This window comes from Nicotiana tabacum, chromosome 1 (genome assembly GCF_000715075.1).
Source record: "Nicotiana tabacum cultivar K326 chromosome 1, ASM71507v2, whole genome shotgun sequence".
NCBI lineage: Eukaryota > Viridiplantae > Streptophyta > Magnoliopsida > Solanales > Solanaceae > Nicotiana > Nicotiana tabacum.
The window spans coordinates 150,921,146-150,993,234 of record NC_134080.1 but is presented as its reverse complement, the minus strand read 5'-3'; the positions used below and the strand labels follow the sequence as shown (position 1 = coordinate 150,993,234).

General features: G+C 37.0%; 2 protein-coding genes across 4 annotated transcripts; both read left to right on the top strand.

The window, feature by feature from the left end:
• The first annotated feature begins 26,906 nt into the window (after nucleotides 1–26,906).
• Nucleotides 26,907–39,841, top strand: LOC107793189 (uncharacterized). Of its 3 annotated transcripts, none has more exons than XM_075254071.1 (8): nucleotides 26,907–27,326; nucleotides 27,469–27,656; nucleotides 35,351–35,639; nucleotides 35,730–35,791; nucleotides 36,353–36,445; nucleotides 36,544–36,660; nucleotides 36,759–37,199; nucleotides 39,649–39,841. In XM_075254071.1, exons 3-8 carry the CDS (start codon nucleotides 35,354–35,356, stop codon nucleotides 39,661–39,663), a joined length of 1,014 nt encoding a protein of 337 aa, XP_075110172.1. In that variant the 5' UTR covers nucleotides 26,907–27,326; nucleotides 27,469–27,656; nucleotides 35,351–35,353; the 3' UTR covers nucleotides 39,664–39,841. The 3 variants fall into 3 exon arrangements, with proteins under 3 accessions (XP_075110172.1, XP_075110171.1, XP_075110174.1); XM_075254070.1 differs by having other exon boundaries at nucleotides 26,908–27,326; nucleotides 39,646–39,841; XM_075254073.1 differs by lacking the exon at nucleotides 35,730–35,791 and having other exon boundaries at nucleotides 26,909–27,326; nucleotides 35,351–35,539; nucleotides 39,646–39,841.
• LOC107793188 (uncharacterized) lies at nucleotides 31,532–35,043 on the top strand. The gene is made up of 4 exons (XM_016615476.2): nucleotides 31,532–33,480; nucleotides 33,557–33,859; nucleotides 33,940–34,018; nucleotides 34,110–35,043. Exons 1-4 carry the CDS (start codon nucleotides 32,870–32,872, stop codon nucleotides 34,539–34,541), a joined length of 1,425 nt encoding a protein of 474 aa, XP_016470962.2. The 5' UTR covers nucleotides 31,532–32,869; the 3' UTR covers nucleotides 34,542–35,043.
• Nucleotides 39,842–72,089: the final 32,248 nt, after the last annotated feature.

Genomic DNA, 72,089 nt, shown 5'->3' with positions numbered 1-72,089 from the left:
TATATTTACAAGAAAAAGAATTAACAATGCATTGTTATAAGGCTGAGACAGGGTCTCGATGTCCTCGTCGCTGAATTTAAGAGCATCCTCGGGGCTTGTAACCTCGATTTTGCTTCTCCCTAGTGATGGATATTTTTGTTCTTTTGACAATGGGTTCCTGCAGGATGTCGACTCCCCCAACAATCATGTGGATGACATGTTGTGGTTCTTATGTTTCATTTTTCCTGTTCGCCTCTCTTTCCCGAAATTGATTGTTGGCTCGGTCGCTGAGGAACTTTCAGAGGTGCCCTTTGTTAAGTAGTCGGACAACTTCTTCTCAAAGCTATTTGTAATCTTTGGTCTCATGACCATGTATGCTGTGAATTTCGCACGTCAGGTTAGGATTCCTTTGCGACGGGTCTGATAGTATGGGTTTTGGCCACCTGGAGTCACTAATTTTACTGATGGTAGATACGATGTCCGAAACATTGACGTTGAAGTTTTACTCAGATAACCGCCTTCGTCGGCCTTGTGTATCTGTCGAATCCGCCTCTGCTCACGAGTACCCAAGGATTCTGACCTCGATTTGCCTTTCGGTCGTTCTGGGGTATGTTATGCCTTGGGGCATTTCTTCGATCTTCAGTGTATGGTTGGTACCTTTCCGTTTTTAGTTTTGGCTCCTTTGCCGGAGCCTGCTAGGATATACTAAGCCCGAGGGGGCTCCTAGTTGGTCGTTCTCGAACCTAATCTTCGACTGATATCGGTTGTGGACATTCGACCAAGTCACGACGAGATATTCAACATAGTTCTGCTTTAGTTTCTTGAAAGCTACTGAGCTTCGTTCGTTCAACCCTTCGATGAAGTCCTACACTTCCCAGTCATGAGAGACTGGTGGTAACTCCATTCAATCCATTTGAAAGCGAGATACAAACTCCCGTAATGTCTCATTTTCTCTTTTATTGAATTTGAAGATGTCGGACTTCCTGTACAACATGTGCCTTTATAAAAGAATCTGCCAGCATGGAGAATGAGTCTATCGAATTCGTGGAGAGGTAGTAATACCATATCATGGCCCTTTTTGAAAGTGTTTCTCTGAATTTCTTCAACAAGACAGATTCAATTATGTCGTCCTTCAGGTCATTTCCCTCAACGGCAAAAGTGTAAGCAGTGGCGTGCTTGTTGGGATCCGAAGTTTCGTTGTACTTCGGGAGATCGGGCATTCGGAATTTTTTTGAGATGGGATTTGGAACCGTACATGATGGGAATGGCTTTTGTATGAATTTATTTGAATCAACACACTTCAGGATTGGGGGTGCGACGGGGATCTGATCGATCCTTGAATTGTAGGTCTCCACCTTTTTGTCATTAGCTTCTATCATCTTTTCACCTGACTCAATCCTCTTTGTGAGGTCCTCGAGCATCTTCATAATAGCGAGGTCAGCTGCTGACCCGTTGTTTCTTGATATTTTCGGTACCTGTTCGGCTCGAAGAGCCATTTCCGGTGCTGTTGTGCTTGGAGTTTTTTGGTGGCTTTGCAGTTGAGCAATAGCTAGCTATTGTGCCTGCAACATTTCAAAAATAACGTGAAGGCTAACCACTTATTCCTCCCGATCTGGGGTATTTTGTGCTTCTTGTTGGCCTTCTTGGCATACACTCCTGTTAGTATGGGAGCTTATATCAACGTGTTGGGCATTGCGTGAGACCACAACCACAGGGATTGGCTCTGGTGCGTCCTCAAGGTTTTGCGGTGGTACACCGACACCTGGAACAACTACACCATTCTCTCCATGCTATTCAAGACCGTTGTTTTCATATGCATTCACTGTGTTAGACATTTTGACCTGAAATCAAAGATTCTCGAGCAAGAAAAAGCATGAAGAATAACTTGCGTTTTTCAGTAAACAGCATAAAAACAATCACTATTATTTTTATCCTCACGGTGGGCGCCAACCTATTTACCTTGAAAATGGTAATTACAATTAGATTTGATTTTGTGGTTCTAAATATATGTGATTTATTTTTATGCCAGTAGTTAAGTAGTAGATGCTAAGTGTGAGCTAGGGAAGCAAAGTAAGAGTAAGAATAAATGTTGTTATTCAAACCAAACGATCGTGGATCGGGGGGATCGGGGTTTCGAGTTGGCCTAAGCTGGGCCTCGAGGTTAAGCAAGTGAGCTCGATTGGAGATGGCCGACAAAGAATCTAAAGTTCTAAGAGCTTTGATGAGTGCTCTTTATGATCAATGATGAGCAATAAATGAAGAACAATAAGTGAAACGCAATAAATGTAAGTAATAAATCAAAGGAAACACAATAGAGAGTGCTTAAGTTAGAGAGCAAAGAATGTTCTTTTTCTTCTATTGAATATCCTTTATAAAAAATAACAAGGGGCCCCTTTTATATAGGAGGGGGAAACCCAAACATAGTACATATGCATTTATTGCAAAGATATGCGGCTAGTATAACCATTTAATGCCACGGTATGGACTTGTACTATTCTTATGGACTTGGTCAGCTCTAACTATTTGCCTTTGGGAATCTCTCACTTGTTCATCATAGCCACCGATTGGTATGGTCAAATGTTGGGAACCCTCGGGGTCGAACCTCGAGTTGTGCCTCGTACCTTCTGGAGACGGTCTATGGAATGCCGTAGTGGTCGTAAAATTGGACTCTCCGATTTTATCCGTATACAATAGCTCTCAAAAACCCTCAATCGCAACACAACACTATAGGAGTTGTATTCTCTTCTCGAATCAATTTTTGTGTTCAAGTTGGTGTGTAAATACTCGTATTTCGCCTTGAAACTATAATATATATGAAGGAGGGACTGATTCTTATTTTAATCATAAAGAACAACACGAAATCTGAAGTTACTTGCCTTTGAAGAACCCTCCAAAACAGCCACAAGATGAAGAACTACGATATAACAAGCACCACGAGATTTCTAGCATTGGATTCATATGTTTATCTTAGGTTTTCACCCTAGAATCATGGAGGAACCCTTGAAGAGCATTTAGGAGGGTTTAGGAACTTTTTTGGACTAGAAAAATGAGTTCAAACGACATATAATTGACTTAAATACAAGCTGAAGTTTTACACCAATTTTGTGGGTCCCATGGGAGCTGCTTGTGTATTCTCGCAAAAACACGAATATTTCTCTTGTCTGATGTCGTATCGACAAACGGTTTAATGCGTTAAAAACTAGACTCGTAGATCTTAAATTTGATATGCATATCATCCCTTGATTCTAGGTATATTGGGAGAAAGGTGCAACTACATTTGACCTAAGTTTCAGCACATTATGAATGTAACTTGTGATGACCTTTGCGAACTTTTGTTCCACTACTCACTTGACTTAAAAACGTAACACACGACTATAATACGACAAAAATAACTCGTAACGTAACCTCATTATCATATTAATAACCCTAGTCTCACCCCAAATGTACATGTTATAACATTCCAAACATGTCGACTTTCGACGAAACTTATTTTCTTCAATTCGTTTAGTGTCTAAGCTTTCCAACCCCATTGGTACTTGTTATTCATGATATTAAAGATTTGTAACCTCTAAGATAACATGATGAACTTACATTATGTACTTTCAATTAAAATCTCTTTTTTTAGCCTATATCAATTGACTTACGACGTATTCACACGTACGAAAACATGGGATGTAACAAAAAAGTGGAAAAAGTACAATTGTCGAGTTGATCAGATATCAGGGGCACCCCCGATACTAAAGGGTTTGGACTGGAAAAAGTTCGTGCAGAAGCCTTATCCTCAAAGTGCGGCTCCGAAGACCATTCCTAAGGAATTCTGTAAGCTGGACATACCTAAGTCTAACTAGACCACTGATCCTAATGAAGACATCACTTCGTACACGTGCAGAATAAAAGGAAATGACTTAGAAGATGATGAGATTGAGTCCGTTTTATTGATAAAATTCAAGTAAACTTTTTCAAAGGGAGCAATGTTTTGGTATCACAACCTGCCACCAAATTCCATCGGCTCATTTGCCATGTTAGCAGATTCTTTCATAAAGGAACACGCCGGGGCCATAAAGGTCGCGACAAGAAAATAAGATTTTTTCAAGATAAGACAAAGGGATAACCAAATGCCGAGGGAGTTTGTATCCCGATTTCAAATGGAACGCATGGAGTTGCCACCGGTCAAGGATGACTGGGCCGTTCAAGCTTTCAACCAAGGGTTGAACGAATGGAGTTCAATAGCATCACGTCAGTTGATACACAATTTGGTCAAGTATGCAACTGTAACTTGGGCAGATGTGCACAATCGATATCAATTGAAGATTAGGGTCGAGGACGACCAATTAGGAGCCCTTTCCGGTTCAGTACATCCAAACAGGTCAGCAGTTAAAACCCCAGGGATGTTGACAGGGAGCCAAGTTCAAACAGATAACAATATCAACCATATACCACAGATCAAAGTAACAATGGTTTAGGATGAAATTCCACTTAGAATGATCAAAGAAGTGATCGAGGATAGAATTCTCGGGAACTTATGAGAAAAAGTTGTTTTGATAAGCATGCCGATCCTACAAAGGCACCTCGGTTATCATAATATAACTTTAGAATCGATGCATCGGTCATTGTATCGGCAATCGGAAGGATCAAAGATACTAGGTGGCCCAGACCCATATGGACCGATCCTTCCGAAAGAAACCCAAATTTGATGTGCAAGTATCATGGCATGCATGGTCATAAGACCGAGGATTATAAGCAATTAAGCTAGGAGGTAGCCCATCTATTCAATGAGGGCCACCTTCGAGAGTGCCATAGCGATCGAGCGAAGAATTATTTTAGAGAACGGGATGCCAACAGGAAAAATGAACAAGAGGAACCCTAGCATGTCATTCATATGATCGTCAGTGGAGTCAATATTCCACAGGGACCCATATTCAAATACACTAAGTATCAATCACTAGGTAAAAATGAACCCGAGATTATGTACCCGAAGGCTCTTTATCATTCAACGACAAAGAAGCAGAAGGCATTTCTCAGCAACATAACGACACTGTTGTAATTTCTATCTTATTAAATAAAGTTCAAGTTAAGCTTGTTTTAGTGGAACCAGGTAGCTCAGTGCATATCATCCGATCGAGGGTCGTGGAGCAACTCGGCCTACAAGATCAAATTGTGCCCGAAGCTCGGGTCTTTACGGCATTAACATGGCCACTAAAACAACTAAAGGGGAGATTATTTTACCGGTGAACGTAGTTGGAACCATTCAAGATACCAAATTCCACATGATCGAGGGTGACATGACGTACAATGCCCTACTTGGGAGGCCTTGGATCTACAATATGAGGGCAGTCCCTTCAACTCTCTAACAAATGATGAAATTCCCGACGTCGGATGGTGTAAAAATAGTATACGGTGAGCAGCATGCTGCAAAAGAAATGTTTTCGGTTGATTAGGTAACACCGATATCAACGCTATCTACCTCGGAAAGGTCAATCATCAAAGGTAAACTAGAAGCCAAAATGTAATCAGAACCACCAGTCTCGACCGAATTGGAGAAGTAGTGGATAAAAAAAGAAGAAGAGGACTTTCTAACTCCTCGAACTTTCATTGTTCTCGAAGATTCGGACGAACCAAATCCACGGTCGAATAGTTGGTACAGGTTATATTGATCGAGTACATGCCAGAGTGAAAGGTATACCTAGCAATGAGATTAACCCCCAAACTCAGAAAAAAGCTTATTCAATTTCTTTATTGATAACTTAAATTGTTTTGCTTAGTACTATTTAGACAAGATAGGGATCCCACCGAAGATAACGACATATCGGCTAAGCCTTGACCCTAGGTTCAAACCAGTGATACAAAAGAGAAGGCCCCAGTACGAGGTAAAGCACGTATTCATAAAGTACAAGGTAACTAAACTTCTCAAAATAAGGTCCCTTCGAGAGGTGAAATATCCCAAATGGTTAGCCAATGTAGTCGTAGTCCCTAAAAAAAGGGAACAAACATAGAATGTGTGTAGATTATAAATATTTAAACAAGGCATGCCTTAAAATCCTTTTCCACTACCTAACATCGACCCATGATCGACGCCACGACTGGCCACGAGATCGTTACCTTTCTTGATGCCTATTCCGGGTATAACCAAATTCAAATGAACCCGGAAGACAAGGAAAAGACTTCATTTATCACCAAGTATAGAACATATTGTTATATTGTAATTCCCTTCACGCTAAAAAATGCTGGAGCTACATACCAATGCCTAGTAAATAAGATGTTCGAAGAACAAATAGGTAAGTCAATGGAAGTTTATATCGATGACGTGCTAATTAAATCCCTGCGCGCAGAAGACCATTTGGCCAATTTGCACGAAACATTCGACATTTTGAAGAAATATAACATGAAGCTCAACCCCGATAAATGTGCTTTCGAGGTCGGTTCGGGAAAATTCCTATGTTCATGGTGTCGAATTGGGGGATCGAGATCAACCCCAATAAAATCAAGGCCATCGAAGACATCACCATCGTGGATAGTGTAAAAGCCGTACAGAGGCTGACTAGACAGATAGCTGCTTTAGGCCGATTCATCTCGAAGTCGTCGGATCGAAGCCACAGATTTTTCTCTCTACTCAAAAAGAAGAACGATTTCACCTGGACCCTAGAATGCCAATAGGCATTAAAGGAACTAAAGCAATACATATCGAGCCCATCACTGCTTCACACTCCAAAGGTATATGAGAAACTTTTCTTATATCTGGCAATATCAGAAAACGCGGTAAATGGTGTCCTAATTGGAGAAGAGCAAGGTACGCAATTTCCCATTTATTTCATGTAAGTCTTACCTTAGGAGAAGCAAAAACTAGATATCCACACTTAGAGAAATGAGCACTTGCATTTATAAGTGCCTCTAGAAAATTAAGACCATACTTTCAATGTCACCCCATATGTGTGTTAACCACTTACCCGTTTCGCACTATTTTGCACAAGCCCGAACTATCAGGCCAATTGGCCAAATGGGATATCGACAGTGGGTATGATATCGAGTATTAATCTCGAATGGCCATGAAGCCTCAAATTTTGGCGGACTTCGTGTCCGATTTCATGCCAACCCTCGTGCCTGAAGTTGAAAAGAACTTTTGTTAAAATCAGGGACATCATCGGGGAAATGGACCATTTTCATAGATGGTGCTTCGAATGTGAAAGGGTACGGGCTAGGAATCATTTTGAATCCGCTTACGGGTAACACTATTAGGCAGTCCATCAAAACTTCTAGGTTGACTAATAATGAGGTCGAGTGTGAGGCCATGATTGTAGGTCTTGATCTAGCTAAAAGCTTGGGAGCAAAAGTCATTGAAGCCAAGTGTGACTCTTTACTGGTGGTGAACCAAGTAAACAAAACTTTCAAAGCCATAGAGGATAGAATGCAAAGGTATTTGGACAAGCTGCAGGTAACTTTGCACCGTTTAAAGGAATGGACTTTACAGCATGTACCTCAAGAACAAAATAGTAAGGCAGATTCAATTGCAAATCTGGGGTCATCGGTCGAGGAAGATGAGATCAGCTCGGGGATTGTCATTCTACTCTCGAGATCTATGATCGAGGAAGGTCATGCTCATATAAACTCTACAAGCTTAACCTGGGATTGGAGGAATATATATATTGACCACTTGAAGAACGGAAGGCTCCCATTGGATCATAAAGAGTCGAGGGCCCTACAAACCAAAACTGATCGATTCACATTAGATGAAGATGGAACATTATACAGAAGGACATTCGATGGACCATTGGCATTATGTTTAGGACTAAGAGACATCGATTATGTTTTACGAGAGGTCAATGAAGGAAGTTGTGGGAACCACTACGGCGCCGAATCACTGATTCGCAAAATCATTAGACTAGGACACTATTGGGATAGCATGGAAAAAGACAGTAACGAGTTTGTTCGAAAGTATGATATATGTCATAGGTTTGCACCGATATCCTATCCCCATGGCCATTCATGAAATAGAGGATGCATATCATTGGCCCTCTACTAACGACCCCAGTAAAGCTAAGTTCATTTTATTTATGACTGACTATTTCTCTAAATGGGTTGAAGCACAAGCCTTCGAGAAATTGTGAGAGAAATAGGTTATAGACTTCATTTGGTACCACATCGCATGCCCATTTGGGATACCTGCCGAAATAGTGTTTGACAATGGAAAATAATTTATCGGCAAAAAAGTAACGAAATTCTTCGAGGACCACAAAATAAAAGGATTGTATCAATGCCATATCACCATAGTGGGAACGGACAGGCCGAATCGACGAACAAGACTATCATTCAAAACTTAAGGAAAAGGTTGAATGATGCTAAGGGAAAGTAGCGAGAAATTTTACCCGAAGTCCTTTGCTCATATCGAACAACATCAAAGTCTAGCACGGGGGCAACCCTGTTCTCCTTAGTATATGATTCCGAGGCCTTGATTATGGTAGAAGTTGGGGAACCTAACACCATATTTCAACATGCAATGAAAGAATCAACTTATGAGATGATGAATACTAGCCTCTAACTATTGGATGAAAAACGAGAAGTTGCACTTGTTCGGATGGTTGTGCAAAAACAAAGAATCGATAGATATTATAATAGAAGAACCAACCTTTGCGACTTCGAAATCGGGGACTTAGTTCTAAGAAAAGTCACCCCTCAATACTCGAGATCTGAACAAAGGGAAACTGGGCCCAAATTGGGAAGGACCATATCGGGTCCTCGGCGTCATCAAAAAGGAATCTTACAAACTTGGCACAATGAAGGGCGAACAATTGCCAAACAATTGGAATATTCACTCCTAAAACGGTATTATTGGTAAGGTATGACTTTCCCCCTTTCCATTTGTATTTGATACTAACTTATTGCAGGTGTTCAATCGAGGACATCAAGAAACTCTTCAACACGAGGATCTTAGGTTTTAAAGCATGCAATGGACTCTTTTTCCCTTAGATCAGTTTTTATGCCAAATGGGTTTTTCCGGCAAGATTTTTAACGAGGCAACAGTTATGTGCTACCTAAGGAAGATTCATTAGTATCCAAGGCTTCTTTACATTCATCATCGAATACTGGGGGGGTCACCCTTGGATGTTATATTTTTGAGGAAAGTACTTCATGTCAAAGGATCTCGTTTGGGAAGGTTTATAATAGGCCAAATGATTGAATGAACGGTGTCCATATAGGTCAGTCGAGCCCCGATGGAAAAACATGTATGCTTGAATAAATTATTCAAAGAAGCATTCTTTCTTTATCAAACATGTTGTGTCTCAAATAAATTTTTCTACTATACGAGCTCTATACTTATGATTTTTTGAAAAATGGCTCAACAGCCAGGCACAAATATGCCTCGAACACTCGGGGACTACTGTCGATGATCGACATATTCTAGTTATCTGAACTCGAATTAATAAGACCTCAAAGAGGCACCCCTTGACCTATAGGCCAAGGCCATCATTCTCGGGGACTAACACTTCGGACAAGTTTGAAGTGTTATTGGGGAATAAGCCCAAGAGGCACACCCAAATTCTACAACAAAGTTAATGCAGCTTAGAGACGTCCGAATCACTCAATAAAAATAGGCCTTCAAACTCTTTGAAAAACCAGTTAAAAAAGCCTACCCTCGGCAAATAGTCAAAAGGGCTTTTATAAAATTAGCCCTCAAAAAACCTTAAGAGCTATCAAATTATTTAAACACAAACGTGCTAAGGCACAAAAAGAAAAGGGGTTTCAATCGATATCGAACCCTAAAAAAACTCAATGGGTAAAAAATACATGCTAAGACATAAAGAAAATTTCCCTAAGTATTTTAAGCTAAAAAAGGGGAATAATAGCCATCTTTTAGAGGCCATATTGGCCCGATCTAAAGAGCCTACGGGCTAATACACTTAAAGTTAGAGGTCTTACTCTCACTCCACCCGAACCCAAGGGTTCGACTATTCCGGGCCCAAATAAAAAATGACTTGACTATGGCTCGGGGACTCCTCATTATTCGACACAAACCCTAAAGATCCGATGCCAAGATGCATTAGAGGAACTAAAGTGATACCTATCGAGCCTATCACAGCTTCACACTCCAAATGTATATGAGAAACGTTTATTATATTTGGCAGTATCAGAAAACGTGATAAGTGGTGTCCTAATTAGGGAAGATCAAGGTACGCAATTTCCCATTTATTTCATGTAAGTCGTACCTTAGGAGAAGAAGAAACTAGATATCCACACTTAGAGAAATTAGCACTTGCATTTATAAGCGCCTCTAGAAAATTAAGACCATACTTTCAATGTCACCCCATATGTGTGTTAACCACTTACCCGTTTCGCACTATTTTGCACAAGCCCAAACTATCGGGCTGATTGGTCAAATGGGCTATCGAACTCAGTGGGTATGATATCGAGTATTAACCTCGAATGGCCATGAAGCCTCAAATTTTGGCTGACTTCGTGTCCGATTTCATGCCAACCCTCGTGCCTGAAGTTGAAAAAGAACTTTTGTTAAAATTAGGCACATCATCGGGGGAATGGACCCTTTTCATAGACGGTGCTTCGAAAGTGAAGGGGTACGAACTAGGCATCATTTTGAAGCCGCTTACGGGTAACACTATTAGGCAGTCCATCAAAACTTCTAGGTTGACTAACAATGAGGCCGAGTGCGAGGCCATGATTGTAGGTCTTGAGCTAGCTAAAAGCTTGGGAGCAGAAGTCATTGAAGCCAAGTGTGACTCATTACTGGTGGGGAACCAAGTAAACAAAACCTTCGAAGCTGAGAGGATAGAATGCAAAGGTATTTGGACAAGCTGCAGGTAACTTTGCACCATTTCAAGGAATAGACTTTATAACATGTACCTCGAGAACAAAATAGTAAGGCCGATGCAATTGCAAATCTGGGGTCATCGGTCGAGGAAGATGAGATCAGCTCGGGGATTGTCATTCTACTCTCGAGATCTGTAATCGAGGAAGGTCATGCTGAGATAAACTCTACAAGCTTAACCTGGGATTGGAGGAATAAATATATTGACCACTTGAAGAATGGAAAGCTCCCATTGGACCCTAAAGAGTCGAGGGCCCTACAAACCAAAGTTTCTCGATTCACATTAGATGAAGATGGAACATTATATAGAAGGACATTCGATGGACCATTGGCATTATGTTTAGGACCAGGCGACACCGATTATGTTTTATGAGAGGTCAATGAAGGAACTTGTGGGAACCACTACGGCGCCGAATAACTGATTTGCAAAATCATTAGATCAGGACACTACAAGATAGCATGGAAAAAGACAGTAACGAGTTTGTTCGAAAGTATGATATATGTCAAAGGTTTGCACCGATGATCCTATCCCCATGGCCATTCATGAAATAGAGGATGGATATCATCTGACCTCTACCAACGGCCCCAGTAAAGCTAAGATCATTTTATTTATGACTGACTATTTCTCTAAATGGGTTGAAGCACAGGCATTCGAGAAAGTATGACAGAAAGAGGTTATAGACTTTATTTGGGACCACATCGCATGTCTATTTGGGATACCTGCCGAAAAAGTGTTTGACAATGGAAAATAATTTATCGGAAACAAGGTAGCGAAATTTATCGAGGACCACATAATAAAAGGATAGTATCAATGCCATATCACCCTAGTGGGAATAGACAAGCCGAATCGACGAACAAGACTATCATTCAAAACTTAAGGAAAAGGTTGAATGATGCTAAGGGAAAGTGGAGAGAAATTTTAAACGAAGTCCTATGCTCATATCGAACAACATCAAAGTCCATCATGGGGGAAACCCCGTTCTCCTTAGTATATGGCTCCGAGGCCTTGATTCTGGTAGAAGTCGGGGAACCTAGCTCCATATTTCGACATGCAATGAAAGAATCAACTCATGAGACCACTACAAGAAATTGGATAATTAGTGGCGACATTTAGCATAGTATCAACAACGACGTTAAAAGTTGCCATATTTTGAATATATTTAGCAGCGACTATTTATGGGTCGCCTCTAAAGTGGCTAAAATTTTCACTCCCGCTATAACTAAAAATTTGGCTCCATAATTATTGTGGCGACTACTGTGAAGTCGCCGCCAAATATGAATTGCAGTGACCGGGTCGCTCCTATTATCTTTTAAAATAACAAAAGAAATAAGCGAGAAATTAAAATAACAAAAGAAACACTAAAATCTGTCCAGAGGCAGAAGTAGCGAAACTCTCATCTCGAACACATCGACTCGATGTGAAGAACTGTGAAACGCAATTGTCTTTTGCTTTTCCTGAAGGGTAGATGTCGCTTTCTCGAAAGGTCATTTGTTTTTTGCCTTTCTGAAGGGGCAACTGTCTTTTGCTTTTTCTGAAGGGGCAAGATACTATTTATCGATTAGACTGAGTATAGGCTAGGGCTATCTTCCCGTCTAATTCTTCCATGTCTCCGTTTTGTCTGCTTTCTGCAGAGGATGAATTTGAGATTGTGTCTATCATTGCCTGTATTTGAGTTGGATCTGTTGATTCTATGCTTGCAAGCATGCTGAGTAGTTTCTTTTTTAACTCATTTTTTGAGTTACCTGATTCCGTTGTTGAGTTTGTCTGAGCCGGTCTGGATTTCCTAGTTTCTTTAACTTCCGGAATCCATCCTTTTATTTTGGGTATCTTTACCAAATATTTGATTTTGTCAATCTGTTCTACTTCGAATGACCAATTAATTATAAAAGAGATTCGTTTCGCAAAATAATATTTGCATAATTTTATATGGTCAGGAAGGGTAGAGATTTCTTGTTCTAGTAGGAATCTCTCATAGTACTTGTGGAAGCTACGGGGCATCGTTTGCTCTGTTCCTCCAAAGATTTTCCACCAGTCGTAGAACCACCTGGGTAATATAGATCTCTGGGCTTGCTCACTGTATTTAATGAACCAAGTATGGGTCTTTGGTCGTAGGTAGAGAAAGTTAAACCAGGCATCTATGTAATCTCTGTAATTATAGGTTTGGGGCCTATACTGGACTGATAAAGCTATAGGGGTGTGCAAATGATCCATATTCCATTCAAATGGGCTTAAAATTTTGTTTATGGTTATTTTTGAAATCCTAATACTAGTAGGATCTCTTTCATCATAGAGAGTGTGTTCGAAAGTAACAGACTTAGTATCTGTAAGAATTAATTCGTAGTATCTTCTTGTTTTTAGGGGATCACATGTATCAACATAATTTCTGTCCGTGTAACAGGGACGAATTAGGTCTGCTAGGTCAAGGTTTTCATAGCCTTTGTCTAGGGCTAAGACTTTTACTGGTTCTTTTGCAATTAACTCAAACGTTTCCTTCTCTGAGGAAACCGGTCTTTTATCTTCCGCTTTTGAGGGTGTGTGAGGATTAACTGCTTGGGCGAAGGTTTCAGGAACCTTCATTTCGTAATCAGCACTTGTCAAGGTTTTTACCGCCTGGCTGGTGGAGGCTTTTGAGGAAGCCTGTTGAAATGGACCTGTTCTTTGTGGGATAGATCCAAGAACTGTCATGGCAGAGGTTTTATCAGTAGTGGGTACTCTCGGAGGGGTCACCATTATATCTAGTAGTGATCTCACGGGTGGTCTCACTGGTGGTAGTAACATTGGTCTTACTGGTAATTGTGGGTATTCTGCAAGAACAGAATACTTATTCTCCCTTTTCGGAGAGGCCCTGAAGGGACCCTTTTGTGGTCTCATTTTTTCCCTGTAAGAATTCTCTGGTTAGAAAATCAGGCAAAGAGTTTTGTTCCCCTTTTATAAATTCAATTTCAAAATCAAAACTAGATAGTAAAGCTTGCCATCTGGCAAAAATTTGTTTTGAAATAAGGTTTTTAACATCCTTTTGTAAAATCTCTTTAGCTGACTTACAATCAACTCTTAATAAAAATTCTTTGTTTATTAAATCGTCTTGAAACTTTGTAATACATAGTACTATAGACAAAATTTCTTTTTTGACTGTACTATAATTCTTTTGAGCCGGATTCCAGATACCAGAAGTGAAACGAACTAACTGTTCGGGAGATTCTGAAGAAATTCGTTGTTTTAGAATACCACCGTACCCTTCATCAGAAGCGTCGGTTTCGACTATCATAAATGCTTCAGGATTTGGAATCCCTAGACACGGGAGTTTTTGAACAATGGACTTGACTCTTTTGACCGTGTTTGTTTGTTCTAGACTCCAGGGGACTGGGTTTTTTCTAAGACGCTTGTAGAGGGGTTCACAGATTTTTCTAATGTTAGGAATAAAATCTGCTACGTAGTTAAGGCTTCCTAAGAACCTCTGTAATTGTGTTTTATCTGTGATTTCGTTGGGAAACTTAGAGGAGAACTCAATGGCTCTACAGATTGGTTTATAAGTACCTTGATATAAGTCGTGCCCTAAGAATCTAATGGTTGTTTGGAATAACTTAATCTTCTTAGCACTGACTACTAAACCATTGTGTTTTATTATTTTAAAAAAAATATTAAGGTGTTTAAAGTGAGAATCTATGTCCTCTGAGAATACTAATACATCGTCAATATAAACTATTGACATGTTACTATAAGGGTTAAATATATTATTCATCACATTTTGGAATTCTGATGGGGCATTTTTTAACCCAAAAGGCATTACGTTCCATTCATATTGTCCAAATGGGACATTAAAGGCCGTTTTATATTTATCTTCTTCAGCAATTTGAATTTGCCAAAATCCTGATTTCATATCGAATTTGCTATAAATATTAGCTTTATAAGTTCTTTTTAATAAATCTCTTTTATTAGGTATCGGGTACCTAATCCATTGTAATACCTTATTTAAAGGTTTATAGTTAATTACTAACCTAGGAGCTCCTCTTTCCTTTTCTGCGTTGTTGTTAACGTAGAAAGCTGCACAGCTCCAAGGGGATTTAGAAGGCCTAATAATCTTCTTTTGGAGAAGATCACCTATTTCTGTTTTACAGACTTCCATTAAGTCATGATTCATCTGAATAGGTCTTGCCTTAGTAGGTATATTTTGTTCATTAAATTCTTTTATGTAAGGTAGGTGGATTATGTGCCTTTTTCTTTCCCAAAAGGCTGTAGGTAAATCGGAACAAACTTCTAGCTCGAGTTTTTGCTGAAATAGTTTAATCTTATCTTCTATTCCGGGGGTTTTTAAAGTTTGTTCAATTTTGCGAACTTTAATATCATTTTTTAAATAATTCACTTGTTGAGATAATAGGTTTATTTTAAAAATTGTTTGTGATTTAATGTAATCACTTTCTTCTTTAGAGATTGGATTTAGGTAAGGAAATCGTATTTCTTTTCCTAATACATTAGTGCAGAGGGCACTTAAGTCGTCGTAATGCGGTTTTATTTGAGTCAGGAAAGGAATACCAAGAATTATTTCTTCGTTTATATCTCTAGTTATTATAAAATCATTAATAAAACATATTCCATCATTACAGATATGTGCTTTAGATAATTTGTAATTTATCTTTAATAATTCTCCTGTTGCAGAGTATAATCTTTGTGTAGTTTTCTCTAAATACTTTAATGGTATTATTCCTTCCATTATGCAGTTCTTATCTGCACCTGAATCTAATAATGCTAATTTGTTAAAAGTCATATCTTGCACTTTTAAGGTTATGGGGAGATGATAACTTTTAGCCTTTACTTTAGTAAGTTTGACTAGGGCTGCTGAATCATCTTTCGATTCTTCTATAATTGAATCATTTAATTTTGAAGTGTTGTCAGAATCATTACCATCTTCTTCTTCGTTGAGGAATTCTTGATTAGTCGTTTTCCCCTTATTTACTTGGGATATTATTTTATCAGTAATATTTTCCATTTCGATTTTATTAAGTCTAAGCTTAATATCTTTTAATTCTTCTTTTACTGATTTAAGTTCAGTTTGAAGATGTTGGACTGTAGTGGGTTCTTCTGTTTTAACGGAGAATCTATCCATTACTTTCTTCATATCAAAAGGTTCTATCTGTGGTCGATTTCCCTTTTGTTTAATTTTTTAATTCAATTAGATACTTTTTCTTTAAGTCATTGTCATCAATGTGTTCGATGATGTCGAATAAGACCTCTTTGGAGTCTTCTGATATTACTCTAAGTGAGTTTTGGCTACACACGCAAATTGCGCCAGTACAGCTACAATTGTTTTCTATTGAGCTGCTACTGTCTGAATCATATGCGACATTGATAAGTTCATTGTCACTATCCGAATAACTGTCAGTGGGTGAAGATGATGAAGACGATGAACTGTTGTCATTATCTTCTAGAATAGCGTAAAGTTTTTCTTTAGTATTTTCATCAAGTTCTAAAGAATTTACTTTATTTCTTTTCTTTTTTGTGACCTTACAGTCACTGGCTCTATGCCCTGTTTTTCCACAAGACCAGCATTTATCACCATAATTTTTCTTCCTTTTAAACCTTTTCTTCTTAGAGGTTTCGCCCTCTTTCTTTTCTTTACGCTTATGGCGTCTTCTAGGTTTATCAGAAGATTTATGTTTGTTTTTCTTTGATACTCTTTTTGAAGGAGCTGCAATTGTTTTGTAACCGAAGTCCTGGCAAAAACTACCAAGTTCAGCTTTGGATTGTAGCCTGTCCTTTTTAATAAGGCTTTTTAGCTTTAGGTCTGTACATAGTTCTAAACCTGTGACATTTATAAAGCTTATTAAATCTCCATACGTTAGGTTATCATATGGGATTGAGCCATTAAATCTATTTTTAATCTTATTTCTTACCTTTTCGGCAAACAGCCTGGGTAATCCACTAATGAATCTTTCTTTCCAGAAAGGTTTATTACAGTCTTCTCTGACCAATACCTTTTCTATAAACATATCTTTATACCACCTAAAATCTGTTAATTTTGGGCAGCTAAGATTATTAAGAAGTTCAAGACTTCTATCTTGGAATAGTTTTGGTTCACCGATAAAATGTTTGGCTATACAGTAGATTAAAGTTGCTGTGGCATCTTCTTTAGCTACAAGTTCAGTTGTTTGATTATTATTTTCAGTTTTTATTATAGTTGCTATGGTCGTAGCATTAAGAATTTGATTTTTGTCGTCTTCTGAAAGGTAATTATCCCACCAATTTTTTAATGAACCGGTAAATCCTGATACTACTAGAGTTGCAGCGTTTTTATCTGACGCATTTTTCATTTTATAGGCTGTTACCGCAATTCCTATTTCGTGGAGTTTTTTGTAGATTTGGCCTTCTGCTAGGCCATCAATATTCCATTCAGAAATTCCAGTTCCATCATGACTGGAGTAGGATAGATAGATGTCTTCTTCAAATTGAACATCTGGGAATGTTGGTCTCCCATAATAATTTTTCTTATTAGGATGTCTAGGATTTCCCATTATTCTACTTACTTCAGGAGTATTAGCAGAAATAGTTTTTAATGTTACAAGAGGTTTTATCTTATTAATAGAGTCTGAGCATTCGTTAGAAGCTTTCTCTATTATTTTTAACTTTGATTCTCTATCCGGGATGGATTCATCCTTTAGTATTGCTTCATATGTTTTATTTAATGAAGTTAATTGGTTTTGTAATTTATGCAGTTCTATAGTTTTATCTATATTATTACTAGTTTGTTCTGTATGGATTTTTGATATACTCAGTTTTGTTTTAAGTTGTTCTGCTAGAAGTTCATTTGTAAAATCAAATTTGTCTTTTAATTGCGGGAACTTTTCTTTTGAAAATTCAGGGATTTTGATAGTAGGGTGTGTTTCTATAGTAGGTGCTACTGTTGATTTTGTTGGGATTCCTAATCTGTTAGTGTCTTTTAATTGATTAGCTACAACATGTAAAAGATTGTTCGTATAATTATTTTGGACAATTATTTTGTTCAAATCTTTATTTATTGGTTCTTTATCGAGGTGAATGCTTTCTCTTTTGATGGGGGAAGCTGTTATGACCTCAGTTTGAACTGGTATCACTATTTCATCTAAAGGCGGAATAGTGGCTTCTATTGTACCTTTATTTTTAGTATACCATTTGTTAATAATCATTTGTAAAGATTCCTTTTGATTTGGAATCTGCCCTGTTAATTCAAACCATCTAAAGAATTCTATATCACATTTAAGTCTTTTTAGATCTTTAATCCAATTGTTCTTGAAAGACTTTCGTTGATCTAAAGAATAGGCATTTACATACCATTTTCTTTTAATGTTGTTATCAGGGTGTTTCCACTGAGCATTTAGACTTTTCCAATCTATTTCGAAGTTACTTTCTTCTTTAAGAGTTCCAAGCCTATCTATTGTTTCTGCGGATGAACTTTTATGAATAAAAGGACCCTTTTGATAGATTACTTTAGGAACAGTTTTGTTAAAATCTACTCCTTTTATTTTCCTATCAAGTTCTTCAATTAATTCTTCATCGCTTTTATCGCTTTTATATCTTTCCTCCGGGGGTTTAGAAGAAGAAGGTCCACTGAAGGACATTCTTTTACTGGAAGAAGCATCGCTTATTGAGTTAGACCTTAAAAATTTTAAGTCTACTGCCCCAGTTGGGTGTTGAATTACTTGTTCGATGTGTGAACTTTCTAGTTCGTATTTAGGTTGAGTTATGGCTTCAAAACGCCATTCATCTTTGGATAATATTTCATCCCATCGAATCATTCTAGGGACGAAGGTATTACTATGCTCTTGGTTTGCTTCCATGAGCATTGTAACTCCCTTATTACTTTCAATTTTAGCCTTCGGGGCTAAAGTGGTTTTCATTAGCCTATAATATACTCGGTATATTACAGCTATCTCTCTTGTATTAATTTTACTATTCATATTTTTTGTTTTAATATTAAGAGTCAAAGTATCTAAAATATTCTGGTCATTTATGTCAACCGAATAATTTGGATAACAGTTAAAGTAGACCGGGCCTTGAGCTAGGTTACTTTGTAGGACTCCTAATAATGAATCGTCAAAATTTAACAATCTGTCATCTCTTAACAAGAGACAAAGGGGTGTGTCTAAACCTAATCTGTATAAAGGTTTGACAGCTACTTGTACTAGTCCAATATGTAGGAAATTATATTTTCTCCTATATTGTTGTATGTCATGTGCTGCTAATAACTTAATGGTTTCGATTGAGTTATTAATAGCGATTGTTGATTCACAAGTTTTGATATTATAACTTTTAATAAAATCAAACTTGCCTGTATGATATATAGTGCTAAAGGATTCTCTAGGAATACTCCAATTTTGTAAATCATTTTCTATTTTGGCAATATCTGCTACTGCCGAAATATTAACACTATTTAGCGTGTTATTTCTTTCTGAATTATTCATATTAATATTGACAGGTGTACCAGCTAATACAGGTTTTTAGCATACCCAGATTGTCAAGATATGTATTTTTTAGTGATTCACAATTTTTTAAATTTGTTGTTATAATAATTAATTTCCTTTATTATGTTTAATAGAGGTAGTTTGCTAATATTCTTATTTGAAGCAAGGGTTTTACAAACTCTTAGATTGTGTTTAGCACACTCTATTTTTCTGTTTATCTTTCTTAATTCTTTATTAAGTACCCATCTTTCATAATTTATATTTCTAATATATTGAAAAGAAGGTTGTTGCTTCATTTAAGATTTTAATATTGAGAAGAGCATCTGCTAATAGAGCGATTAATACTTCGTATATTGCTCACTATCATATGTCTTTGCTCAAGATACCTATTGATATTTCTTTTATTAAAATCTATTTCATCTTTTAATAACCATAAAGCTACATTCTTTATTTTGTTTTCTCTAATGATAGATCTTGTTGATCTAATGTTGAGTCGGGAATTACTAATTCTTTTATTCGTATCACGAAGGTGCTTCAAGAATTTCCACCTTAATTTATTATAAGATTCTATGATGCTAAAGGTTCTGTGTTTCATATGAGATTAAAGGTTTCTTTTGAAGTTAAAGAGAGGGGTATTGTCCTTAAGGTTTCTTTTCTGTTATCTTTTTCAGTACTATTTCTCTTAATAGTTTTGTACTATTCTTAGCAATATATTGTTTACTGTTTATCCTGTTTAAGTTATCTTAGTTCTAAGTTTTCTTGGGGGTTGGAAGTTGAACGTGTTTACTGTGTCCTGTTGTGTCCTGTCTAACTGCGGCTCTCCCTGGCCTATAACGACGACGGCAACTGACGGCAGTAAATAAGGTTCAGCTAACTCTCTTTAGAGACCCTCACACTATGAACTTCACACTAGATAACAGGATTGAACGATAAATATATACTGGAATGAATAGTATATAACAATTAAGATCTAGAGCATGAGATAGATAACATGAAAACCTTAAAGACAATTGAGAGTTTAGCCTCTCATGGATTTAGTTAACATGGCTCTGATACCAAGTGGAAGGATCGTAAGTACAGATAAAAATATGCGGAATTTAAAGAAAATAAACACAAATTTAAGAAACTTACTTTTATTTAGAACATTGAAAACTGCAGAACGAGGAACTTTTACAGAGAGGAAAGGGAAAACATATATGAAAAAAGAAGGGCTATTTTCGGTCTGCCCTCTATATTACATTTGAAGACTTTATATAGACTTTTAAGAGATAGTTGAGTTAATCTTGATCGTCCGTAATGGATGGTCAGATCTTTGTCTTGAAAAGTCATTTGTTCTTTGCTTTTCTGAAGAGGCAATTGTCTTTTGCTTTTCCTGAAGGGTAGATGTCGCTTTCTCGAAAGGTCATTTGTTTTTTGCCTTTCTGAAGGGGCAACTGTCTTTTGCTTTTTCTGAAGGGGCAAGATACTATTTATCGATTAGACTGAGTATAGGCAGACCTGGGTATACTATTTATCTTCAGTGGGTGAAGATGATGAAGACGATGAACTGTTGTCATTATCTTCTAGAATAGCGTAAAGTTTTTCTTTAGTATTTTCATCAAGTTCTAAGTCTTCAAATGTAATATAGAGGGCAGACCTGGAATACTCCAATTTTGTAAATCATTTTCTATTTTGGCAATATCTGCTACTGCCGAAATATTAACACTATTTAGCGTGTTATTTCTTTCTGAATTATTCATATTAATATTGACAGGTGTACCAGCTAATACAGGTTTTTAGCATACCCAGATTGTCAAGATATGTATTTTTTAGTGATTCACAATTTTTTAAATTGTTGTTATAATAATTAATTTCCTTTATTATGTTTAATAGAGGTAGTTTGCTAATATTCTTATTTGAAGCAAGGGTTTTACAAACTCTTAGATTGTGTTTAGCACACTCTATTTTTCTGTTTATCTTTCTTAATTCTTTATTAAGTACCCATCTTTCATAATTTATATTTCTAATATATTGAAAAGAAGGTTGTTGCTTCATTTAAGATTTTAATATTGAGAAGAGCATCTGCTAATAGAGCGATTAATACTTCGTATATTGCTCACTATCGAATAAAAGGACCCTTTTGATAGATTACTTTAGGAACAGTTTTGTTAGAATCTACTCCTTTTATTTTCCTATCAAGTTCTGTTAAGAGATGACAGATTGTTAAATTTTGACGATTCATTATTAGGAGTCCTTGGTATCAGAGCCAGGAATAATACTTTAATGGTATTATTCCTTCCATTATGCAGTTCTTATCTGCACCTGAATCTAATAATGCTAATTTGTTAAAAGTCATATCTTGCACTTTTAAGGTTATGGGGAGATGATAACTTTTAGCCTTTACTTTAGTAAGTTTGACTAGGGCTGCTGAATCATCTTTCGATTCTTCTATAATTGAATCATTTAATTTTGAAGTGTTGTCAGAATCATTACCATCTTCTTCTTCGTTGAGGAATTCTTGATTAGTCGTTTTCCCCTTATTTACTTGGGATATTATTTTATCAGTAATATTTTCCATTTCGATTTTATTAAGTCTAAGCTTAATATCTTTTAATTCTTCTTTTACTGATTTAAGTTCAGTTTGAAGATGTTGGACTGTAGTGGGTTCTTCTGTTTTAACGGAGAATCTATCCATTACTTTCTTCATATCAAAAGGTTCTTAGCATAGAATCAACAGATCCAACTCAAATACAGGCAATGATAGACACAATCTCAAATTCATCCTCTGCAGAAAGCAGACAAAACGGAGACATGGAAGAATTAGACGGGAAGATAGCCCTAGCCTATACTCAGTCTAATCGATAAATAGTATCTTGCCCCTTCAGAAAAAGCAAAAGACAGTTGCCCCTTCAGAAAGGCAAAAAACAAATGACCTTTCGAGAAAGCGACATCTACCCTTCAGGAAAAGCAAAAGACAATTGCCTCTTCAGAAAAGCAAAGAACAAATGACTTCCGTCATTACAGATATGTGCTTTAGATAATTTGTAATTTATCTTTAATAATTCTCCTGTTGCAGAGTATAATCTTTGTGTAGTTTTCTAAATTACTTTCATAATTTATATTTCTAATATATTGAAAAGAAGGTTGTTGCTTCATTTAAGATTTTAATATTGAGAAGAGCATCTGCTAATAGAGCGATTAATACTTCGTATATTGCTCACTATCATATGTCTTTGCTCAAGATACCTATTGATATTTCTTTTATTAAAATCTATTTCATCTTTTAATAACCATAAAGCTACATTCTTTATTTTGTTTTCTCTAATGATAGATCTTGTTGATCTAATGTTGAGTCGGGAATTACTAATTCTTTTATTCGTATCACGAAGGTGCTTCAAGAATTTCCACCTTAATTTATTATAAGATTCTATGATGCTAAAGGTTCTGTGTTTCATATGAGATTAAAGGTTTCTTTTGAAGTTAAAGAGAGGGGTATTGTCCTTAAGGTTTCTTTTCTGTTATCTTTTTCAGTACTATTTCTCTTAATAGTTTTGTACTATTCTAAATTTATATTTCATATGAAATCAGTAAAAGACATCTTTAAAAGACATATTTCTAAATGGGTTGAAGCACAAGCCTTCGAGAAATTGTGAGAGAAATAGGTTATAGACTTCATTTGGTACCACATCGCATGCCCATTTGGGATACCTGCCGAAATAGTGTTTGACAATGGAAAATAATTTATCGGCAAAAAAGTAACGAAATTCTTCGAGGACCACAAAATAAAAGGATTGTATCAATGCCATATCACCATAGTGGGAACGGACAGGCCGAATCGACGAACAAGACTATCATTCAAAACTTAAGGAAAAGGTTGAATGATGCTAAGGGAAAGTAGCGAGAAATTTTACCCGAAGTCCTTTGCTCATATCGAACAACATCAAAGTCTAGCACGGGGGCAACCCTGTTCTCCTTAGTATATGATTCCGAGGCCTTGATTATGGTAGAAGTTAGGGAACCTAACACCATATTTCAACATGCAATGAAAGAATCAACTTATGAGATGATGAATACTAGCCTCTAACTATTGGATGAAAAACGAGAAGTTGCACTTGTTCGGATGGTTGTGCAAAAACAAAGAATCGATAGATATTATAATAGAAGAACCAACCTTTGCGACTTCGGAATCGGGGACTTAGTTCTAAGAAAAGTCACCCCTCAATACTCGAGATCTGAACAAAGGGAAACTGGGCCCAAATTGGGAAGGACCATATCGGGTCCTCGGCGTCATCAAAAAGGAATCTTACAAACTTGGCACAATGAAGGGCGAACAATTGCCAAACAATTGGAATATTCACTCCTAAAACGGTATTATTGGTAAGGTATGACTTTCCCCCTTTCCATTTGTATTTGATACTAACTTATTGCAGGTGTTCAATCGAGGACATCAAGAAACTCTTCAACACGAGGATCTTAGGTTTTAAAGCATGCAATGGACTCTTTTTCCCTTAGATCAGTTTTTATGCCAAATGGGTTTTTCCGGCAAGATTTTTAACGAGGCAACAGTTATGTGCTACCTAAGGAAGATTCATTAGTATCCAAGGCTTCTTTACATTCATCATCGAATACTGGGGGGGTCACCCTTGGATGTTATATTTTTGAGGAAAGTACTTCATGTCAAAGGATCTCGTTTGGGAAGGTTTATAATAGGCCAAATGATTGAATGAACGGTGTCCATATAGGTCAGTCGAGCCCCGATGGAAAAACATGTATGCTTGAATAAATTATTCAAAGAAGCATTCTTTCTTTATCAAACATGTTGTGTCTCAAATAAATTTTTCTACTATACGAGCTCTATACTTATGATTTTTTGAAAAATGGCTCAACAGCCAGGCACAAATATGCCTCGAACACTCGGGGACTACTGTCGATGATCGACATATTCTAGTTATCTGAACTCGAATTAATAAGACCTCAAAGAGGCACCCCTTGACCTATAGGCCAAGGCCATCATTCTCGGGGACTAACACTTCGGACAAGTTTGAAGTGTTATTGGGGAATAAGCCCAAGAGGCACACCCAAATTCTACAACAAAGTTAATGCAGCTTAGAGACGTCCGAATCACTCAATAAAAATAGGCCTTCAAACTCTTTGAAAAACCAGTTAAAAAAGCCTACCCTCGGCAAATAGTCAAAAGGGCTTTTATAAAATTAGCCCTCAAAAAACCTTAAGAGCTATCAAATTATTTAAACACAAACGTGCTAAGGCACAAAAAGAAAAGGGGTTTCAATCGATATCGAACCCTAAAAAAACTCAATGGGTAAAAAATACATGCTAAGACATAAAGAAAATTTCCCTAAGTATTTTAAGCTAAAAAAGGGGAATAATAGCCATCTTTTAGAGGCCATATTGGCCCGATCTAAAGAGCCTACGGGCTAATACACTTAAAGTTAGAGGTCTTACTCTCACTCCACCCGAACCCAAGGGTTCGACTATTCCGGGCCCAAATAAAAAATGACTTGACTATGGCTCGGGGACTCCTCATTATTCGACACAAACCCTAAAGATCCGATGCCAAGATGCATTAGAGGAACTAAAGTGATACCTATCGAGCCTATCACAGCTTCACACTCCAAATGTATATGAGAAACGTTTATTATATTTGGCAGTATCAGAAAACGTGATAAGTGGTGTCCTAATTAGGGAAGATCAAGGTACGCAATTTCCCATTTATTTCATGTAAGTCGTACCTTAGGAGAAGAAGAAACTAGATATCCACACTTAGAGAAATTAGCACTTGCATTTATAAGCGCCTCTAGAAAATTAAGACCATACTTTCAATGTCACCCCATATGTGTGTTAACCACTTACCCGTTTCGCACTATTTTGCACAAGCCCAAACTATCGGGCTGATTGGTCAAATGGGCTATCGAACTCAGTGGGTATGATATCGAGTATTAACCTCGAATGGCCATGAAGCCTCAAATTTTGGCTGACTTCGTGTCCGATTTCATGCCAACCCTCGTGCCTGAAGTTGAAAAAGAACTTTTGTTAAAATTAGGCACATCATCGGGGGAATGGACCCTTTTCATAGACGGTGCTTCGAAAGTGAAGGGGTACGGACTAGGCATCATTTTGAAGCCGCTTACGAGTAACACTATTAGGCAGTCCATCAAAACTTCTAGGTTGACTAACAATGAGGCCGAGTGCGAGGCCATGATTGTAGGTCTTGAGCTAGCTAAAAGCTTGGGAGCAGAAGTCATTGAAGCCAAGTGTGACTCATTACTGGTGGGGAACCAAGTAAACAAAACCTTCGAAGCTGAGAGGATAGAATGCAAAGGTATTTGGACAAGCTGCAGGTAACTTTGCACCATTTCAAGGAATAGACTTTATAACATGTACCTCGAGAACAAAATAGTAAGGCCGATGCAATTGCAAATCTGGGGTCATCGGTCGAGGAAGATGAGATCAGCTCGGGGATTGTCATTCTACTCTCGAGATCTGTAATCGAGGAAGGTCATGCTGAGATAAACTCTACAAGCTTAACCTGGGATTGGAGGAATAAATATATTGACCACATGAAGAATGGAAAGCTCCCATTGGACCCTAAAGAGTCGAGGGCCCTACAAACCAAAGTTTCTCGATTCACATTAGATGAAGATGGAACATTATATAGAAGGACATTCGATGCACCATTGGCATTATGTTTAGGACCAGGCGACACCGATTATGTTTTATGAGAGGTCAATGAAGGAACTTGTGGGAACCACTACGGCGCCGAATAACTGATTTGCAAAATCATTAGATCAGGACACTACAAGATAGCATGGAAAAAGACAGTAACGAGTTTGTTCGAAAGTATGATATATGTCAAAGGTTTGCACCGATGATCCTATCCCCATGGCCATTCATGAAATAGAGGATGGATATCATCTGACCTCTACCAATGGCCCCAGTAAAGCTAAGATCATTTTATTTATGACTGACTATTTCTCTAAATGGGTTGAAGCACAGGCATTCGAGAAAGTATGACAGAAAGAGGTTATAGACTTTATTTGGGACCACATCGCATGTCTATTTGGGATACCTGCCGAAAAAGTGTTTGACAATGGAAAATAATTTATCGGAAACAAGGTAGCGAAATTTATCGAGGACCACATAATAAAAGGATAGTATCAATGCCATATCACCCTAGTGGGAATAGACAAGCCGAATCGACGAACAAGACTATCATTCAAAACTTAAGGAAAAGGTTGAACGATGCTAAGGGAAAGTGGAGAGAAATTTTAAACGAAGTCCTATGCTCATATCGAACAACATCAAAGTCCATCATGGGGGAAACCCCGTTCTCCTTAGTATATGGCTCCGAGGCCTTGATTCTGGTAGAAGTCGGGGAACCTAGCTCCATATTTCGACATGCAATGAAAGAATCAACTCATGAGACCACTACAAGAAATTGGATAATTAGTGGCGACATTTAGCATAGTATCAACAACGACGTTAAAAGTTGCCATATTTTGAATATATTTAGCAGCGACTATTTATGGGTCGCCTCTAAAGTGGCTAAAATTTTCACTCCCGCTATAACTAAAAATTTGGCTCCATAATTATTGTGGCGACTACTGTGAAGTCGCCGCCAAATATGAATTGCAGTGACCGGGTCGCTCCTATTATCTTTTAAAATAACAAAAGAAATAAGCGAGAAATTAAAATAACAAAAGAAACACTAAAATCTGTCCAGAGGCAGAAGTAGCGAAACTCTCATCTCGAACACATCGACTCGATGTGAAGAACTGTGAAACGCCCAAAATCCGTCCTCTATAGCTAGAAATCCCAAATTGAAACCCAAAATCGATCCTCTCTAGCTAGAAATCTGTCCAGATATAGAAATTCCAAATCGAAATCCCTCAAAAATCTCAACCAAATCAAAATACCTCAAATCAGAATGTGAATTCGATTGGGTGTTTATGATACTTGTCGGAAACTTCATTTTGAAGCTAAATCTCAAGATTGGAAGCTGGTTTGACGAGTTTTGGTTTGAATTTTTGAATCAGAGTGTGCGAAGAAGAAGACCACTGCTGTGGAAGTCGATTCAAAGCTTCTTCAACTTTGAGAAAAAGTACTTGCTTTATGTTCGTTTAATCTCAAAATATCATCATACAAATCTGTTAATGAGACTAGATAAATTTCAACTTATCAGTTTCCTATTTGATGTCATCTGCTTCCTTAATACTGTATCTTACTGTGCTTATGCCTTGCAGGAATGTGTTCAAGTCAAAAATCACTGTCCGTCTCACAGTGCAGTGACTAGGTTCCGACCGAGTTTGATATTTCTCCGCATAAGCCCTGTAATTTCGCAAGGCTCCACTTGTGGGATTACACTGGGTTTTTTATTGTTGTCCTGTAATTTCATAAGGATCAGGGAGGCAGCTTATTTCTAGTTGTTCAGGTAAGTAATTTATATGGTTCAAGCAGGTACAATGTATTTAATTTGCCTGGCCTTTGTTTGAATGACATACATTGGTTGGCTTTGTAGGTTTAATGACTTTAGTTGTTAATTTCCACATACTAAGGTCTTGTGATTCTCTGGTAGATGTTCCTGTATATATGACCTAAGGCAACGATTAGAGAGAGATACATTTGAAGCTCGAACACCCCTAACCCAATTGAAACAGAAACAGTATCCTCAACATGATCAAAAGCTACAGTAGTCAACACCACCAGAACATAGATTATACATTAACAAACATGAAGAAAGGTATATACTACACTGATTCCAGAAAGATGTTTATTTTCTGCCATCACAGTGGCTCAACGAACTGCTAATGTTAATTGGTTTAGTTAGATTTGTACAAACTTCTATCTCCTCTACAACACCTAGCTCAAATTCTCTAATACAAAAAAACTTATAGAGAATAAGCTGGCTGTCCTTGTGGGATAGGGCAACTATAAATGCCCAACAGCATGAAAAACAAATTACACAACTTCTCCCTACTTAACAACTCTCCTTCTTCAGATCAAATAACAACTCTAGAGAACTAGCAAGAAAAATATGACAATTCATATTTCAGTTGGGTTGGCTTTGTAGATTTAATGATTTTAGTTGTTAATTTACACATACTAAGGTCTTGTGATTCTCTGGCAGATGTGCCTATATATGTGACCTAAGGCTTTGTAGGTTTAACGTTCACGAGCACATTCAGCATATTTTGATCGCAGGTGGGAAATTTTCCAAATGGTTAAACTGGTAACTATCCACTTTCAAAATTTAATTTAAACCTAACGCTAATACTAAATCATGTGAAGTGTAAACAGATAAACATAGAAGCTACTATTTTAATGTGCATGCCCTTGCTCAGTAGGAGGTACGAAGATTAAAAATTGGATAGTACTTTCCTAGGTTAATCCTCCCTTCTCTGTGCTCATATACCCTTCAGTAGGAGCTGAAAGCAATAACTAGGAAGAGAAGGTAACTAGACGCATAACACGCTAGACCAGTGATAATTTTTCTTCCAACTAAAGCCACTACTTAGCAAAACAAACACCAAGAACAGAAAACTTATACAAAACTAGTTAACAAGCCTAAGAAAAATGCGTTAGGAAAACTACTAATTTTTATAGCTCTATTTTTGTATTAACATCTATGAGTCACAAAAACACATCAAATACACATTACTAAGGTCATTTATTTTTGTAGTTTCATAGGTTGTTACGTACCCTGGTTTGAACTTGTTCTTCATTGCACACAATTCGTATAAGTATTTCTGGAATAGACTACTTCCTTCTTGTTTGAATAATGTATTTTTGTGACTGCTTGTCTGAATACCCATGGTATATGTTAATTATTATATATATATTTTGATTATTACAATCCTTCCCGTTTTAATTAGTAAATTAATTAATTTATTTTTTAATATATATATGATGGATAAAAGTTGGTTGAATATTAGGAATAGAGTCGACCAAAGATATAGAGATGGAGTAGACAACTTTCTTAATTGGCATTCAGTCAACCAATGGTGAACACTATGATTCAGTGTCCTTGTAAAGGGTGTATGAATACCGTGTTCAAGCTAAGGGTTGGTATAAGAGGAGATTTATTGAAGAAGGGTTTTTGTTATTCTTATAAAGTGTGGGACTTGCATGGAGAAGTGTTAGTTAGAGTTGAAAATTCTAATACTACAGTTAGTGATGAAGCGGAAGATGATAGCATTGAAGCGGATAATATTACTGAAATGATTCACGATGCTTGTGGATATACGAATGTGGAGGATAATAATAATAATTCAGAGGACAATGAAGAGCCAAATGTACATGCAACAAAGTTCTACAAATTGTTAGAAGATGCTGAGACAAAACTTTATCCTGGTTGTAAAAAAGTTTCGAAGTTGTCTTTTATTGTTAAACTACTTCACTTGAAGTGCCTTAACCATTGGAGCAACAAATCGATGGATGCATTATTGAGCTTCTTCAAAGAAGTTCTTCCCGAGGGGTCATTTGTACCTAATTCTTTCTATGAAGCAAAGAAAGTTCTTTGTGACCTCGGCTTAGGGTACACTAAAATAGATGCATGTCGAAATGATTGTATTTGATATTGGTGTGATTATGCCGATGTCCAAGCATGTCCTAAGTGTGGTAAGTCTAGATGGAAGTCCGAAGAACACGGAGGCAAGAAAGTAGCTCATAAAATCTTGCAGCATTTTCCAATCAAACCAAGGCTTCAAAGATTGTACATGGCAAGAGAAACAACTAAAAAAATGAGGTGGCACAAGGAGGGAAATGTTGATGATGGTGTCTTACGACATCCATCTGACTCAATAACATGGAAATCCTTTGATGCACGACATCCCACCTTTTCAGCTGAGTTAAGAAATGTTCGATTAGGTTTGGCGAGTGACGGGTTCCAACCTTATGAGAACATGAGTTCTAATCATAGCATTTGGCCAGTCGTACTAGCTACGTATAACTTGCCACCATGGGATTTCATGAAAAATCCATATTTCATGATGACGCTTCTTATTCGGGGCCCCAAGTGTCTAGGCAATGATATTGATGTATATTTACAACCAATGATTGAAGAGTTGCAAGAATTATGGGTCGGGGTGGAGACTTATGATGCACACTCAAGATCTAATTTTTTGATGCGTGTGGCTATCATGTGGACGATCAATGACTTTCCTTCATATGGAAATCTTTCAGGATGGTCAACTAAAGGCAGGTCTGCATGCCCTTGTTGCCATAAAGATACACAATCAACTTCCTTGCGTAGTAAGTTGTGTTATATGGGTCATCGTCGCTTCCTTACCATGGACCATCCATGGCGGAGAAGTAGGACGTTATTTGATGGGAAAGTTGAAATAGGAGTTGCACCTAACCCTTTAACTAGTGATGAAGCACTTGTGCAATTACAAGCTTTGGGTAATGTGAGTTTTGGTAAAAGACAAAAGAGAAAGCGTGATGTTCATAGCAATGCTTACAATTGGAAGAAGAAAAGTATCTTTATCCAATTGCCTTATTGGAAGAGTCTTATGTGTCACGACCCAAACCGATGGGCTGCGACGGACACCCAGTACCTTACTCAACCGAATACCAACGTAACGCATCTTTCTTATAACATCATCATATACACGTGACATACGGGACTAATAGGCCAACATAATCATTTATAAACTCAAAACATAGGCCAACAAGGTCGTACAATCTTTCACGTACACGATATATGTCTAAAAGCCTCTAAGAATACACAAATATCATAAAGGTCGAGACAGAGTCCCGCCATACCAAACAATATACGTCTAACTCATACTAACCAAACAAGCAACTCCAAAGAAAATGGAGCACACCAACATCTTTCGCTGAGTGGATAGCCTACATGGAGGGCTCTCGACCTGTCTATCGGGACCTGCGGGCATGAAACGCAGCATCCCCAAGCAAAAGGGACGTCAGTACGAATAATGTATTGAGTATGTAAGGCACATAAATAAATACATGAGAGATATTGAAGACATATAGAGTACATGACTCAACCTGTAAGTCTGAATAACTTTGTAAATCATAAATTACTTTTAACGTCATGCATACGCGTGTGAATGTCATGTCATACATAGGTACATGTTTCATAATATCATCAGCCTCTGAGGGCATCCCATCATATCATATCGGCCACTTTGGGCAAAATCATCATCGTATATCAGTTGATCAGGTGGTAGTGCGTATATAACGCTATAACCTTTCCCATATCCCATATACATATATATACATACATATATACGCGTGTATAACGCCGTTTGAATCATACTTACATATATATGCGTATATAACGCCGTTTGAATCATATTTCGGCCACTGTGGGCAACATCATCATCATATACCAGCTGATCAGGTGGTGGTGCGTATATAACGTCGTAACCTTTTCCCATTCCATATACATATATTTACATATATACGCATATATAACACCATCTGGTCATGTATCAATGCACATAAATGCAATGCATGAAAAGTACGTCAATAAAATCATTCGGAAGGTCATAAGACCACTTTGCCTCTTGAGCAATATCATCAAGTAACATCTTTTCAACTTTCGTATTTTTCTGAGACCCATGAACATATGATAAAATATTATAACACATGGAATTTCAAGAACATAGATATCTCTAATACTTCTATGAATAGAGTAACTCATGGAATTTGTGCATTTGCACGTTTCGTTCGTATCGTATGGATCATGCCAAAAGAAAGAAGGGATAGCTTTAACGTACCTGTTCCTGAAAAATATGAACAAAACTACGCTTGAAATTCCTTGAAATTGAAACGAATTTGCCTTCTGCTTCTAAAGCTTTGTTAACCAAAGAATGGATTTAAGCAAAAATTTGTTCCAACGTTTTGCTTCAAGCTTCTGTTCCAAAGATTTTGGTTTCCATCCAAGGACATGAAATGATTTAGGTTTCAAATTTTAGATTTCAACGTTTTTTTAAGACTTGGAATGAAGACTTCCAAGGATTGACGTTTCTGTTTCTTGCTAAATCACATTTTTTGGTTCCTTCAGATTCTTCCAAGGAAATAACACTTAGAAGTCATTGTTGTATTAAATTATTATTTAAACTTTATCTATTCTTTAGGTATAGACACCTATTTACAAATGTTATGAATCATCCTTTAAATTGTTGGCCTTGTGCCACGTGGTGACTGGTTAATTTATTATATTTTTATCCACTTATTAATTAATTGGGTAATGTCCTGTTGCCCGGTAATTAATTAATTACCCGCATAATTTAAAAATAACCACAAATTACTAAAATTCTATTTATTTCTAAAAATACTTAATATATACTTTATATATTATACTACCGTGGTCATATGGTACCTTGCACGGTACTAGTTTATAATTAACGGGTGTTTGAGCTCAGGCCGTATTTTATTCCAATTTGTCCATTTTCAACGAAACTCATTTTTTTGACTTGCTTCCCCTTTTCACCTTTACGAATTTACTTATTACTTGTTTGAACTAGAATAATCCTTATAATCTCCAAATAATCTTTTCCTTGGACTGATGTCAGTTACCTTATGAGAAATTCAACGTACAACACTACATGATGCAACATCGTCGTAATGTAGTACTATGGGACGTGATATTGACGTAATATTGCGGGGTGTAACATTATGTTACGACATAACCTTGATGTGATGCACATAGAAAGAAATGTGTCCGATAATATTTTATCAACTGTCATGAATATGGTTGGTAAGACAAAAGACACATTGAAAAGTAGATATGACTTGATGGATCTTGGAATCAGACAAAGGTTGCATCCTATTGTGGATGGGAATAATATTTTGTTACCGGCAGCATGCTATGCATTATCCGCGGAAGAGAAGTTGAAGGTGTGCAATTTCTTAGCTAATCTGAAGGTTCCTGATGCATTTTCCTCAAACATTTCAAGGTGTGTCAACGTACAAGAGAAAAAGATACATGGATTGAAATGTCACGATCATCATGTATTGTTGCAAGACATTTTTCTAGTAGCTATACGTGGTTTGCTACCCAAGAAAGTGTGTGATCCAATTATAGCCTTAGGAAAGTTTTTCAAAAATATATACTCTAAGTGCTTGACGATTGAAGATCTTGATATCCTAGAGGCAAAAATTCCTGTTATTTTGACCAAACTTCAACTTGTTTTCCCTCCGGCTTTCTTTGATGTCATGGTTCATTTGCCAAGTGAGGCAAAGCTTGGTGGACCAGCTCAATATCGGAATATGTATCCTATTGAGAGGTAATTTATTATTTAATAATTTCGATGCTATAGTTTTAGAATGACACACATTATATTAATAAGTCACTTTATATAGGTATCTACGAACACTTAAGTCATATGTTCGCAACAAAAATCGTCCAGAAGGTTCAATTGCAGAAGGTTATTTGACAGAGGAAAGCCTCACATTTTGCTCACGATACTTGAAGAATATCTCAACAAAGTTCAATAAACCAACTAGGAATGACGATGTATCTGTGTCAAATGATGAGATGTATATCTTTAAAAAAAGTGGGCAAACAAAGGGTGCCTCAGACGGCATCAGGCTATCTCATGATGAGTTTAAACAAGCATGTATGTATGTGCTTCAAAATTATGAAGAGGTTTCACATTTCATGGAGTAAGTCTCTTATTAACTTCAAGATAGATTCACATTGAGATAATTTGAATCCGATTTATCTTAGCTAACTTAAAATGTAGGGAATATACAAGCAAGATTGAAAGCCAAAGTTCAATGAGAGCTCATAAAAATGGGTTTCTTGATTGGTTTCGTGCACGTGTAGGTGCATGTCTACTCAAATAATAATATTGATATTAGTTTATTCATCCCATCTTGTTATTGGTCATAACAATATTGTTCGTCTTTGTAGATATTTGTACTATCTCCACAAGGACGCACAAATGATGAGCTCATAAGCTTAGCCGTCGGTCCTGCACCATTAGTACATCGATATTCAACATTTGTGGTGAATGTATTTAGATTCCATACAAAAGAGCTTGCATTGAGAAGAAAAACGCAGAATAGTGGTGTCCTTGTGAGAGTAGATGATTTAGACTCTAATAAGGAGTATTATGGTGTATTAGAGGACATTTATGAGTTATCTTATGTGGGAAACAGAAAAGTTTACTTATTCAAGTGTCATTGGAGGGATGCGGCTCGCTTGGTAAGAGGATATAAGATTGACAAATATGGCTTCACAAGTGTGAATATTCGGTGTGCATTGAATACAAATGAGCCATTTGTGTTGGCATCTCAGTCAGAACAAGCCTTTTACTTGGACGACATGGTCGATAATGATTGACTTGTTGTTGTGAAGACAAATCCTCGTGACCTTTTCAAAATTCCTGATAATGATGATAATTGTGTAGATATTGAAGATGAAGAATTATTGAATGAAGAAGTTTATCAACAAGAGGAAGCTGAATTTAATACTTTGTACACCAATGACCAAGAAAATATTGTTGAGGTGTCTCTACATAGGGATAATGTTGAACCACAAAGTATTAACTACGATTATGCAAGTACGCAAGCTCAAAACGATGTGCATAATGAGGAAGATTATTTCATAATGACAATCATATAGAAATATCAGAGAGTGAAGATAGTGAAGAAGAGTTATTTGATGATGATGATGGGGAGGACACTAATACATCCTCTTGAAGTCTAAGAAGCAAAAGACGAATGATATAAATGTTACATCCTATTTTGAAAATTCTCTATATTTTTGTCTATGACTTTATACTACCCCATGTATTTGTTTGGAACTGTCAATGAACCAATGATTATTGATGCTTGAATCTTTATATTTCTTTTTTGATTCTATTCGTGATGCTTGTAGCTTTATGTTGTATTGGTCTTCCGTTGTATTGGTATAATGTACAGGTGGAGTAATGAATTGTGTTAAAAGAAGGGATCTGTTGTTCTATGTGCCTGCTAATTTGGGTGAAAAGTGTTCACCATCAACTAACAAACAGTAGAGCTTTCTTTACTTTAATATCTAGAGAAGCATGGACATATGTCCCCTTTCTATAGACATCTGAAGTTAGAAAATTAGTGAATTAATATTTTTTCTATTCTGATCAATCATTTTCTTTTTATGTTTCATTGCAGGAAATGAGAGGAATTGGACGAGGAAAACGTGGGAGAGGCGGGACGAGCTGTGGTCGTAAAATTTTTCAAGGACGTGGCAATTTTGGAGCGACGTCTCAGCCACACATACAGACCGGACGTGTATCTGATGCATCTGTAGAGATGGGACAACCAAGTAACCCGAATCAAGGAACTTTACAGATCGGACGAGTATCTACTAACTCTCTCCAAATACCTTCTTTAGAAACACAATCATCACAAAATGTAGCAGAACCTGTGCATTGCTCTCCAGAGGCTGAAAATTGTGCAAGTTAATTTCTGTTTTTTGTTGTTTTGTGAAAATTATTTTTACCGATTGAGTGGAGCTACTAATGAACAATAGTATCCTTTTGCTTCGCAGTTTCTTCCAGTAATAAAAAAATAGGAAGAGGAAGAGGAAAATACAAATCTAAAAGTTTAGAGGTAAAAACTAAGTGTGGTGGCAAAATCAAAATTACGATTCCAGATGACATTGATAGAGTAGTAGGTTCTGGTTCTAGAGATATTGTTAATTACTGTGGTTTGATTATGAGGAGCACTATCTCGTTCCAAGATGGAAATTGGCAGAAAATAGTTTTGAAACACGAAGAAGTAATGTGGTTAAAGGTCAAGGTAATAAACTACTTTCAATATTGTATTGACTTTAAGTTGCAATGTTTATTTATGTGGTTAGGATATTAAATATAATGTTACATTTATTGTCAGGATAAATTTGAAGTTTGCAGCGGGTTGCGAGAGCATAGGTTTCAGGCCTTTGTAATTAGCACTATGCAAATGGTTTATAGAACATGGAAAGCTCGACTCAGCATTATGTACTCTAAGTACAATACTAATAAAGAAAGATTATCTCATCGACCTGAAGATGTTGAGCATGAGGACTGGAAATACCTAATACAATATTTTGGAAGTCCGGAATTTAAGTATTAACTTAATACCTGAAGATTGTCTCTTTGAATGATGATTTATTAATCTGTTTACTTACAGGTTGTAAGTGAGAGGAACAAAAGAAATAGAGAAAATCAAATAATTAAGCATACTTGTGGTACAAAGTCTTTTGCAGAAGTAGAGGAATCTACGGTAAAAATATATTTAATCCCCTACTATCACATATGCTTCTTTGTTATTTACATATTTATATATTTTCTTATATATTTTTTTCCTTAACTATATTTTAGAGAAATCCTATTACTGGAGAATTGGACACACCAGATAAAGTTTGGGAGATCCAACATACACGCAAGGATGATAGAGGCGAACTGGTGTGGTTGGATTCACAATCCCAACAAATTCATGTAATTATCTAAAAACACTTATAAAGTTCTTTGTTTCTGTAAGTTTCATTTAATATGTTTTATTATGTTTTGATTTAAATGATTATGCATAAATGCAGGGTCAACTCCAGGAAGTTGTCGCTCAGCAACAATCTGAGGATATCAAGCATCCCATGACTAGAGATGAGATTTTATCCTCCGTTGTTGGTGAGAGAACAGGCTATGTTCGTGGAAAAGGATACAGAAAGAATCCTCCTAAAAAGAGTAACATTCAGCATGCAAACATAGAGGCCAGAGTGTCTTCTGCTATTGATATTGTGCGTCAAGAGATGCAAGCCGAGATGGATAGGAAGTTGCAAGAAGAACGTGAACAAATGGCTGCTGAGTTGCGAAGAAATATGGAAATTGAGTTGGAAAAGAAATTGGAAGAGGAGTGTCAACACGCAAATGAGGAGCGTCAACACGCAAATGCAGAAACAGACAAGAGGATCTCTCTAGAAGTGGAGAAGAAGATGCATGAACAATTTGCTAGTTTCTTGACCAGAATGCAACACCAACAGGTACTTGCTCCGCTCTTTCTTAACAATTCTTCTTCCTTCTCGGCATTTCTTCTTCCTTCCTTCTGTAGTGACTTCATATATAGGGGTTTAGTAACCACCAGGCATTGTGGTGTTCGCTATGATGGTAACCTTCTTATTTTGCTGTTGGACTGCCTTGGCTTCACATTGATTGTTGCCCTTTTGAGGTTGCCACTGAACTTTCCTTTTGGATCTATTGCTTCAATATAGATATGTCCATTTGCTTCAATAGAGATGATTACCAATCACTAAGTGCAGAAGCAATGGCAGAATCATCTGAAATATTCCTATTTTTGACACCAGTAACTTTGTGTTCAATTGGAAAGAACATATATATCTCAAAATCAACTTAAAATTACTACTTCCATATTAAGGACCTATTATATATAAGTACTAGACCAGCTACCTGAAACAGGTAATAGTAATAACCATGTACTAAATTTCGATTATGGTCAATTTTTGTGTACCAATGTTTATTCTACGCAACACTGAAATTGGAAAAACTTGTTTAACGGTTGGACAATAGACTCTGTTTTTCTTAATATCTGAGCTGGAAGATGAAGCTGGCCGCTTTTGAACAAATTTTATTATGTTTTGCCTCTTGAATATATGCAGCTTAGGTCAATGTTTGATAAAATACGCAAAGCATGCGATCAATATATAGATAAAAAAAGGGACAGCCTCACCTAATTCTTGGATTCTCTTTAATCAATATGACTAATTATTACGTTCATCTTTAGGTTACCAAATACCAAAATCATTTCTTGGACCAAAGCAAATCATAATCGCCTTAGTTAATCCAGTAGACCCTCTAGCCCTTGTCCCAATATTTCCCCTTTATCCACCAAGTGAAGTGTCCATTGTCACCATTCTTTATATGAACTTCCTTTAAATGTACCGTAGGAATCAACTTATATTCACTGTCAGAGTAATAGACTTTCTACACTATCAATATAACTTAACCTTCTATGCGATAGTAAGTCCACATGACCAGTCGATTAGCGTCCTCCCAAGTTCCTGCTTCTTCCTTCCATTTTCTAACTACAGAGAAATTGCTCAATGCTGAATAACATTAGGCAAAATAACAATAAATATATTCAGCATTACATTCAAAATACTATTAGCAAGTCTATCTTTACAGTGAATGAGCAGGTTTAGCATATTGTCCAACTTCTTATATCCCAATCCACTGTAAACTAGTTTTATTTAAGTGCCTTGGAAGTGAGTAAATTCTTAGACAGTGTATACAGATTTTTGGCTGAAGCTACATATATATAGTTTCTTTTCCTTGGTTCATGGAAAGCCTAGTTTATGATGTCTTATCCTTTATGCTTCTTTGACTGATGATGTGCTTCATCTTCACTCCTTTCTATTGGATGATCATGTTGGTTCTCGTGTTTGTGTTGCGTTGGAGAAACAAAGTGTAGTAGAAGTTCATTACAATCTTCACTTTCACACATATCTGGCCTACATCTGTAAGGTCCATCGTATCGTGATAATCTTGAGATATGAAACTCAGTTATTCCTCCACTTGGAGCTGCTGAGACTGCCGCCATTATTGTTGTATAATTTCTCGAGCCATCTAGTGCTAGTATTGCATTAGGAGGTTGTATTATTTGTTGGCATCCTCCGCAGCATTAAATAATTAACCAAATCATGACAAAAGTAGTAGCGAACCTCATTGATACAGTTAGTAATATTCTTGAGAAGGTCGATGACTGATATTTTCTTCATTGTTGAAGTCTTTAATTTGTTGGTGCGCAAATTTTATATATGAATGATGTCTTATAGTGACCTCTATTTTGAGTAATTGAAGTGCGAGCAACTATCTCTAGCATCTGCCCTAGTGAATCTTCCCTATATAGAAACACATTTTCTATTTTTGGAACCTATGTACTAATGGAAATATTGAATAGGTAGTTTTACTTCTATGAGATAAATCTCAGCTTCCATCTATCTTGCTGATAGAGTTTCAGTAGGCTTCCATATTTTGTTTACCTGATAGTGCATGTGCAAGAATGCAGTAACAAAAATTTGAGATTAGTGTTCAGGCAGTTTTGGACTGTCTTGGTTGTTAATACATATTAGTTATTTAAGTAGGTTCAGTGAATGAAAAAGTATAAGCACATGAAATTGGGTAATTAAGGCTAGGACAGGGGTAGAGCTTAAGTTAGAATAGACTTCTATTCCTCTCACTGTCCAATATCTCTACTTTATCCGTCTTTCGTGCAACTGTTGTATTCTCATTCTTTTACTGCGTGAAAACTTATGTTCTCACACTTGTGCCATTTCATTTCACAATTGAAATAGCATTGAACAAATTTACTTTGTGTTATACTAATGTATTAGCTTGTACTTTATTCGTCTATTTATATTTTTGGATATAACAAATCTTATTATGTTTCTTATATTTATTACTTTTGTCTAGAAGGGACAGGGCACTTAGACAGTGGTATCATTCAAGGATGGTGTGGAGCAAGGAGTAGTAACAAGACACTTAATATTTTGTCTTCTTTGGGATATGTATATGCGCACAATTACAATGCACAATGAAGTGTCAGGTAGTATATATATGTAATTGACTTTTTAGTAATGATAATATTTATAATGTTCGGCTTGAGAAATTCTTTTGGTGTTTGTCAAGCATTATTGGTTGCTTTAATATTGATAGTTAATTGATATAAATATCTCTATATGAAATTTTAGAGAATTAGATTCCTACTGGCATGGAACTGTATATAATTTTGGTCATTATAATTGCTGAGAAAATAACTTTTAGTGGCGGCAAAGTTTTGTCAAAAACTTAGTAACTGTTGCGACATATATGTTGCCACAGAATGTCAATTTCTTTTGCAGTGACTTTAGTCACTACAGGAAACATTGTGTCTTTCATGGATTAATATTTTTTGTGGCAACTTTAGTCGCTACTAAATTACCTTTATAGTGGCGACATAATCTTGCCACTGAACATAAAAAATTTTTGTGGCAACTTTAGTCGTCACTAAATTACCTTTATAGTGGTGACATAATCTTGCCACTGAACATAAATATTTTTTGTGGCAACTTTAGTCGCTACTAAATTACCTTATAGTGGCGACCCATATAATATTTGTTCTTATAGAACAATTTTTTGTAGCGTTTTTTCCAACCTTTTGTGCAAACTATTTCGCCACAAATTATGATCTATTAGTGGCGACTACATAGAGTCGCCACTAATAACCTTCAGTTACGGGTTTCCTTGTGGCAATACAAAAGTCTCCACTAATAACTTTTAGCAGCGACTCTTAGGGATGTTGCGGCGACTTTAGTCGCCACAATAAGGGTAATTTCTTGTAGTGGACTATGAATACTAGCCTCTAACTATTGGATGAAAAACGAGAAGTTGCACTTGTTCGGATGGCTGCGCAAAAACGAAGAATCGAGAGAGATTATAATAAAAGAACCAACCTTTGGGACTTCAGAATCGGGGACTTAGTTCTAAGAAAAGTCACCCCTCAATACTCGAGACCTAAACAAAAGGAAACTGGGCCCAAATTGGAAAGGACCATATCGGGTCCTCGGCGTCATAAAAAAGGAATCTTACAAACTTGGCACAATAGAGGGTGAACAACTGCCAAACAATTGGAATATATCAATCCTAAAACGGTATTATTACTAAGGTATGACATTCCCCCTTTCCATTTGTATTTGATATTAACTTATTGCAGGTGTTCGATCGAGGACGTCAACAAATTCTTCAACACAAGGACCTTAGGTTTTAAAGCACGCAATGGACTCTTTTTTCTTTAGATCAGTTTTTATGCCAAATGGGTTTTTTCGGCAAGCTTTTTAATGAGGCAACAATTATGTGCTACCTAAGGAAGATTCAATAGTATCCAAGGCTTCTTTACATTAAACCTCGAATACTGGGGGGTCACCCTTGGATGTTATATTTTTGAGGAAAGTACTTCATGTGAAAGGGTCTCGATAGGAAATGTTTATAATGGGCCAAATGATTGAATGAACCGTGTCCATATAAGTTAGTCGAGCCCCAATGGAAAAACATGTATGCTTGGATAAATTATTCAAAGAAGCATTCTTTCTATATCAAACATCTTGTGTCTCAAATAAAATTTTCTACTATACGAGCTCCATACTTATGATTTTGTGACAAATGGCTCAAGAGCCAAGCGCAAATATGCCTCGAACACTCGGGGTCTACCGTCAATGATCGACATATTCGAGTTATCTAAACTCGAATTAATATGACCTCAAAGAGGCATCCCTCGACCTATAGGCCAAGGCCATCATTCTCGAGGACTAACACTTCGAATAAGTTTGAAGTATTATTGGGGAATAAGCCCAAGAGGCACATCCAAATGCTACAGCCAAATTAATGCAGCTTAGAGACGTCTGAATCCCTCAATAAAAATAGGCCTTCAAATTCATTGAATAACCGGTTAAAAAAGCCTACCCTCAGCAAATAATCAAAAGGTCTTTGATAAAATCAGCCGTCAAAAAACCTTAAGAGGTATCAAATTATTTCAACACAAACGTGCTAAGGCACAAAAAGAAAAGGGGTTTCAATCGAAATCGAACCCTAAAAAAACCCAATGGGTAAAAAATACATGTTAAGGCATAAAGAAAATTTCACTAAGTTTTTTAAGCTGAAAGAGGGGAATAATAGCCATCTTTTAGAGGCCATATTGGCCCGATCTAAAGAGCCTAACGACTAATACACTTAGAGTTAGAGATCTTACTCTCACTCCACCCGAACCCAAGGGTCCGACTATTTCGAGCCCAAATAAAAAATGACTTGACTATGGCTCGGGGACTCATCATTATTCGACACAAACCTTAAAGAGCCGATGCCTCAAGTTCAACCTCATTCGAACTCAATTGTGGTGACTTCGAGGAAGCCACCCAAGACCAAAATCTCGAATGCACCATTTAAAGCATTAGATTGTGCTAAAGTTTTACAAGGAAAAAAATGTGTTTGTAGATAAAACTTGAGAAGGCATTCAAAAGAAATTTTTCTTTATATATTGATGAAGAAGGATATGTACAAGAGACCGATAGTGGTTTACAAAAATGGAAAAGAAAATAAAATCTTAACTATGCCCGGGGTTGGTTTCTCCCTCGGGTGCAGCTTCTCCTTCCGGCCCCTCGTCGTTAGCAGATCTGCCTTGGTTGCCTTCATCATCATCATCATTGTCAGAGGAGACAAACAACCTGGCATCAACTTCAAGTGCCTTAACTTGAGCTATCTCTTTGGAGAGGTCAAAACCTCGAGCATGGATTTCCTCGAGGGTGTCCCTCCGAGATTGGCACTTCGCCAAGTCATTGATCCATCTCTATCGATCAGAAGCCTCACTTAGCTACACTTGAAAAGCCTCAGCATCGGCCATATACACAGCTATGGACTTGTTAGCTATGATCTTCGTCTTCTCAGCTACCGCCTTGGCCTCAACAATCTCGACTTCAAGCTCCACGATCCTTTTGTCTTGGGCTGAAATTTTCTCTTTAACACTCCGAAGTTGGACCTCGGCCAATTACAGTTTGGGCAAGATAGCCTCTTTCTCCACATCAAGGCGGTCCGTGTTCTCCTTCCACCAATCACAGTCAGCTCTAATTTGATCGACTTCCACTCGGAGCAGCTCGATTCTTTTGAACTTTTGTTGCAACTGAGATATTAAAGTATTAGCCTCCACAGTTGGGTCGAGACCATGCTCTTTCAATGAGATATTACCTGCTCGTCCAGCTCGACCTCTTCCTTACGAGCTTGGGCCAAGTCTGCTCGAAGATCCCTGATCTCCTTTTCTTTCTGCGCATAAAGGCATTTGAGGGTGTCTCTATCATCAGTAAGCCTCTTGAGATCAGACTCACACTGATTTAGCTCGGTTTGGGATCTGTTGAACGCTCCCAGATGAAGCTTCACAGCCTATGGTGAAAGGAAAGAAATCAGAACAGGAGGAAATGGAAAGGAACGTAATAACGGGGGATGAGGTTTACCTGCTTTAGGAGACGATGGGCCTCATAGAAAACGATCGCCGCATCTAGGTCAGAAACATCATCGAGCCACGCAAGGAAGCTACGGAATATTTCTTCCCCATCGTGGGTTGTTCCCACATCGGGGGTCTCCATGGATCGAGCCTCCCGAAACTGCCCTTCAAAAATTTTAGCGTCGGGCAGTGAATCATCAATATTGATTTCCCCAAGCAAGTCGCTTGGGGCGCTCTCTCCCTCCAGAAGAGACCTAGAACTAGAGCCTATGGGCACACTCGTAGGTTGTACATCATGGTAGGAAATATTTTTGGCCCCCAGTGATTCATGGACTTTAATAGGAGCACATTCTAAGATCTCCTCGGTCCGAGGGTGAGTCTCATCGACCATCACCGGACCAACCATTGTTGAAGCATCGACACTCCCTCTCTTTCGAGGCACCAGCTCATAGCCGTCATCTTCCTTCTTTTCTTCATCTCATAGCTCTTGGGATACATCAGCAAATAGAGCGGCAGAGTCGTCCTTCGACTTACGAGCCTTACGCTTCTTGGGCTTTGGGGTATCAGAAGGTGAGTCCCTTTTCCTTTTCTTGTCCTTAGCTGGTTTGGGAGCCACCTCTTCCCCAGCTGGGGCCGGCCTTATTATAGCAACATCCTCGAGGCCTTCATAAAAATGAGTCAAGTATAAGTAAATAGAAACGCTGCAGAAAGAGTACACCAAAAGCTTATAAGATAAACATACCATGATTCTTGGCTTCCCATCTACCCCTTGCCAAGTCATGCCAGCAGCGCTCGGCATGGGAGGAAGTCGGGGCCAACTTTCGAACCTAGTGTTCGAGGTTGGGGATCGCATGAGGCATTGAAGCTACCGCTGGATAGCAAATTAAACCATTACATAAAACAAAAAATGAAGATCAAAAAACTAATGGGTAGTAAGTTACTTATGATCGGGGTTACAGTTCTCGGGGAATGGCAGTTTCTCCTCTAGGATGAGGTCGCAGGTCCTTACCCGCATGAACTGGCTCATCCAACCCCGGTCATTGTCCTCATCGATCCTCTCAAAAAAAGATTTCATTAATCGGTGTTGAAGCTTGATTAATCCTCGAAAAAGTCGAGGTCGATACAGCAATATGAGATGGCTGAGAATGAATTCCAACCCCTTGGCCTTTCTAGAAAAGAAGTGGAGCATGATCACTTTATGCCAGAACTAGGGACGGACCTAGCTGAGGGTAACCTGGTACTTCTTGCAAAAGTCAACGATAACTGGGTCAATAGGACCCAACGTGAAGGGGTAAGTATAGACACTTAGAAACCCCTCCACATAAGTGGTAATACTCTCTTCGGGGGCGGGGATCTCTACCACGACCTCAGCCTTCCAGTTGCAGTCTTTCTTCACAGTCTCTAGTTGGTTCGCCGTTATCGAACATATATACCTCGACACATGTTCACATCGTCCAGGAACCAATTGAGGGTTCTCGACTTTGAAGTTGCCTTTTAAGACACAAGGACCGAAAACGTACTCGTGAGGGAGCGGTTCTATCGGCGTTTTGTTACCGGCTGACTGGGAAGAAAAGGAAGAAGCTTTCTTCTTTTGCGTGATGGCCATGGAAGTTTTCGCCATTGTTTCACATTAAGGGAAGTGGAAAGAGATAAAAATTTGTATTTTTAGTGCTAACTAAGTTTATTCGATGGGTGGTGAAAGAGAAGAGATAGAGAGAGTGTGGAACTTAGAAAACTTGGTGGAGGCAAAAGTAAAATTTGATTTCATCCAAAGATACTTAATTTATAGGTTCACGGTGACAGTTCAGTTGTGCTACTGGTCTACCGTCACTGACAAACATTAATGGTTTGGGGAACTATACCGATGGGATGTTTCGGTCACCTTGACCGCTTATGTCACGGGGATGACATCATGATCGTGGTCTCCATAAAATCGAGGCTCAATTCGTTTCTTATCATTTTACTCTAAGAAACAAGGGGACTATGTGTAGACAGTGGAAATTGGGGCTGCCCAATTTCGTCCTTCGATGGAGAAAAAGATACCCTATCGAAAGTCCAAGACGTCGAGTCCGGGAATGGAGGTTTTTTCGAGGTTGACATCAGTAATCGAAGTCAGAGGGGGGCATACATCGAAATGATTCCGATTTAACTCAGCAATAGAAAGGAAGAGATATCCGCAACGGACCAAAGATCATGGCGTGAATTTTGGAACAGATCGGTCTGCAGTGGTTAATATGATTTCCTACTACAATTAAAAGTGTACCTTATTTAGGACCCCCTATTATATAAAGATGGATCCCATTCATTTGTAAAGACACATTGTTCACTGATAAGAAAATATACGTTCCTTACTTTCTTGCAATTCTGCTTACTATTCATCAGAGTTGCTTTATCATTTACTATTCTTATTATTACACCTCGAGACTATCATAGGTCAAGGTCGAGATTTGCTTTGCATACTGGTTTGATTTATTTTATCCTCTAATTTATCTATTTAATTCCTTGTTTATCAGTTGGTATTGGATTGAATCACATATTCTTAAAACAACAATACAAGTTTAATTATTACTTGAATTTTAGGGTAAACAAGAATATTGCTAGAGACAAGAGAAAGAAAACTAATGAATGAGATGTTGCTAAAAACAGAAAAATATGATGGAGTAGAAGGCCAACCCTAAATGACTTCCCTCTTCTCAGTGAGAGCTATAGTGGGGAATTATGTAGACCCCCCCTTCCCCGGGGCGGGGGTCTGTTACGTCCCACAATATTACGTCAATATTACGTCTGGCAGTATTATGTTACGACGATGTTATACTCTACAGTAATATGTTACGATGGTATTACCCTCTGCAATAATATATTATGATGGTGTTACGTCCTGTAGTAAAATATTATGATGATGTTATGCCTTGCAGTATTACATTACGATGATGTCATACTCTGCAATATTAAGTTACAACAGTATTTTACCAAGTAGTATTACATTATGGTGATGTTACACTTCGTAGTAATAAGTTACGACAATGTTGCACCCTGCAGTATTTTACGTTGAATTTGTTGTAAGGTAATTGACATCAGTCCAAGGAAAAGATTATTTGTGGATTATAAGGATTATGTTATTTCACAAGTGATTAGTAAATTCATGAAGGTGAAGGAAGAGCAAGTCAAAGAATACGAACTAGTACCATGCAAGGTACCATATGACCACGGTAGTATAATATATAAAGTATATATGAAGTATTTTCAAAATAAATATTATTTTAAGTAATTTGTGATAATTTTTAAATTATGCGGATAATTGATTAATTACCAGGTAACAGAACATTACTCAATTAACTAATAAGCGGACAAAACTTAATTAATTATACCCAAAAAGAAATGTTGTGGTAGACTACCATTTAAGCATATGACTCATGGTCATATATGCTTCATACAAAAGTAACGTGTAAATCATATAACTCATAAGAATGAGTCATCTTTTCAAAGCTTTCCTAACATTAAAGTGTTTGGTCTCTTTTGGACAAGAAAAATAGTAGTACGTCCAAGACTTGCTTACAAGTCTTTCATGAAAGACATGGGTATAAGCTTCTGTCTTTAGTAAACAAACGAGTAAACTTTCAAGGTTCTTGATAAATAGAATTTTCTCTGATCGATCAAGAAAACGTTGGGCAGAAGCAAAATTTTAAAGTTCAACAATTAAGATTAAATCCAGTACAAAAAAATGTTAGAAGCAGAACAAATTCGTCCAAGATTTCAAGGAATCTAATTGTAAATTTCACAGAAGCAGATTCGTTCAAATAATTCTAGTTTCTATAAATTAATCTATTCATAGAAATAGTAGGGGTGTCTATATTCTTGATTCCCCATGAGAATTATTATTATCTTCTGTTTATGGGTCTCAGAATAATACGCAGTTGGAAAAATTCATCCGGAAGAAATATTGAGATTATTACGTATTTTTCATGCATTTTATACATGTACATTGACCCATGACCAGATGGCGTTATATATACGTATATATGTAAATATATGTATATGGGATATGGGAAAAGGTTACGACGTTATATACACACCACCACCTGATCAGCTGGTATATGATGATGATGTTTCCCATAGTGGCTGAAATATTATTCAAACAGCGTTATATACGCATATATATGTATGTATATATATGTATATGGAATATGAGAAAGGTTATGGCGTTATATACGCACCACTCGGTACATTATTCGTACTTTCGTCCCTTTTTCATGGGGACGCTTCGTTTCATGCCCGCAGGTCCCGATAGACAGGTCAAGAGCCCTCCAAGTAGTCTATCAGCTCAGCGGAAGATGTTGGTGCGCTTCATTTGCTTCGGAGTTACTTGTGTTGGTTAGTATGATTTAGACATGTATTGATTGGTTTGGCGGGACTATGTCCCGACCTTTATGACATTTATGTACTCTTAGAGGCTTGTAGACATATGTCGTGTATGTGAAAGATTGTACGACCTTGTCGGCCTATGTTTTGAGTTTATAAATGTTTATGTTGGCCTTTTAGGCCCGTATGACACGTGTATATGATAATGTAATAATAAAGATACGCTATGCTGGTACTCGGTTGAGTAAGGTACCGGATGCCCATTGTGGCCCATCGGTTTGGGTTGTGAAAAAAGTGGTATCATAGCAGTTCTGTCCTAGGGAGTCTACAATCCATGTCTCGTAGAGTATTGTTTATAGGTGTGTCGTGCACCACACTTATAAGCAGGAGGCTACAGGCCATTTAGGATTGTCACTCTTTCTTCTTACTTTAGATCGTGTGGTAGAGCTCACTTATAAGAATTCAGGTTCCAAAATTCTATTTTATTCGTAATAAGACGATGCGTACATCTAGAAAGAAGGATTGGAAAGAGAGATAGTTGTGGAAGAGCTGAGTCAGAGGAATTGGAATTTTTTTATGATGCCTACGATAAGCAAATATGAGGTCTTTAGCACATCATGCGTATACTGAAAGGTGTAAGGTTATGATAAGAAGCCTTAAGGCAAGAATGCCTATTCATCTTTATGGTGAAAGACAATGAGAAATTGAAAAGATAAATACATGTTTCAAAAAGCAAAAGAAGAAATATGAAGAAGGGTACGAGATTCCCAGTTAATGAAGTTTAACAACATTTATAATTGAGGCAAAGAAACATAAGCTTTTTGAGTTATATTCAATAGTAACAGAGGTATATACAATTGGCCGTACCCTTTCCAAATATGCCCTATGGGGGTTAACAAAAGTAGTATAAGAAAGATATGATGGATGAATTGATTGCGTCAGTTGACATTTTCGAAGGATATTGCAAATGTGCTAATAAATCTCTTTATGAGACATCTAGATGGTGCACTCTAAAATAGTGCAACCAGATATGAGTACTACAAAGACATGCACTATAAGCCTTGAAGGGATAAATATTACCTTAGTGTGGCTCGTGTCACTAGTAAAGCGAGAACGTTGCAACTTGAAGAGCCACTAGATGGAGCAAAGGAAAGCTAAAAGCGAAAGAATGTCATATTGAAGTTTTCACAAGAAAAAGGATATGCAGAAATATTAGCAAAGTAACGAGAAGAGAGAGAAGGAAGCATTATGAATAAGGTGTGATACATGCATAAAAATGGTAGAGCGTTACATAACATATAGTCAAATAAAGGAAGAGGCGAAAGGTGATGTCCTTAAGACAACGAAAGAGTATAGGACGTAAGGTTATATCCTCGTTTCGAGAAATGAGTTCGTGACTCCAACGCGACTACCAGATGGTAGAGTTAATCCCCAGAGTAACAAAAATCAATATGGATTGGTGAATAAGATAAACTAAACATGAATTAGGGACTGAGTGACTGGTGATAGTCGCCATCATAAGAACTTTAGATTTTGTTCTACTAATAATAGAATGGACGACAAAAGAAAATTCATGAGAAATTCAGAGAATGATCATTCAGGAAGACGCTTCCCTACAACAAGAAATGTGTGCAAAGTTCAGCTTAAGGGACTGTATGTGCTAGTTATACAAAATTTCACCCTCGTAAGTAAGGGATTCTGCTATCCTTGGTACAGAAGGATTACCGCAAAAAGAATAAGTGTTATCAATGATGTGAAAGGATGCCAAAGATGAAAAGGTGAAACATCTATAGGCAGGTCATCGTAGCTCAAACTCTTAGTACACCCCTAAATGGGGGAATATGGAGTGATGTGGCATTAAGTCAGAATTAAGTGGTTCTAGTGACTATGGAATGGTAAAGGAAGATTGCGATAAATGAAATAGGAATGAGAAGTCACTTATCCAAATCTTATAGATACACTACGATTCAAGAATATTGTGCAAGCACGACATCAAGGAGGGGGAGTAAATGTTCTTGCCCGAGCTATTATTAATAAATAAGGAGCCAGTGCGAGACATATGGTAAGACAAAGGAAATAACCCAAGAAAGATTACGAGGAATATTGATATGAGAATGGGCCAATGAGTAGTTAGTAATTGGTCAGGAAGATCCCAGTTATGGCTAAACAGGAGGTTATAGACGAGTGATCAGATCGTGTGAGATAAACATAGTAGAACCCAACATGGAGAGTTCAGCCTCGAAGAATATCATTATAATACTTGAGATACATTCAAACAAGAGTCGGGTAGTTAAAGGTACCGCATGAGTGTTACGAGGATACAAGAAAGTGCCACTGAGAAGGCAGTCAAAATATCAATTCAAAAACAACCATACGAGCACAAGGGCATAGAGATAAGTAACTACAAATAAGTGTAGGCAATGAAGGACATTAGAAGGTCTGTCGAGTATACGATGTAATAAGCTCACATATTTACAAGAGTTAGAGGGTCTTACCTAAGTACTACGATGAAAGACTAGCTTAGGAAATAAGGAAGAAGGCTTCAACATTAGTACAACGACACAAAAGAGGAAATGGTCGTGTGACAACAGTCTCAAAACAACATTGTATGCACTCCCTACGAAAGTGACACCTACAGTGGCTTATGAACAGGGAGTAAATTAGAAGTTATATTCAGGATCATATGAGTTTTATGGAATTTCAATATATATGGGCACTAAGATAAGCTAAGTATGGACGCAACAAGGGGACAAAAAGATCAGGAAAAGTAATAGCTTATGTTTAAAGAAAGCAAAGATGGAAAAAAAGGAATTACTCGATCAATGATCCAGAGTTGATTGCTTAAGAACTCACTTAAGGGTTTGGAGTTTTATATATGCAGCATATACAGCCGTAGAAGATTGTGGTATACGTTAAAAGAAAGAATTGAGCCCAAGTCATAAACGAAGGATTAAATTATTAAAGGATTGTATCATGCATATTCCTCCGCGCCCATAAAAGGCTAAATAGAATAAATAATGCAATGAACCATAGATCATAAGATAGCTTAAGCAGATGTAAAGGCCGATCAGAAGAAGGAGGAAACTAAAGAGTTACATCACCCAAGTAAATTATAAGTTTGATTATTGGGCCTAGAAAATTATAGAAGTTATGCTGGAGAACATGACAGAATCACTCTTAATATAAGATGTTCAAGAAGAATAACACAATAATCATAATCTATAATGGCTCAACAAGGAAGCCAATTAGAAGAAGTACCAGCCTCATAAGAAGTCAGTACGAAGCTCCCATCAAATTGTGTATGTACCAGAGTTGCGAGTACTATAATAGAGCTTCAAGTTATGGATGTGAATTACACCTAGGTGGAAGGGAGATCAGGAAAGAGATAGAAGATACGATGCAAGATTTTAAGATAAGTAAGGTAAAGGTGAACAACATACGAGATACCTAAAGGCAGAAGATTGTGAATAGTCCATACATCGGATAGAAGGCTATAAGCATGAAGATCCAATAACTGGGAATGATAGCGGCATCTTCAGCGACATGTCTTCCAACCTATGATTTCTAAGTACTGAGAGAGCTAGTTAAAAGAATAGAGAAAACTCAGAGACGATGTGATGTCTCACTTTAAATTCTAGAATAACATAAGGAAATATATGGTGCAAGCAAGTTGAAGGAAAGTTTATATATGAATATGTATAGGTCCCAAGCTAAAGTATGGTAGAGCGACAAAATTTTAAGGAAACATGAGTAAGGATGAGAAAAGGCGAGTTAAAAGGTGACGAGAATGGATAAGTCCTCAAGATTAAGTCCATGAAATAAGAGAGATAATGGTTTCTCTAAGTTATTGAAAGTTCAGTATAGCTTGAATGAACTCAAAGGAATCTAAGATTAATAGCATTTAGAAAGAATGAAATGCTGACCTAGTAATAAAATGAAGGCACAATTGTGACATATAAAGGATGACGTCTGGGCCTTCGTTTAGATAATGATTTGTAAAAAAAAATAGAAGAAGAGAAGGAGAGAAGATTTCGCTGGTGGCACAAAATTAGGATACCCCCATAAGGTGAATCATATTGAGACACTATGAAATATTATTATGGAAATCACTTCAAATATTCCTCAGTACAACGTAAGCCCTAGCGGTAATGTATTACGTAAGAAGTTTCAAGTCTTCAAGTAATGGATTATAGATCAACATTGATGTAAATCAACAATGGTCAGATATAAGTTACAAAGTATGACATGAGATTAGGCCATGATACTTAAGACGAACGGTAATGAAGGGGCATTGAAGGACTAAGATTATACCTAAAAGGTAGGCAACAAAAGTAACTGGGATCTTAGTAAGCATATCTCGGTAAAGATAGATTTAAGTAAAAAAAATTATGGTATAGTATAACCCATGGAGATGCAGTAAAGTCATATGAATGGATAACAAGACCTATGAAATAAGATATGTCCTTGCAAGTTCTACAAAGTATCAAGCAAAGGACTTTAATATACCTATAGGGGCCCAGAGAGGCATTCTATTAATCCTTGTATATACAAAGTACGACTTAGAGATTGACTAAAAGATAAAACGAAAAAGGAAAGATGAATCGCATAAGTGCACCTACAAAGCCAAGGTCATACAGGCTGCATGACAGGAGGTAACAGAAGTTGCAACATTAGGAAGATTTCGACCACAGGTCATGATATAAGCAAAAAGACTAAAAGGGGGAATACCCTAGACTTTGGATTTATTCACAGAGCAACTGCTTAAATGTCAAGAAGAGTATTAAGGTATTCACAAGAGCTATAAGTTACGAAAATAATAAGAGCATCAGTCAACATTCGAGGACGAATGTTCCAAAGGGGGGAATGATGTTACCCCCACCCCCAATATTACTTCAATATTACGTCCCGTCGTAATATATTACGACGATGTTATACTCTACAGTAATATGTTAAGATGGTGTTACCCTCTGCAGTAATATATTACGATGGTGTTACGTCCTGCAGTAAAATATTACGATGATGTTATGCCTTGCAGTATTACATTACGGTGATGTCACGCTCTGCAGTATTAAGTTACGACAGTTTTTCACCTAGCAGTATTACATTATGGTGATGTTACACTTTGTAGTAATAAGTTACGGCAATGTTGCACCTTGCAGTATTTTACGTTGAATTTGTTTTAAGGTAATTGACATCAGTCCAAGGAAAAGATTATTTGGGGATTATAAGGATTATGCTATTTCACAAGTGATTAGTAAATTCATGAAGGTTAAGGGGGAGCAAGTCAAAGAAAATAAATTTTGTCCAAGTGACCAATTTAAAATAAAGCACGGGTCGAGCGATAATACTCGATAATTATGAACTAGTAAAATACAAGGTACCATATGACCACGGTAGTATAATATATAAAGTATATATGAAGTATTTTTAAAATAAATACAATTTTAAGTAATTTGTGATAATTTTTAAATTATGCGGGTAATTGATTAATTACCGAGTAACAGAACATTACCTAGTTAACTAATAAGCGGACAAAACTTAATTAATTATACCCAAAAAAAACGTCACAGTAGACTACCATTTAATCATATGACTCATGGTCATATATGCTTCATACAAAAGTAACGTGTAAATCATATAACTCATAAGAATGAGTCATCTTTTCAAAGCTCGCCTAACATTAAAGTGCTTGGTCTCTTTTGGACAAAAAAATAGTAGTACGTCCAAGACTTGGTTACAAGTTTTTCATGAAAGACATGGGTATAAGCTTTTGTCTTTAGTACACAAACGAGCAAACTTTCAAGGTTCTTGATAAATACAATTTTGCCTCTGATCAAACAAGAAGCAGAACAAATTTGTCCAAAATTTCAAGAAATCCAAGTATAAATTTCGCAGAAGCAAATTCGTTCAAATAATTCTAGTAACAGGTATGTTAAGGCCCTCCCTTCTTTCTTTTGGCATGGTCCAAATTATACTGAAGAAACGAGCAAATACAGAGTTTCTATAAATTAATCTATTCATGGAAATAGTAGGGGTGTCTATATTCTTGATTCCCCTTGAGAATTATTATTATCTTCTGTTCATGGAAAAATTTATCCGGAAGGAATATTGAGATTATTACGTATTTTTCATGTATTTCATACATGTGCATTGACCCATGACCAGATGACATTATATACGCGTATATATGTAAATATATGTATATGCGATATGGGAAAAGGTTACGGCATTATATACGCACCACCACCTGATCAGCTGGTATATGATGATGATGTTGCCCACAGTGGCTGAAATATGATTCAAACAACGTTATATCCGTGTATATATATGTATATAGGATATGGGAAAGGTTATGGCGTTATATACGCACCACCACCTGATCAGCTGGTATACGATGGTGATTTTGCCCACAAGTGGCCGATATGATATGATGGGATGCCCTCAGAGGCTGATGATGCTATGAAACATGTACCTATGCACGACATGACATTCATACACATATGCATGACACTAAAAGTAATTTATGATTTACAAAGTTATTCAGACTTACAGGTTGAGTCATGTACACTATATGTCTTCCATGTCTCCTATGTATTTATATGTGTACCTTACATACTCGGTACATTATTCGTACTTTCGTCCCTTTTGCCTGGGGAAGTTGTGTTTCATGCCCGCAGGTCCCGATAGATAGGTCGAGATCCCTCCAAGTAGGCTATCAGCTCAGCAGAAGATGTAGGTGCACTCCATTTACTTCGGAGTTGCTTGTTTGGTTAGTATGATTTAGACGTGTATTGTTTGGTTTGGCGGGACTCTGTCTAGACATTTATGACATTTATGTACTCTGAGAGGCTTGTGGATATATGTCGTGTACGTGAAAGATTGTATGGCCTTGTCGGCCTATGGTTTGAGTTAAATGATTATGTTGGCCTATTAGGCCCGTATGACATGTGTATATGATGACGTAATAAGAAAGATACGTTATGTTAGTAATCGGTTGAGTAAGGTACTGGGTGCCCGTCGCGGCGCATCGGTTTGGGTCGTGACAGGGTTCTTGGTAGTTTATGTAACGATCCAATTTGTCGTTTTGATTTCTAATATCTCATTCCATGATTGGACTCCGATTGATGTTATGAAACTTTGGTAAGGGCTATACAGTTGAATTGAACTATATAAGCTGAAGTGTATATGAAATTTTACAAAGCTGAAGTGTAAGTTGGTAAGTGTTATGAAATTTTTTACAAAGTTTCAAAGTAAGCTGAAGTGTATAAGTGTTGACACTCTTCTAAAATAATGAAAATTTAAGAACTTAAGAAAACTTCTATTTGGTTTGAGCCTCAATTCTTTGTTGTGATATTCATGTGGGTGTCTTGAGACTTTGGAAAAGTTCATATAGTTTATTTGGACTTGTAGGAATGATTTGACGGATTCTTAAAGAGCTAGGTGAGTTTCGTTGCATTTTGAGAATGTTCCGGAAAAACCAAGTTACTTAAAATAGGCATTTTTGCTGATGACCTAAATTCAAAAGAGCATTTCTCCCAATTTATAAAGAGTTTTGGGATGAGGGTTTGATGAAATTGTATCCCTTTGAATCTAGTTTATATTGGTTCACACTATTTGTTGTTCAGACCTTTGCACATGAAGATATGGTCATTTTATCAGAAGGGGGTCAGGGCAACTTTTTGGATTGTTCCGGTTCGTGATGGATTATGTATCCCGTAAAGCATATATGCGGCCAGAAAAGTAGATATGTATACTTGTACGAGCTATTTTAGGCCGAGTTTAGTGATTTTTATTTCATTTCCCAAGTGTTGGAGATCATTTTGAGAATTTGAGACTAGGATTTCACCTACAAGCTTGAGATAGGTAATTCTAACCTATATCTATGTTTATACATTAATACATCACTAGATTTAACATCAAAATATGGATTTAAAAAATAAATATTTTGGGGATTTTGTATACAAATTAACAGAGTATTTTGGGATTTTGAACACCGATTTGGACTTATATTTGGAATCTAATCATATATCATCGAGATTTGGTCTTGGACTTGGGTTTTGGCCATATGATCCTAGGTTTACTTTTGTTGACTTTTTATGGATATAAAGGTTGAAGCTTTATCATTTGGTGATAGTCGGCTAAAAGTATGTATATTTGTATGCATATTGCCTCAAATTGTCCTCATGTTTCATAGATTTTGGATGTGTAATGTAATAATTTGTGCTAATCAGTGATATGTTTAAATGTAGAAATCATCCAGAGGCAATTTGGGAAGAAGGTGCGCAAATTGAGGTGAAATGGGGAAGAAAAGGGAAAATGTCACAAAGTAGGGACAAAAGTAGCGTGGGGCACTACTTGTGGTTCTCAAAACAGATTCCCCAAAATGTCCAACTCTAGGCTAGCGCCCCATGCTTCCCTGGATGCTGGTGATGTGAAGTTGTCCTAGTTCTCCTAGGACTCGGTTGTTTCGATCCCACGATGACCCCAATTCATATAAAGGCAAATCTAAACCTATTTTGGCAAGGGGGACGACACTTTGAGAGAGACACACTAGTACAAAACATTCGGGAGCACGGAGTTCATCAATTTTTTCATTCTTCTTCTAGTATTCATAACTTTTATGTTTCAAAATAATATTTTGAGGATTATTATGAACATGAGTGGCTAAGAACCTTATTATTCTAGGGTTATGGGTCATTCTTGACTATTGTAAATTGACAGATGATTATTTTCCTTGATTTTATCATATTTATTTATTTATTTAACCTTGCACTTAATTATTATATTGCATAGCTAACAATAGAGTACTATCTATGAACTTATAAATGAACTAGAAATTGGAAATTATAAATTGCATATGAGATTTAATAGAGTAAATTATTGAATCCAGACATCGGAGAATAGATTCGCGATTAGGATAGACATATTCTAGTTGCCTTGGTTATTTTTGCAGGAAATATACGCGTGTTCTTGTAAAGTTTGATTCTATTGACATATATTTTTAGGTTGGTTTGAATAGGCAAGGGCGAAGCGTCGAAAGAACTTCGCGAGCATAATAAATCCTGCTAATCAACAAATAGATATGTTAAGTGATTACATCCACTTGAAAAACGCAATAGTAGAGACGTCAATCCCATAACCCTGGATTATCTCAATCTCATTGAATTCTACCTAAGTATTTGTTTGCTTTACTTGCAATCATATTTTCTTGTGTGTTTATTTTTTCATAGTAATTTAGTTATAAGAATCACAATCATCGTATTCACACTTACCTAAGCATTAACTTTATATATAGTCTAGATTGGAAAATAGTTGATCATAAATTCTCGTGGGAACGATACTTTTTTATCACTTTATTACTTGTCGACTGCGTATACTTGCGTGTGTGTTTGGACCCAAAAATATTTTGGCGTCATCGCGAGGGATTTAGAAAATTATTATTTTTCTAAAATAAGATTTTATTTGTATTTTGTTAAAGTGTAATCTGACTCTACAAGTGTTCCCCTTGAATGCTAAGAAGAAGAGATAGTTTGAACAACCTCCCCCCTCTGATCCTGAACCCGGAAGACACTTTCATGGGTTAAGGAGTAAGGCAGAAGAAAGAGAAAGAATTGCAGAGTTGGGTATTGTAGTCTAACCACATCCAATCAAGATGGCATAAAATTAAGAAAGAATGGTGATTGAGGCCGCAAGGCCTAGTCTTGCTAACATGACTCAGGCTATCGTGAAAATTGACATCATGAGACACCTTAAGCTCAAATAGTACATGGTGCAGCTGGTTCAAACCACATGTCAGTATATGGGTCTATCTCATGATGATCCCCAGCGGTACATTCAAAACTTTTTGGAGATTATGAATACATAAAACTATCGAATGTCTCCAAAGACTTTGTCACACTGACTCTGTTTACCCTTTCATTTTTAGGGGAAGCTAAGGAATGGTTAAACAAAGAGCCTGCAAACTTGGTCCATAGTTGGGATGATCTAGAAGGAAAATTCTTAATCATGTTTTTTCCCACATAGAAAACAAAGTTACCGAGGATCTAGATTCGTGGGTTTCAACAACGAGATGGTGAGACTCTTTGTCAAGCTTGAGAATGATACAAGAAACTACTCAGAGACTGCCCATATCATTGTAAGACTGATGAAGAGATGGTACATACTTTTGTTGATGGGTTGGACGAGTTATCTACATTCAATCTAGACTCAGCTTGTGGAGAAAGTTGGATACATAAGCCATACAGTGAGATTCAAACTCTTATGAACAATTTCACTGTAAATGATCATAACTGGCAAGGTTAGAGTGACTCAAGAAGGATGATAAAACAAAAAGCAGTAGGTACACTTGAGCTGGATGAGATGTTTTCTGTGCGACCAGAGATTGCTAAAATAAATGACCAAATGGCTAAGATAGAAATAGGTTAAGGGCATCAAATGCAGTAGGTTCAGAGGATGGCTATATATTGTGAAATTTGTGGAGATGTCCATATGATACCAATGTCTGGTAAATCCTGAATCTATTTTGTGGGTGAACAAGGTAGGGGTCCAACGAACAATAATATTCATTATGGGAACACCTATAATCCCAACTAGAGGAATCATCTAAATTTCTCATGGGGTGGGAACTAGACCACCTCATAATCAATACAGGCCTCAAGGGAACTATAATCAAGCTCAAAATCAATCTCAACAGGTAAAAGAAAGCACTAATGATATGTTGAAGAAGTTGTTGATTGACAACCAGCAACATCAAATAGATAATCAACAATTGAAAACAGAATTTTGAAATATAGAGAGGCAGATTGGGAAGTTGGCTGCACAAAAAAATACTCGACCTTCAGGTGCCCTTCTAAGTGAGACAGATAAGAATCCTCGGGTAAATATTGTAACTTTGTGGAATGGCAGAGAATTAGAAGAAGTCCAAAAAGGAAAGAAAGAACAAGTCACTCCTAAGGGTGAACTAATCCCCACGACGGTGGGAGAAACTAAGAAAGAAACTGAAGAAAGTGAAAAGACTCTGATTGCAAGGCCACAAGTTGCTTTCCCACAAAGATTGAAGAAGAAAAGTGCTGATAGGATGCTCAACAAATTTCTTGATATGCTGAGATAAACTAAATTGCATCTTCCATTGGTTAATGTGCCACATGAAATCCCAAAATATGATAAGTATATCAAAGATATTGTGGCTAACAAATGGAGGTTGATAGAGCCTGAGACGGTGGCATTCACTGAAGAGTGCACCTCGAGAATTCAATGAAAATGGCCACAGATGTTGAAGGATCCGGGGAGCTTCACCATACATGTTTGAATTGGTGAGGTAGATGTGGGAGAGAGCATTTTCTCATTTTGGGCTAGCATAAATTTTATGCCCCTATCAATTTTCAATCAATTGGGGTTGGGATCTCCAAGGCTAACCACAGACACGATGAAGCTTGCTGATAGATCTATTGTCCATACCGAGGGGGTGATAGAAGATGTGCTATTACAAATAGAGCTATTTATTCTTCCAGCATATATGCTGGACTATGAAGCTGATGAAAAATTCCCCATCATCTTGGGCCGACCTCTCTTAGCAACCGTTGATGTTATGATCAAAGTTCGTGAAGGAAAAATGATCTTCCGGGTTGATAATGTGGAAGCATTCTTTAATGTATACATGTTAATTTAGCTTCCAAGTGACTATGAGGATCTAGCTATGATATTAGTGATTTAAAAAGAAGAAGAAAAATGATGTGGGTGCATATCTGGATGACTCTCTAGAGAAATCACTTATGTTGTTTGACATCATTGACTTTGATAACGTGGTGAAGGATATGGTGCATTATCAAGATGCATGTTCTTACATCAAAGGACTAATCAATTTCGAGCCTCTAGATAGACCAACTAGGCCACCCCCCAAGCTGGCTATCGAAGAAGCTCCTAAATTGGAACTCAAGCCCCTACCCTCCCATATTCATTACGCCTATTTAGGTGGTGATGAATCTTTACATATTGTTGTATCTTCTGACTTATTTGTTTTGCAGGAAGAAAAACTACTTCGCATGCTTAGAGAGCACAAGAGGGCAATTGGATGGGCCGTAGCTGATATTCATGATATTAGCCCAACACTTTGTATGCATAAAATTCGCATGGAGGAGGGGCACAAACTGAGTGTAGAACAACAACAACGCTTGAATCCAGTCATGAACAAAGTGGTGAGAAAAGAAGTCATAAAATGGCTCAATACATGTATTATCTTTCCCATCTCTAATAGCAAGTGGGTAAGTCCAGTCCAGTGTATACCTAAAAAGGGTAGAATAACGGTTGTCATAAATGATAATAACAAATTAATCCCAACTAGGACTATCACCGGTCGGAGAATTTTTATTAACTACCGGAAACTGAATAATGCTACTAGAAAATATCACTTTCCCCTTCCCTTTATTTATCAAATGCTAGATAGGTCTGCTGGATAAGATTATTATTGTTTCCTTGATGGATATTCTAGATATAACCAGATCTCAATTGCACCAAAGGACTAAGAGAAGATTAACTTCACTTGTCCTCATGGAACTTATGCTTTAAAGCGAATGCCATTGAGGTTGTGCAATGACCTGCAACTTTCCAAAGGTGCTTGACAGCAATCTTCACTGATATGGTATAAAAAATTATTGAAGTATTTATGGATGATTTTTTGGTCTTCGGACAATCTTTTGATGAATGCTTCCCGAATTTGAGTAAAATGCTCACCATGTGCGAAGAGACAAACTTTGTGATAAATTGGGAGAAGTGGCATTTTATGCTGCGAGAAGGAATTGTACTCAAGCACAAGGTGTCCAGAGATGATTTGGAGGTGGATAAGGCAAAAGTGGATGCAATTGAAAAATTTCCACCTCAAATCTCTTTCAAAGTTGTCAGAAGCTTTTTGGAATATCAAGGTTGCTACCATAGATACATTAAAGATTTTTCTAAGATTTCTCCACTCTTGTGTAGGTTGCTCGAGAAAGATAGGCCTTTCAAGTTTGATGAACACAACTTTAAGGCTTATGAGGAGTTGAAAAAGAGAATGGTGACTTCGGCAATTATCACCGGCCTAAACTAGGAAGAGTCATTTGAATTGATGTGTGATGCAATAGATACGATGATAGGGGTCGTATTGGGCTAGAGGAAAGATAAAGTGTTCCACTCAATTTACTATGCTAGCAAATCTCTAAATCCAGCTTAGATAATTTACATAGTCATAGAGAGTTGCTAGCGGTAGTATGGGCATTTGACAAATTTAGGGCCTACTTGGTGGGAACTAAAGTCATCATCTACATAGACCCTGCAGCCATCAGGTATTCATTTGAGAAAAAGGATCCTAAGCCTAGACTAGTTCATTGGGTTCTTCTCTTATAGGAGTTTGAAATGGAAATCAAAGATCTAAAAGGGATAAAAAATCGGGTGGCGGACCATTTATCGCACTTGGAAACTCGCACACATGTTGAGGAAGGGAGAAAAATCCAAGAAAGCTTTCCTAATGAGTAATTTCTAGCCATCACGGCTAGCACAACCACATGGTATGCTGACTATGTGAACTTAATCGTAATTGAGATGACTTTGTCAGAGTTATCTCTAGAAGGTAAGAGTAAATGCATGCATGATGCAAGTCTTTATCTATGGGATGAGTCATTTTTATTTAAGTAATGTGTAGATCAACTGGTGCGCCGATGTTTTATTGAGGAGGAGATGGAGGCAATTTTACATGATTGTCATCATCACCATATATGGGGTATCATGGTGGAGACAAAATGGCTGCAAAGATGTTGCAGTCGGGATTCTATTTGGCCTAAGCTATTCAAGGATGCACATGCTTTTGTGAAGATATGTGATAGGTGCCAGAGGATGGGTATAATTTTAAGAAGGCATGAGATGCCATTGTAGGGCATACTTAAGGTCGAAATATTCTATGTTTAGGGAATATACTTCATGGGGCCATTTCCAGTATCAAATGGCAATCGGTATATCTTAGTTGAAGCTGACTATGTGTCAGAGTGGGTTGAGGTTGTGGCTTTGCCTACGAATGATGCTAAAGTAATGGTGAACTTTATGAAGAAAAATATTTTCACCTGATTCGAGACTCCGCGTGCTTTGATCAGTGATAGAGGTACTCACTTTTATAACAAATTGTTGGGAAACCTCTTAGCTAAGTATAGGGTGAGACACAAGGTCACAATTACTTATCATCCACAAATCAGTGGTCAAGTGGAGGTCTTAAATAGGAAGGTAAAGCAAATGTTGGAGAAGACAGGGAGCACAAGTAGGAAGGATTGGGCTAGAAATCTAGATGATGCTCTATGGGCAAATCTCATGGCATACAAAACTCAAATTGGCGCCTCGCCAAACAGGTTAGTATTTTGAAAGGCATGTCATTTGCATGTTGAGCTTGAACACAAGCCATATTAGGCAATCAAGAAGCTCAACTTTGATATGGATCTAGCTGGGGAAAAATGGATGTTGCAACTGAATAAGATTGAAGGGTTTTGACTGAATGAATATGAGAATGGGAAGTTGTATATAGAGAAAACATAGAGATGCAATGACAAACACATTTTGCATCATCAGTTCAAACCCGGTCAAACTATTCTATTGTTCAATTAAAGGTTGAAGCTCTTTCCTGAGAAACTCAAGTTTGGCTGGGTCCATTTGAAGTAGTGTGGGTTACAAAGTATGGAGTTGTTGGGATAAAGGAGTCCAAGAGTAATGGCATATTTTTAGTCAATCGGAAAAGAGTGAAACTAATAGAATATAAGGGTCCACCAAACTCTATATAGAACCAGGTTCTCTATCGGGTTCAACAGTACACACACTCACGATAGTAGGATTTCCAGCTCAACGGGATTGTGGTAACCCCGACCTACCCTTGTAGGATTTTAACTTCACTACTGAGCAACTTTTAGATTACAACCTATGCAAGCTAGGAATTAATCTCTTAAACCCTCACTAACTTGTAATAATCTATTACCTGCCACTTTATAATAACTATATTACAAAGACTTTACAACATGACTAACTCTAGCCAAGACTCAAACACATAGGTTTAAGGTTTGCAAAGAGTTTCCTACAAAATGCTTCTAAACAAGCTGGGTAGGATTTACAATTGAAGAAATATTACAAAGTTACAACTCAACTAAGGACATACAATGACTCGATGTGGGAACTGGTCCGTAGTTGGTTTGTTCTTTGTTCTTGAAGCACTTGGAAACATGCTTGTTGGATGGTCATGTGAGTGAGCATTTGTAAAATTTCTAAGTGTTCAAGTAAATGTATTTTACCTTAATTGATTGTATATATACATATGTGACATCACTTACAATGATGTAAGCAAGGTAGGTAAAAGTCTTCCCTGCAAAGTTGACTACAGCACTATTCCTGTACTTTAGCGTGGTAAAATTATCCAAGGCTTCCATAAGGAACAGGTCAGCTTTGGATACAATAGATCCTCTCTCAGTGTGGGGAATCAATACATTTTTAACCATCTCAAAAATCAACTGATATACTAGAAGGAGTGCCTTTTTATGCACTTGTTCCCCATGTTGTATTGTCTTGTCCTTGACAATGGTGTTTCTGAAGTTTTATATGCAGGCACCCTAAGCAGACGACAGACCTTCGGCAGGAACACCCAGAATTGACGCAATAAGGCAGAGTCCATCACTATGTCCACCCCATTTATCAACACATAAATTTGATCCCCTCTACTGTGAATAGGCCGGTATAGAAACTCCGCCTCCTTGTCGCGCCCCCTTTTTCTCACGAAATCGAGTTTATGACATTTGAACAGAAAACTCGTTTCTTTTGGGAACTGGGTTTTTGCATTTGACGAGTTGCCACCAAATGAGTTAAGGTGCATTAGGATACCAATAGAGATTCAATTCTAAGTTTGTTTTGGTAAATAGAGATTAGGTAAGGGCTTGAAATTATCTAAAGGGTAAGGTGTTAGGCACCCCTCAAGATCTATTAGTGTGGTTCCCGGCCAGACAGTTGTTGTGAATTTGGGGTGCAATTGACATATATGTAGATAAGTCTCAAATAAGAGGGGATTTCAATACACAATAGTTTGAAAGTAAACAATGTTTGAAAGAGCAATTAAAAGAGCTGATTTTAAATAAGAAGTTACAATGCTAAAAAAGAGAAGGGGGAAGTAAAGAAAGGGGGTCCTATGTTTATAAAAAATATGGATCACATCAATGCAATACCCGGTAATCACTCCTCAAAGGAGGGTTTACACGTGGCATTAGCGCACCGGTCATCATATCCATATCTACCCTTTCCCACCCCATTTAAGGTACTAAAGCGCGGATTGGTCTCAAACACTATTGCATGCCATTACCCGTCCCATTACTATCAGTCACGGAGGCACTTAGGACTACTAATCCTAAAGAGGAGGGGTATTAGGATGACTTGAAATTTCAAAGGTAAAAATCTAAGGCGGCATACAAAACATATAAAAGACTGCACATTATAGGGAAAACACATAAACACATAAGGCTCAAGTATACCTCCTCAAACAAAAAACACATAACTAGCACGACTTGCACATACTTTTTAGGTCTGATTAAAGCATATAAAGATGAAGGAAGTTAATTATTAAGGCAGATTCGTTTATTACATAACACAGATAAAATGTCCGAATCAGGCCTGTCTGTTGGTTGTAGCATTTAACAAAAAGTGGATTCAGTTTTACAGTTATTACTTTAAGGTTTGCCTAAGTATTTAGACCCTTATAGGCATGATATCTACTTAATTCAGAAGGTGGTGAGACAGTGACAACTCAAAACATACTGCTTGAAAAGAAGCAAAATGCAGTAAAGAAAAGTAGCAGTACGTTGAAATATAGCCTTGGCTTTTAGCCGGCTAAACAGGCAGTAGCACAAGTAGTAGTAAAGCAAGAGAGAGTGTTTGAGTGTACGTGTGATTTCAGAACTAAAAGGGTTCGTGTTTTTTAAAGAGAAGAAGTACCTGGTATTTATAGTTTTTGAAAACGAGTAAGAAAGAGGTAATAAGCTACAAACATGGAAACAATCATGATTCAGAATCAATTATACAAGTGATTGCCCTTAATTAAGGGGTCACTTGCTTAATGGGCAGTGACAGGTTCGAAATAAGGAAAGCAATAAATTAAAAAGCAGGCTGACAGTTGCCATAAAAGAGGTAGTAAAATAACAAGTAAGCAATTTGAGTCAAGGTACGGAGATACTCTATTTTTGGAATGGATTCAGTAAGGCAAAACAGGAAAGAAATCAATTAACCTTAATAGGCGAGTGAAATCAGAATCTCACAAAGGAAAAGTTTAAACTTAGTCGCGAGTTTGAAAATTATTTAAAGAAGGAGACTAAGCATATAAATAGGGTGTATAAACACTATACATGTGAGGATAGGCCTGTTGGCAAGAGGAAATAGCACACAACAGTAGCACAAAGATTCATTAGATAGCAACATTCGAAGCATGATAGTCCAATTGTTCAAGTAGTAAAGAAAACATAGAATATCAAAAGCATGCGAAGGTCTCACAGTAGCAGGTGAGGAAAACCCCTTTAGAAAAATTAGGGTTTCGAGCATATTTGAGTTTTAGAGAAGACAGAAACCCAATAATCAGAAGAATCACACAATGGACCAAACAAACAAGGCATGGACCAAGATTTTTTGAGATCTAGCCTTGAGACCATAAGAATCGAACATGTATAAGCCATGAGAGGTGGATATAGGTCTCCGATGACTTTGGGAACCATAGATTTGGGGAGGTATTAGGGTTGTAGTTGATGGCGGCGGCTAGGGTTTGGGAGGATTGCAGAGAGAGTTGAGAGGGAAGGGTATTTAGAGGCGACGAAATTTGGAAATGAGGCTATGGTTAGGGGTCGTTTAAATTAAAAAAGGCAAGGATAGTTGTTGGTCGTTGATCTGAATGGTCAACGTCCTTGATCAAAATGGGCGAGTGGGCGGGTTATGAAGATGGTTTTGGGTTGGATTAAATTGGAATTGGGTCGGGGGTTCAAATGGTTTCAATTGAGTTCAATTGGCGTCAGAATTGGGTTATAATCGAAATAAAATTGGGCTAACATTTAAATAGCCAATTTTTCCAATTTAATTTAAAAAAATAAAAAATTAATTTCTGGAAATAAATTAAAGGTACAAAAATAATTTATAGCACATAATTAACTATTTAAAAATACCAGACCTAATATTTATGAATATAAACGTAATTAATCTTAAAAGAGGCTAATGTTGTAATTATATACAATTTAACTTTAAAAATACTATATGATTTGTAAAAATATGCAAAAATTATATTACCTCTATGTTAGCGTAAATATGAAAATCCAATAAAAGAATCACCAAAAATGATAATTTTGGGAATAATTATTGGTTTTTTCTGGATAAAATATGGCAATAAATTAATTTAAAAATCTTTATGAATTAAGGAAAAATAATAAAATATTTGAATATACTTAAATATGCATACATATTCTGTTTTGAATGTATTTTGCATATTAAAAATGTACAAGGAAAAATTGGGTATCAACAGTTGTTCTTCTTTACCCGGGAAGGATGAAAGAGTTGTCGGGTAAAGATATGATGGCCAATTTTGACCGAGCGAGACGGTTCGAAGAAGTTTATGTCGTGGCCTAGTTTCTGAGCTGCCTACATATCCTTGGTTTTAAGAGAATTAGGCCGTATGTAGTTTAGAATTCGTCGGCGGAGTATGCCGATTGAGACTTTTCAAGAACGGACGCAATATCTAGGGTCGGGTGTGTGGTAGGTTTGTGGAAATGTTTAGGTTTGATATAGCTACGTGAAATGGAGTGGATCGCTCCTGCCGAGATGGTCGTTTCTTGTCGGTTTACCTGATAAAGATATGCAAAAGATTAAAAGGGGTCCTCATGTCATGACATGGCGTTCTTGGGCTATGAAAATGGTGCCTCCAAACAATGACGCCTTTGGATAATTTGGTGATCTTTCAACCCATGCAATGTAGTATTTGGTGATCTTTCAGCCCATGAGATGCAGTAGGTGGTGATCTTTCAACCATGTGAATGTAAAGATGGAGATCTTTTAGCCATGCGAAAGTAGAGGTGGTGATCTTTCAGCCATGCAAATGTAGAGGTGGCGATCTTTCAGCCATGCAAATGTGAAGGCAGAGATCTTTCAGCCATGCAAATGTAAAGGTGGCGATCTTTCAGCCACCCAAATGTAGAGGTGGTGATCTTTCAGCCATGCAAATGTGAAGGTGGCGATCTTTTAGCCATGCAAATGTAGAGGTGGCGATCTTTCAGCCATGCAAAATGTAGAGGTGGCGATCTTTCAGCCATGCAAATGTGAAGGTGGCGATCTTTCAGCCATGCAAATGTGAAGGTGGTGATCTTTCAGCCATGCAAATATGAAGGTGGCGATCTTTCAGCCATGCAAATGTAGAGGTGGTGATCTTTCAACCATGCAAAATATAGAGGTGGCTATCTTTCAGCCATGCAAATGTAGATAAGGTAGAGCTTAACCTCGGAAGGCAGAATGGTAGCCTTATGCAATGCAAAAATGTAGACAGAGACAGTGTTTAGTCTCGGAAGGCAGAATGGTAGCCTTGTGCAAGAAATAAAATGGCAAATGGTAATAGAGCTTTCTTAGCTGATAAAAGATTGCGATATTGTGACTGCTGGGGACATTGTGCCACACGGAATATCACTGGCATGCGTGGATAGCAAATGTTGGTAAGTGCAATAGTTTTGAGAATTGTATTCCTGAACAGTGTTTGTCTCGTGAGTGTATAGCATGTTTGATGTTTTCGTAATCCAAGTGCCTATATACAAAGAAAAATTGTGAATTGTGCAAAGGGGGGAAGGTTAGTTCGTATTCCGCTGGATCTGCTTGACTTGCTCGGCTTTGATCTAGTGATATTGTATGTATTATTGGGGTAGCGTTGCTAAACAAAGCAATTTTAGTAATAAACATGCATGAATTTGTAAAAGATACGACATAGGTATATAATTAAGATAGTTTTTAGATGAACCGACGATTGTGACGTGGTTCAAGACATTGCAACCTTTCTTGCTACGGAATTTTGAGGTCCTCCTCAAAATTCTGCCCCAGTTTACTGGGTTGATGCTTTCGACTGTTGCTAGCGATAACCGGCTAAAAAAACTGAAATTTTTTCTGTCCTCCTCAAAATTCTGCCCCAGTTTCCAATTGCAAGGGGAAATGAAAATTTTATTGAATTGTGACTGAACCCATAGGGCTGCCTACGTATCCCCTCTTAAATGGGAATCAGGTCAAGCGTAGTTCAATTACATCACATAGGGAAGCATATAGATTGCACATAGTAATGCTTGACTATACCTGAGTTGATTGGCTTCGGCCAAGCTTCTCCATCCATTTCTGTGAGTATGAGGACTCCTATTATCAGAACCCGGTGAACCATGTATGGACCCTGCCAGCTGGGAGAGAACTTCCCTTTGGCTTCATTTTGATGTGGGAAAATTTTCTTTAACACCAGCTGCCCCGGTGTGAACTGTCTCGGTTTGACTCTTTTGTTTAAGGCTCTGGACATTCTGTTCTGATAAAGCTGACCATGGAAAATTGCATTCATTCTCTTTCCATCTATAAGAGCTAACTGCTCGTAATGACTCTTCACCCATTCTGCATCGTGTCACACCTCCTTTTTCCGCCCCGCGAGGTTACAAGGTTTTTTTCCAATTAAAGGACAGTCGAAACGGGATTTGTTTATTTATTTCAGAGTCTCCACTTGGGAGATTTAGGGTGTCCCAAGTCACCAGTTTAATCCCGAATCGAGGAAAAGAATGACTCTTTATTACAGTCCGCGAACCAGAAATCCGGATAAGGAATTCTGTTAACCCGGGAGAAGGTGTTAGGTATTCCCGAGTTCTGTGGTTCTAGCACGGTCGCTCAACTGTTATATTTGGCTTGATTATCTGATATAATACATATTATAAACTTATGTGCAAATTTATCCCTTAGCCGCTTTTATTATTATTATTATTATTTTTACAAGAATGTGAACATCGTTTAAAAACATGTCTTTGGATTGCGTCACATAAAATGCACCCGCGATCCGGAACATATTTTTATTTAATGTTTTAGGATTTGGATTTGGGTCGCATAAATGCGCACCCATGTTTAAGAATGTATTATTATTAAATCGTGCCTAAAGCGATTAGCGTATTATTATTTATGGGTAAGACTGTGGAATTCACTAAACAGTCCATCCCGAATTCTAAATACTCAATTAAATATTTATTGAGGGCCCCGCAATTAGTGCATTTTATTGGGTGAGGCTCATCTCATTTTATTTTTAAAAGGACAATCCTAAAATGCCTACATTTTTTATTGAAATTTGTCTCTACAAAATAAAGGAGAAATATCTTAATTTATTTACATGTTATTACCTAGTTACATTATACTAGGCATGTTCTCAGTTTGTCAAATTAAAAAAAAACATAGCAATTCTAATTTTAATCCTAGACCATTTACATGCTGAAATTAACCAATATTATTTAACTAAACAAATTTCTACCAACTTCCTACTAGATGGCCTATTCGTTTGATTTTTGATTCGACGGAATTACTACACCATTTATTTATTTTTAAGCAATAGATGTAGATAGTTCATTTGTTAAGCTATCGTCGAATGTTCCACTATATGTATTAAATATCTATATGATTCTGATTTTTTGCAAGCTACATAATTTATACATACAAATAAAATTCAGAATATAATTAAATATAATTCAGAATTTCAACTCTTCATTTTTTCGTATTCATGCTTCATATTTCGGATTACAATAACCAACGTGTCAGTTGTGTACCTGATATTGGAAGCAAAAGAAAATGAAGATGAGAATCAGCAGCAGTACTAACAATACAACACAGCAGCAACAATCCAGCAACAGTAACAACCCAGGAACAGAATTTGCAAACCGGTGGAGTATTAATCCCAAAACAAAAAAAAACTTCAAGCTTTGATGACACAACAATTAATTCTGATTTCAAACAATGAAAGAAAGCAGAAGATTTTTTTTTTTAGTTTTTTTTTTATTTGAAAGTTTAAATATTTTTTCGGAATTTTCTCTCTCTTAAATATTCAGCCCTTTTTTCTCTCTCTTATTCTCTTTCTGTCAGATTTTTTCCTCTCTATCTGTATTTTTTTTCGTCTGTCTATCTCCCTTGTCTTGTGTTCAAGACTTCATATATATAATCCCATCCCATAAATCTTTTAATCAATTAAATCAATACTTTTTCTCTACCCAACCCATTATCTTCCCACTCATCCCCATTACATTAAATAAAATATCACACCACCCCATTTCATTTTGTCCCCCATGCTTCACTTAAAATAATACAAGATTCCCCCCACTTAATTTTGTCTTGTCCCCCTTTTATATTAAATAACCATATCACAACCCACCCCATTTCATTTTGTCCCCCATGCTTCAAATAAACAATTACAAAATGTACAATTCCTAAACTATCCCTCCGACCCTATTGCAAATTACTATTTTACCCCCGAACGTACTACAAATTACCAAACTACCCCATCAGCTATAACACGTCAATTAATCAAACTTAACCAAAATATAGACAATATGATTAATTTCTAACAATGTTCAAACAACAAATTTCATGAAAATGATTTCTTCAACATTTCAACAACAAATCACATGAACATGATTTCTTCAACATTTCAACAACAAATCACATGAACACAAATTGAACAACAAAGAACAATTAAATTTGATTGAACAATATTTTAGCAACAAACAATCCTATTTTCGGATTCAACAATAACAACAAACAAGTATATTTAGATTTCTAAATTCAATCATATTGAACTTAAAATCAACTCTAACAACATTACAACAAACAATTCTTATATTAAACTTTAAACAAGATTATGAGACCAATTCAAGAAATAATCATAAATGGTAAACAAGAAATCAAACTATACACATTTCGGATTCAAGATCAAACAAACATAATATGAACATGAATTAAATCTAAAAATAAAAACGACGGATTCAAATGATTAAAACCAACATACTTCCCTTATTACAACTAAATTCTTTTAGGCAAATGACAAAACAAAACCTAAGAAGAAACAATTATGAATTTAAACTTGAACTTAACAATATTAACAATTTCCGGAAAATACATAAAATACATGAAACAAATTGAAGAAACAATTAATTAAACTTCAATTTGTATCTAACTAATATTAAACTAACAAATATTCACTTAAACAATAATACAAACATGAAATAAACATGAAAACAACTAATTAAACTTCCATTTTGAAATCTGAAAATTAATTTAACAAACAACACATGAACATGAACTAAAAATTAATTCAAACATTAAACAAAACAAACATTTGCCGATTTGAGATTCGAAAATATCAAAACCAAATACGGACAAAATAAAACGCAAAAACTACTAACCGGATCGAAACGACGAACAACGACCAAACAAACAACGAACTTGACGAGCCTCGACCAAAGCTTGAACCAACGATGACTAACACGAGCAGAAGACGACGAACATGAACCTACGAAGCAACTAAAGCAACAACAACAACGAGGTTTCAAAACAGACCCATATGGGAGATCGACGAACATCAACGACGTGGCAGCTGGGGGGGCTTCGAACTGGACGATGAACTTGGCCATGGAAATGAGCTGGAACAGACGAAACATGAAGAAGACAGCAGTGTTCGGACTGTTCGCAGTCGAAGACGAAGCAGTAAAGATGGTCGTTTGGATGGGGAAGATGAAGGCAGAAGAAGCAGCTCGGTAGAGAAGATGAAGGCAGAAGAAGCAGCTCTGTGGTCGTTTGGTCGCCTGATTATGTCCATCGACTGAAGACGCAACAGCGGGGGGGACTTAGGTGGTCCGACGACGTGTGTGTGTGTGTGTGTTGGGGGTAAAAGCTGCCATGGTTGTGTGTTTTTTGAGCTTGGGGAAGAAGAAGCAAAGGGAAGGGGGCGGACCATTTTTAGGGTTTTTCCTCTTGTCTTTTGTTTTGTGTTTTGACAAAATGAAGAAAGGGTATTGGGTTAATGGACTGGGTCGTTCGAAATAGACTAGGTCGTTTGGGAAGATTGGGCCATTGTTTGGGCCTGTGGCTTGAAATCGAAGAAGAGGCCCAATTTCGACTTTCTTTATATTTTCGCTCTCTTTTCTTCTTTTATTTTTTTAAAACTAAATTATAAAAATACTTAAACTATTATTAAGAACTAAATTAAGTTATAAAAGCGCAAATTAACTCCAAATAACAATTAACGCACAATTAAGTAATAATTAAGCATAAAATTGTATATTTGGACATTAAATGCTAAAAATGCAAACGATGCCTATTTTTGTAATTTTAATTTTTGTAAAACAAATTTAATTACTAAAAATTGTAGAATTAAATTCTACATGCAAAATGCGACATATTTTTGTATTTGTATTAATTTAGCAAATAAACAACGCACAGACAAATACAAATAATTATTCAAAATATCACAAAATTG

Excerpts from the sequence above, each read along its gene's own strand:
- LOC107793189 (XM_075254070.1), top strand. The coding sequence starts at position 35,354 with ATGAGAGGAATTGGACGAGGAAAACGTGGGAGAGGCGGGACGAGCTGT. Across the intron at positions 36,446-36,543 it reads CAGAAGTAGAGGAATCTACG|AGAAATCCTATTACTGGAGA; the intron begins GTAAAAATATAT and ends ACTATATTTTAG. Across the intron at positions 36,661-36,758 it reads CACAATCCCAACAAATTCAT|GGTCAACTCCAGGAAGTTGT; the intron begins GTAATTATCTAA and ends GCATAAATGCAG.
- LOC107793188 (XM_016615476.2), top strand. The coding sequence starts at position 32,870 with ATGTTACGACATAACCTTGATGTGATGCACATAGAAAGAAATGTGTCC. Across the intron at positions 33,860-33,939 it reads GAGGTTTCACATTTCATGGA|GGAATATACAAGCAAGATTG; the intron begins GTAAGTCTCTTA and ends CTTAAAATGTAG. Across the intron at positions 34,019-34,109 it reads TTGATTGGTTTCGTGCACGT|ATATTTGTACTATCTCCACA; the intron begins GTAGGTGCATGT and ends TCGTCTTTGTAG.